Raw genomic sequence first — 60,948 nt, 5'->3', positions numbered from 1 at the left:
GAAAACTGCCAGACATGACAGGCTAAAAAAAAACAAAAAAACAAAAAAAACATATTTAAGTTCTAAATGGAGGTCTTTGAACCAACAGCATCAGCGACGATATCAGAAATGTTCAAATCAACAGAGACAAAAGAGCCTAGCAGCAGTGATGGATGGATGGCAGTGAAAACCCCTCTGTAGCATCCAGCCACAGCAGCAGGCAAACCTCAACAGCCAGAGTTAGAGATCCTTTTCATCCAGTGCATTCAGTCATTTATGATTGAGAACTAATTATTTTTGGGTAATTGGACTCATGGCCCAAAAACATGTTTCTAAAGACTAAAGACAAAATTTTGAATAGTAAAATAACTCTTTGATAAATAACTGTACGCCAGAGTCGTAAACATCCACACCTCTGCCTGTAAGTGTAAACAGCTGATAAATGAGTTTATTCTGAAAATCCAAACCGGAAGTCCACTTCAGCTTCTGTTTAGCTTGTGGCTAAGCTAGCTGACTATGGCTGCTTGGTTGGTCCAGCTGTGTTTGTGTCCTGGTTGAGCAGGTATCACCGGCAGGACGTGTCTGAGGAGACGGCGGGCTGAGAGCGGTTCGTGTCGTCGCACTTTGATCGTTTCCTGGACAAAATGCGGCTGTTTCTTCTTCTGCTGTCCTGCGGTACCGAGAGATGCTGCTGACGGGAGGACAGAGGAAGCAGGCGCCGTGTGAGCCTCCTCAGGTCCGCATGTGAGCTCTGCCGTCCGAGGCTGCGGCAGGGTTGTTTGTGTCGGTCTTTCAGCTGTGTGATTTCTTCGCTAAAGCTGTGAGAACCGGTGCTGTATACAGCCAATGTAGCTAAATGTTGCTCAGGTACCAACATGGGCGTTAAACGTGCTCCCAGATCAGGAAAGCTAAAAGTAGCTCCTTTGGTAGGCTTATGAATGCCATTTTTATTATTGGGCAATTAATCAAACATCAGGAAATGCTCAGAAGCAACGTGCCTGGGTCAAAGGTCATGTTCATGAAGGCCATGTTTTGTCCAGCCAGTAATCCCAAACAAATAAGGATATAAGTGAAGATGCTCTAAATACATCTCAGAGCTCAAAGTAATGTCCCCTCGTGTTTTGGTTCAAACCCCAAAGAGAACTTTTGCTCCCCTTTCTTTCCTGAAAATTACCGAGTCAGTTCACCCCAAAGCAAAAGCAGACCAGGTAATCTCACCTGTCAGGTGCCCAACCAGCAAATATTTAGCATTTAGTGTTCAGAAGAAATTCAGCCTCACTCGTTCATGTAGAAGTCACTCCACAGGCTGCGAGAGTTGCATGAAAAAGGTTATATTCAACGATGTGTAATTAAGTAATTCATTAATCATTTGTTGCAGCCATAACAGAATTGTGTGTGTGTGTGTGTGTGTGTGTGTGTGTGTGTGTGTGTGTGTCCTTTAGATGATGCCTTTCTGAGGGGAAATAATGGACAAATCGAGCCGGGTGTGTCGGCCCCAGCGGATTAGTGAGTCGTCTAAGGTGAGCCTGTGGTTTTGATCTGGCTGAAATCCAAAGGGATTCGGTTTAATGTGCTGTCATACAAAGAAAAGCATCCTCTGATTTATGAAAAAAACAATAACAAATACTTAGCAATGTGGCACTTAAAAACACAACAAATTGTTTTATGGTTTGTAAAATCGTGGAGAAATTGATGAATTGTTGCAGACTTTCTGGAGAATTGTGTGTCCAAAGTGCAGAGGATCTGGGGACTGTGTACAGCCCTCAGTACGGTCTCCTGTAAGATGATAAATCCGCTCACTTCTAGCCTCAGAGGCAAAATCAGACCGAAAACACCATCTCACTGCTACAGAATGAACACTGAGCGTGCCAAGAAACTGAATTTTGGCAGCAGTTGGAACAGCTCTGGGTTTATGTGAATCAGAGGAAATCTGCTGAAGTAAGCAGGAAAAAAGATTTTGAGGTAAACCTGGTATGTTTCAATGAGCTTTCTGTGGAAGGCTTCTGGGAGCGGGTGCTGATTTCACTGGTTTTTGTAGGAGATCCAGCCGTTTGAAATAAATAATGGTTGTCGGGGTGATTCTGTGCTGTGCCTGCAGGTCTTCCGCTGGGTGGATCAGGCCGCCGAGCTGCTGCAGGGCCTCAATGAGCAGCGGCAGCACGGCCAGTTCTGCGATGTGGTGCTCGTAGCCGACGACCAGCGGGTCCCGGCTCACCGAGCCCTGCTGGCCGTCTCCAGCCCATACTTCAATGCTATGTTTACCTTGGGCATGAAGGAGGAACACCAGCAGGAGGTACACAGGAAACACTCTGAAGAAGAGCTTTGGGCAAAGTTTCAGGAAATGAGTCTATGTATATATGTTAAATGATACATTAAAAGGTAAGACTCAGGTTTTATCGCAATTAAAAGCAAATATATGGCAGCACGGATCATTTGTTTCTGTCTTTGTTCTCAGTCAGTGTCTTCTTGGAGAAGCTCTAGTAGAATAGTGAAGTCACAATAATGACTCAAGTTGTAATGAAGTTATAGATGGAGTAGAGTACTCATTTTATTTCAAAATATAAATGACTCACCTGCGTTCTTCCTGTTGACAGGTGGAGCTGGTTGGGATGTCCTTCATTGGTCTAAAGGCTGTAGTGGACTTCCTGTACAGCGGAGAGCTGCCATTGGACGGAGGAAACATCGACTACGTGCTGGAAGCCGCCCACCTCCTGCAGGTAACTGTTAGGTTAAAGATGGAGGCCGAGCAGCAACTTCTGGGGCTGAAAAAGGAAACAAACGCACAAGTGCCAAAACTGCAGTTCCTCTAATGGCCACTTGAGGCTGGCCCCAAAGTGAGTCAGTCCCCACAGACTCCCATGTTAAAAGAAACAACTTTGCAGCTATAAAAAGCCTCTTTACAGCCTCTGTGGATAGTTTCTCCCTTTGTAACAAATATACATTTTATAACTCGCCAGTTTAGACACGTCAAGGCTTAAAGTGAGGGGTGTGACCTCTTTGATTGACAGGTGTGCAGCCATAGCTGTCTGCAAGGCCTCACTTTCAGTCACTGCACTGAACGTCTCCATTGTGTTTGTGGTATTGGTGCCTGTTGGAGCATTTTAATTGAATTATCTGACATAATATGTCTGAGAGGTTTGTAATAAATGAATTTGCAGTAAATATAGGTATGAAATATTGATCATTAGAGGATGACTGATGTATCACTTGGTCAATATTATGGGCCGATATTAGCATACGCTCCGATATGACAGCAGTTTGATTTTTAACAATTCGAAGGTAATTAAACTCAACATTGATCGGTGGTGATAATTAATGTGACCTGTAAAAACTCCCACATTGTTCAGGTGTGGCGAGTGGTGGATTTCTGCTGTCAGTACCTTGAGAAGGAGGTGAGCGAGGACAACTACCTGTACCTGCAGGAGCTGGCGCTGCTCTACAGCCTGGAGCGACTCGACACCTTCATCGACCACTTCATCCTCACACGCTTCGCCACGCTCTCTTTCAACCTGGACTTCCTTCGTGATATTCCTTTACACAAACTCAGCTCCTACCTCTCCAGTGGCCAGGTAAGACAAGCAGCTCTCACCACAACAGAAGAGCTGAACTAAAAAGTATTGAGAGCACTTCTCTTCATCGCCAGGTTCAGCACGACAGTGAGCAGGCTCTTCTCCAGGCCTCCCTGCAGTGGCTCAGCCAGACGCCTGAGCGGACCTCCCACGCCAGGCAGCTCCTCTCCCACATCCGATTCCCTCTGATGCCAGTGGGGGACCTCGTGAGCAGGGCGCTTCCGGCTGTGAGAGCTCTACTGCCCGAGGAGGCTGGCTGCGAGGCCCTGGTGGAGGAGGCACTAGCGTACCATGCCAGGCCCAACGCTCAGCCGCTCCTGCAAACTGGACGCACCGCACTGAGGGGGGGAGTGGAGAGGCTGCTGCTCATTGGAGGAGAGGTACAGAAGCTCATTTCGTTCCTGAAGATATCAACACAAGAGGCCATTTATCATTTTAAACGTGTCTTTAGTCTTCAAATTTACTTCTGGGCAGACTTGCTTTAGACTTAATGTCTTAACACTTGAGTGTCACTGTGAGTCTTTGTAAGGTTTGAGTCTTGCTAATATAAGGCGTTATTATTGTTATTATTTTAATCTTGAGATGTAAAACATAAAGGTGTGTCTGAAAGCTTAAAGCTGCGTTTGGCAGTGAAGACGCTCAGCGCGCAGGCAGCTGCGTTTGCACAAACAGCAGCATCACGAAGTGCTGAGCATCCCTTCCATGATGACTGGTTGGCTTTTTTGTAGAAAAATCCACTCTTTATTTCCCTTTTTCCACAGCCATCCAATTACAGTGAAGGGGCTGGACAAACACTGCTGTGTTTACCACACAGGCGTACAGGTTTATTATATATGCAGTTGATTCAGTTTTAGCATTTTTTCTTTTTTTTTCTTTTTTTTTATTATATTTTTATTGACATTCAGCATCCAGAAAATTAATATACATCTATTTCCAACCATATTGCCATGTATCTGTCTGAATGTCCCATTTTTAGGGGAAAGTAATGATAGGATTAAAATAAAATTAAAAAAACAAACAAAAAACAAACAAACAAAAAAAAACAAAAAGCACAGAACTACAAAAAAGGTACAATAGTACAATGAACTATCAAGAACATGAACGCTTGAGGGGAGGGGGTGGTTGTTTTTGTGAATCATGCATTAAATAAAGTTAACCAAAGTAGTATCCGGCCTGCGTGATATTATATAGTCTATCCATTTCTCCCATCGTGAATCAAATAGATCTGTCTTATGATTTATTTCTGCAGTTATTCTCTCCATCCTGTATATGTCCATTATAATGTCCATCCACATATTCAAAGTTGGGCTTTCCTGAGTGAGCCATTTTTTGGTAATAGCCTTTTTACCAGCCACTAGTAGGATATTAAACAGATATTTGTCTCTTTTCGGCCATTCTTTGGGCACCAGTCCAAAGAAAAGAACTTTACTCTCCAAGGGCAGATGGCTACCTAAAATGTCTCGTATTGCATTATGTATTCCCTTCCAGTACATTTTAATTGTCTGACAATCCCAAAATATGTGATAATGGTTAGCATTCATGCTTCCACAATTTCTCCAACAAGCTAGAGAGTTACCTTTGTACTGAGATTTCTGGTAAGGTGTGATAAAGTATCTAATCAGGCTTTTCCAGCCAAACTCCCTCCAACTTAGTGAGCTACTGCATTTCCATTGGTACTCCCAGATTGTTATCCATTCTTCCTCCGTTATATTTAATTCTCCCTCTATTTCCCATTTTGTTTTTATATAGATGGTCGAATGTGTTTCCATGTTCCTAAGCCCTTTATATAAACCTGAAATAATACCTCTGTCTTTGTTTGAATTATATGCTCTTTTAAACAGATCCAGCAGCTGTTTGCTTGATTCTGATATCCTTTTTATTTTTTCACTTACAAAGTGTCTCATCTGTAGGTAGCGGTAGAAATCCTGTGTTTCTAATGAGTATTTTTCTTTAATTATTTCAAAACTTAATAGTGTATTTCCCTTCATTATCTTGCATACTGCTGTTAGTCCTTTATGTGTCCATTCCTTAAATCTTGTATCTAACTTATTTGGTGTAAACTGTGTATCATATGCGCACCACTTAAGAATCACTGTATCTTCTTCTAATTTGAATTTTGTTTTTATGGTGTTCCATATTTTAAGGGTCTGATTGACCCATGGGTTTTCTATATTTTTTATGAAACTTTGTAAATTGCTATCCGCTATAAGTGCTTCTATGGGAATTGGAGTCAGGCCTTCTTCAATGCTTTTCCACTGGGCATCATATGAAGGATTACACCAGTATATCATTGGTCTTAATTGTGCTGCCCAATAGTAATCTCTGAGAGAGGGAAGGCCCCATCCTCCCTTCCTTTTTTCCAGCTGTAACGTTTTGAATCGGATCCTAGCCTTTTTTCCCTGCCATATGTATCTGGACAGGAGTTTGTCCCATTCATTGAATTGTTTTTGGTCTATTTGTATTGGCAAGGTTTGGAATAAGTATAGTAGTTTGGGGAGAATACTCATTTTTATAGACTCTATTCTTGAACTAAAGCTTAGATATGGGATTAAGCTCCATCTCGTTATATCGTCTTTCATTTTCTTTTGTACTGGTGAATAATTACGTTCAAATAGCTCTGAGAGATTTTTTGATATTACAATTCCTAAATATTTAAGAAATTCTGTTTCCCATGCTAATTGATACCTTTTCCTTATTTCTTCTGGTGGGGTATAGTTGTATTTAAGCAGCTGTGTTTTACTTATATTAATTTTATATCCTGATAAGTGGCCAAAATATTCAAACAATAGCATTAATTTAGGTAGAGAGCTTGTTGGTTGACCCAAAAAGACTAAAATATCATCTGCATAGCAGGCTAATTTATGCTCTCTCCCATGAACGTTGATGCCCTTTATTTCTTTATTTTGTCTTATGTATTGTGCTAATGGTTCCAGATATAATGCAAATAATAGTGGTGAGCATGCACAGCCCTGCCTTGTGCCTCTTTCCAACACGAAGCTAACTGATAGACCGCCATTAACTTTAACTCTAGCTGTGGGTTCGCTATATAATGCCTGTATTGTTTTAATTATTGTTTCATGTAGCCCAAATCTACGTAGTACTCGATAGAGGAAGCTCCAATTCACTGAGTCGAATGCCTTTTCTGCATCTATACTAATTACCATTGCTGCTATTTTATTTTCTTGAATGTGACTAATAATTTGTAATGTTCGTCGTATATTGTCCTGCGTTTGACGTTCTCGTATGAAGCCTGTCTGATCATTGTGTATCAATTTAGGCATGAGCTTTTCCAGTCTCCTGGCCATGATAGAAGTAAATAATCTGTAATCTATGTTCAGAACTGATATTGGTCTGTATGATCCACATTCTAATTTATCTTTATTTTCTTTTGGGATTGCTGAAATTATTGCTTTTTTCCAGCTGGGCGGCGTTTCCGCCTTTTTTAAAGCCCAGTTCAGTGTAGGAAGTATCACTGGTATTAGCTCCTCCTTTAACTCCTTATACCATTCTGCTGTATAGCCATCTGACCCTGGCGACTTATTTAATTTGAGCTTACTTATTGCCATTTTTAACTCCTCTACTGTTATGTCCTCCATCATTATTTTATTCTGTTCTTTATTTAACATTGGTAATTCCAGAGAATCCAGAAAATGATCTATTTCTGCTATGCTGCCCCCCTCCTTTTTGGAGTACAGCGTCCTGTAGTATACTTCAAATGCTCCCTGAACTTCTTTTAGTTTACTTTTGATTGTTTTTGTGACTGGATCTTTAATTTTATGGATTGTATTCTGTGCTATCTTTTTTTTAAGTTTCCAAGCCAGAACTTTCATTGATTTAGATCCACCTTCATAATATTTTTGTTTAAGAAACATCAATTTTTTCTTAATTTCATGTGTGGTCAAATCTCCAATTTCATTTCTTGTTTTTGTGATTTCCCCCCATAATTCTTGTGTTATTTTTTCCTTATGTTTTTTCTCTAATTCTTTTAGTTTATTCTGTAGTTCTTCTAATTTCTTATTTCTCATCTTTTTTTTGTAGGAAGATAGTGCTATAATTTTCCCTCTCAGTACAGCCTTCATAGCATCCCATAAAATGGGGGGAGATACATCTCCTGTGTCATTCATTTCTAAATAGAATTGAATCTCTTTTTTAATCTGTTCTTTTATAAGAGGATCGTTGAGAAGACTTGAGTTTAGTTTCCAATTGTTATTTTTTATTTGTAGGTTTAGATCAATGGACAGGTATATGGGTGCGTGGTCGCTTAAGTCTATTGTTCCAATTTCACATGTGTTTATCTTATCCTTGTCTTTTCCGAATGTTATAAAATAATCTATTCTTGTGTATACAGAGTGGGGTGTGGAGTAGTGAGTGTAATCCCTTTGTTTAGGGTGTAGGTATCTCCATATATCAATTAAGCCTACCTCTTTGAGTAATGTATTAACTTTCTTAATTAATGGTTTTGTATTCAGTGCTTTCCCATTAGAAGTATCTAGTTTAGGCTTTAAGTGTATATTCAGATCTCCTCCGCAAATCAGAAGACCTACTGTCTCAGTTGTCATCATATCAACAATTTTTTTAAAGAAATGAATGTCGCTTCCTGGTGGTGCATATATATTTAACATCGTAATTGGATTTCCCTCAATATTTCCCCTCACCAGTACAAACCTTCCCTCCTTGTCTATTCTCTCAAATACTTTTTCAAAATGTAGTTTGTCTGACAAAAGGATAGCGACTCCTCTCCTTCGCCCGGATTTGTATGAAGAAGAGAAGACAGTTGTAAATCCCATCCATCCATCCATCCATTCGCTTCCGCACATCCTGTTAAGGGTCGCGGGGGGGCTGGAGCCTATGCCAGCTGTCATAGGGCGAGAGGCAGGGTACACCCTGAACAGGTCGCCAGCCTGTTGCAGGGCCAACACAGAGGGACAGACGACCTTTCACACTCACATTCATGCTCTCATTCACACCTATGGGCAATTTAGATTAGCCAATTAACCTAACCCCAGTAAGTGCATGTCTTTGGAATGTGGGAGGAAACCGGAGTACCCGGAGGAAACCCACGCAAGCACGGGGAGAACATGCAAACTCCACACAGAGAGGGAGAGGCCTGGGCCAAGGTGGAATCAAACCCAGACCTTCCAGATGGTATTCTAACTGTGAGGCAGCAGTGCTAACCACTACGCCACCGTGCGTTGTAAATCCCATTCTTTTCAATTTCTCATGTTCCTTTAAATCCAAATGAGTTTCCTGTAGGTATACTATGTGGGCTTGTTCCTTTCTCATCTTAGTTATAATCCTACTACGTTTTATTGGACTCAGCAGACCATTCACGTTATAGGAGATTACTTTTATCTTACTATTAACCATACTCTAAGCTTCTGGTTATTTTGAGTGTGGCCGAACCCCATACAATCCACCCTCTCCCTGAACCTACATAAGCAAACCTCATTTCAACCTTAGAACTGCGAAGAACTATAACAACAAATGAAACACTTTGTTGTTCTTGAGTAACAATGAAATGAAAAACAGATAAATTTACTTCCAACTGTGGGGTCTTTGGTATGACCCTGAATAAACCCCGGTAGAAGGGGGGTTTCGAGGGTGGGCCTCTCTCACCTGATGGTGAGAAAGGGCCTTCCTTTGCCATCTGGCTAATGTCCCTTTCTTTGGCAGCCCATGTGAGATGCCCGACCGTTTTCATTGTCTTTTTTGCCATGCTTAATTCCTGTTCATTTATTTATTATATTATTTGTTTATTATTTTTTAATTATAGGAATCTCCAATAGTGTACATTCACACTTAAACTGTTTTTTTCATAGTATATCTCCACGTAAGAAACAAGAGAAAAACAAAGAGGGGGAGCCATATACACTCACCACCGATTTACATTGCTTAACATCTTCATCATGTATTGTTGTTATTCCCGATCTTGGCGTCTGAACGCTTGAAGTCTCTCCTTGTAGTCCCGGGTCCGCTCCCCACTCCTGTGGCTCCTGGTCTTTCTCTCTGTGCGCCACGAGAGACGCTCAATCTGTTCCATTAAAGTTTCCGGGCGTTTGATGACCGTTACCGGGAATCCCCTCTTTGCCAAGTCGCCGGTCGCTTCCTCTGCTGAGCCATATACCACGGTGCCTTCTGGATAGAAAACTCTCATCTTTGCTGGGAATGGGGTTTGGAACCGGATCTTTTTCTCCTTTAACACTGATTTCACCTCCACATAGTCCCTCCGCTGCTTCAGAACTTCGGGTGCATAATCGTGGTCCAAATTAACCTTGTTTCCCAGGTATTCAAACCCACGTTTCTGCCAGGCTAGTTTTAGTATTTGTTCTTTCGTCCTGTAGCTGGCCATTTTTGCCACGATGGATCTTGGTGCCGCATTTGGAGGCGGTTTTGGCACCAGAGCGCGATGTGCTCTTTCGACTCGCAGCTCCGCTGAATCTGGCATCTCCAGTTTACTCCTCAATAGGCTTTCCACAAAAGTCATCACTGATGGGGCGTTGTCTTCTGCTCCCTCTTTAATGCTGATGTTTTCTCTTCTGGACCGTCCCTCTAGGTCCGTTAACTTCGCGTCCATTTCCATGTGTAGTTTGAGCATCATCTTTACTGCCTCCTCGTTAACTTGTATTTGAGTTTCAGCATTCAGTAATCTTTCTTCAGCCTCCTCGACTCTCTTATTTGTGTTATTTATATCCTCTCGGATTTCCTTCAGTTGCATATTATTATCTTTCCTAAATTCTCTCAGTTCTCTGAGTATGAGGTCCAGGCTCGCGTTGCTAGCTTGTTCCCTCATGTCTGTTAGCATGTCGTTATCCTCAACGGCGCTGTTAGCAGGTGAAGTTTGGTCGACTCCGTCTCCCTCACTTGGTTCACCATGTGTAGATTTCTTACTGTTTTTTCCCCTTTGGCATCGTGAAGCCCTCACTCTTAATTTTTACTTTAGTACGTAGTCACTACGAATTCGGGTCACTGTGGGCTATTTTAGATTTTTATGTCGGGAGCAAGTTCACCTACGCTGCCGTTCCCTCGCTCGCCAGACCGGAAGCCGCATTTTTTCTTTTTAATTCACTGATCTGCCCGAGGGAACGACACAGTGGATGTGAAGTCACCTCACTCTTATTGTGAAAGGTCATATGCTGCCATTCTCGACTTGCGAGTGAATCGTCTCGCAACTTTGGGGAGGGCGACTGAAGCGTCTACAGGTGAGGGTGAAGAATGCTGGTGATTGGCATCTGATGGTTACCTAGGTAACCGTAGCCGGCCGTCCGCAGCAAAGCGATGCGAACCGCACGGATGGAGAGTTTTTCCCAAAGCGCTGACTGAAGCTCTGTGCGTCCTCGTCTCTTTGCTTTTGGAGGTTTCCGAGCGTGGAGAGGAGCTGAGCGCCAGCGTTTGCTCTCTGGACGGTGAAACGGGAAGTTGGGAGGTGGAGACCGAGCTGCCGGCCCAGCGGAGCCACCACTGCCTCGCGGTGCTCGGAGGCTTCATCTTTGCTGCCGGCGGCAGCTCTTCCAGGGACAACGGTGGAGACGCTGCCTGTAACCTTCTGTACAGATACGACCCCCGCCACAACCAATGGACCAGGGTAGAGTTTTCAGCTATTTTAATATTTTTCTTCCTGTTTGTTGTCGATTAGCAGCACAGACACACTAACAGCGTGTTTTTTTTCAAGGGTGCGCCGATGAACCAGCGACGAGTTGACTTCTACCTGGGGACAGTAGGAGAGTGCCTGATTGCCGTGGGAGGGAGGAATGACACTGGAGCTTTGTCCTCAGTGGAGATCTACTGTCCTGCTGAGGACTGCTGGACCTACGTGGCAGGCCTGCCCAGGTTAGACCTCATTACTGCTGGCTCCTCCTCTTTTATGGAGGAATGTCTCTGATAGATGAACTGTGAGGACTGCTTATGCTCCCCACATGTTAGAAACTGTACACAATAATACATTTGGATTGTGTCTTTCGCAGGTTTACTTACGGTCACGCTGGAACAGTTCACCGTGGCATCGTCTACATCTCTGGTGGTCACGACTATCAGATCGGCCCGTACCGCCGGGACGTCCTGAGTTACAATCCGTCACGCGATGGCGATGTGTGGGTGGAATGCCAGCCCATGTCTCTTGCCCGGGGCTGGCACTGCATGGCCTCCCTTGACCACCTAATCTATGCCATCGGAGGCAGTGACGACCACGAGGACACTACAGAACGCTTTGACATCCTGCAGATGGAGTCCTACGACCCACGCAGCGGCCAGTGGACTCGGGTTGCATCGCTGTTGCTGCCCAACAGCGAGGCGGGGCTCGCTGTCTGGGCAGGTAGGATCTATGTTCTTGGGGGCTACAGCTGGGAGAGCATGGCATTCTCCAGAGCCACACAGGTATATGACCCTGACAAGGGGTCATGGTCTAGAGGGCCTGACCTGCCCAAACGCATCGCGGGGGCTTCAGCATGTGTGTGCACCGTGAAGCCTCTGCCACTGTCAGCCTCACCAGAGAAGAAGAAGATGGAGCCAGGGGTGAAAGGAAGATCACGCCCTGTGTAACAACAGGGATGGACTTCAGATGGACTCCTGGTACCCTGAATAGGAGATCAGTACTTTATTAGATCTCCTACATGACAGAAAAAGTAAGAGCAATAAGGACAACCACCAACATCTTTCTCCTGGAGCACACTGGATAACTATGTTAACAAAAATGACGTCATGTGATTGACAGGCTGTCCTGCATTTTGGCTTTAGCATCGGAGAGTTTGTCTGGCTTTGCAGGCTGGATAGAGGCCCCAGTATTCTGTACTGTGACCCACATGGTGGCCAGTGAACTTGGGTGGTGCTGCCCCAGAGCGATCCAGGACTCTGTAGTCCGTACACTGGACAAATCGCACACAGTGTTAGCTCAGGCAGGCCACAATCGCAGCCGATCAGCTGATCTCAGTGCCAGCCTTCATCTGTTTATGGCTCAGCTGATGCCTTTATACACATCCATCATGCATCATGAAGTTGCTTTAGCCTAACTGTAGTTTCTGCACATCTGCAACCCTCTTTACAACCCTCCTCCTTTTCTTGCTGCATCTGACTTAATGTCATTAAATCTGCTGCCACTGACTGTCTTACTGCTGATTTTTTTATTTACTGTGTCGTTTGTGACGTCTTAAAGCTGGATGTGTGTTTGGTGCAGATGTTTGGAGCCTCCAAAGCAAAGAACAGCCTGAGTTCAGTACAGTTTCTCTGAAATGTGAGCTTTGCATTGTGAGTGCAGAATGTGCAACGAGAAGTCAGTCGTCTGTTAAAACAGATGAACTTGGTTAAGCATGTGGGAAGAATTGATTCCACGTGTCTGTAACAAAACGGGCACCCAGCAGCTCCACAGAGGTGCAGACCGCTCACTCGTGCTTTTAGGACTGAACATGAATGTTTTATGAAAGACATAACCACTCCCTGCATTCATTACACAGATTATTTATTATATGGGCAGCAACAACAACCTTGACACACAGACTGCGCGTCACGCTCAGTCCTGTATTTTTTTTAATAAAATAGTTTCAAAAGTATTTGTTGAGCATTTGTAACATTTGCTTTTGATTCAAAATGATGTAAAACATTAGAAAAATAGAAGAGAGCTTTTCTGTATCATTGGCCACATATTTGTTTGTCACATTCATCATTATTAGTAAACAAGCCTTTGACGGAGGCTTCGGCGTTGGGTGATCCAGTGTGGCATCTTCCCTCGCAGCGGCCTCAAACGAAGGGGTAGTACGGGTGAGACTTGATCCTGAAAACAGAACAACAATAATCGGTTTGATGCCGCAGAGCGTGGAGGCAGCCGGTGGGCGGTGACTTACTCATCAATTACGCAGGCCTTCCACCCTCGGTTCAGTCCTTTCAGTGCACTCATGTCTTCTTCAGTCAGACTGAAGTCAAAAATCTGCATTGAAACAGACAGACAGGGTAGAAATATACCTGCTGTAAACTCCAGCATTTAAACACACTGTCATCATTAAACAGAAACGGCTGATTTCATCTCAAAATTAACTGCGTTGTGCTGAGAAGTTGAACCAGGGAGCTAAGCTGGACTTGAACCACATGATGGTGCACTGAGCTTCCCCCCGCTGGTCAATAAAGAGATTGCAGCTATAAGGTCCTTTCTTATTCCTACACTCACCTGAGTTCCAGTTGCTTCTTACCTTTGTGTTTTCAAGGATGTGATGAGGCTTTTCACTCTTGGGGATGACCGCTATACCCTGCTGCACATGGTACCTCAGCAGCACCTGAGAAAGGATGACCGTTACTAACCATGAACACACACACAGCGGGCACAGCTTCACACTCACCTGTGCAGGGCTGCGTCTGTGCTTCTTGGCTATATCTGCAACAACTGGGTCCTGCAGCAGCTGATAGGGATCGCTGTCTTCTCTGAGGCTGAGACAGGAAGGTTAGACACAGCAGGTAGTCAGGGAAGGATTAATGAACATGCCCTATGGGCCACAACTACACGGGCTGAGGGGGTACCAAGGCCTCTGTTAGAAGTAGCTGTTAGCATTTTTTATTGGAAAGTAAATCGACCAACCGTGAAGAGATGCAAAAAAAAAAATAGAAACAGCGAGAAGCATAAATGGACAACAAAGAATGACAAACAATTTAGAACAGACCCAAAAATAAACGTGTGAAACAGCTTCAAAGATGGATGCAAAATCCCTCCAAAATAACCCAAAGTTATCCAAACGATGCAGAGCACAGAGACGGGTAACGAGACAAAGTGAACTCTGCCAAATGGAAACTGTCTGCAAACAGAGGCAAACTAATGTGGGGACACACAAAAGAACACAACTACACCTACAACCTGCGAGTACCGTGCAGCGCAAGCTTCTGTGATTAGAGAGTGTGCAAAGAAAAGCACAACTATCAGGATACATTTGTGTATATTTTTCAAATATGGTCAAATAATCTGCCCTCATCAAAACGAGGTGCAGCGTCCGTATACAGTTTGTTTTATACACTGAGCTATGACCTTCCTTCCTGACAGGTCGTTTCACTGCCAGCTCTGAATGACTGAAACCTTTTTAGCTCCTGAGCCTTGGAGGTAAGGCGAGGAGCTATTAAACATGAAATGCTAAAAACATTTGGAAAACCAAATGTTCTCCTTTTCTGTTTTGGTTGTAGGTGTGAAACATGAGCTGGGGGGGGGGGTGGGAGGGCTTACAGTTCCGATGATCTTCCAGGTGAACCGAAGGGGCTGTAGGCTGTCAAGGCGATGTTCCTGGATTTGCAGAACTCTATCATCTCTGTCTGAACCAGGTAAGGATGTAGCTCCACCTGGATGGCATGCAAACATACAACAGGTAAGCAGATTGGCTACAAGAGCTGGAGGGGGGTTAGCTATTAACACTTTTGTTGTTAAATGGTTAAATGAAAGGCATTTATTTTGAAAATTGGGCCTCTTAAAGCATGCTGACGAAGCTCTAAAACGAGATGATGGTTTTTGTCTTCTTGCCAAAATAAAGCAGGAGGATGTTGACATCAAACATTCTGTGAGCTTTTACCTTTCCAGTCTGTAGACTCCAAAACTACTACACTATGTTCTTTACTCTTCAAGGATGTGCAGCATGATATTGATATTCCTGGATGTTTAGTACCTTTGTACACTTTGGCTGTATTTATCTGGAGAGTAAACAACATGGAGGATTTCAGGCTGCTAATGCTAATAAATGTTAATGATATGCAGCCTCTTTCTTGTGCCTGATTGGCTCATGTGATAATGTGCTGTGTGATTGGCTATACCTACTTGACCATTATTGACTGACATGGAGAAACTGAAACCCCAGATTTCCAGGTAAAGAGCCAGTCTGTTTATAGCAGGGATCCTCAAATCCAGGCCTCGAGGGCTGGTGTCCTGTAGCTTTTAGATGTGTCCCTGATCCAACACACCTGAATCAAATGGCTGAATTACCTCCTCAGTATGCAGTCAAGTTCTCCAGAGTCCTGCTAATGACTTCTATATTTGACCCAGGTGTGCTGAAGCAGAGACACATCTAAAACCTGCAGGACACCGGGCCACGAACCTGGAGTTGAGGATCCCTGGTTTATAGGAATGTCAGTTCTAGGCTGTAGCCTGATTGATTAGCCTATGATGGCTTCTGATTGGCTGACCTTTGTCTAACATATTGGTCAGGGATGACTCGTGGCCACAAATAGTACAAACTGTGACTCATCATTGAGCAATATTAAAGCCATACCTACTGCTCAGCAATATTGCTCAAATATGAGCAACATGGTTGCCTTATGATTATAGGGATGTTCTATATAATGAACTGATATCAGCAGGTTATAAAGTAATATTCCTATACACACACAAGTATAATATGATGTGAATATTTGGTAAGTATGCATCATATCTGGCTTATTGTTATAGATTACATAAATAGACATTATGTAGTACACATACTTGTACAGAGTGCAGTATTTTCTCTAATCTGTTTCCATGGAGATGTTAGTGTCTGCTCTGGGATGGTTACCAAACAGTATTTGTAGAAATGTTAAAGATAATCCCAGAATATCTCTGACAGCATGATTACGATAGTTTTGATTAATGAGTATTGTTAATATTGAAAACACATTTTTGCTGGCATATTTGTATTTGGATCAAAGTTTAAGGCAAAGCCTCCAAATTAGAGTAAAATAGTTCTGCAGCGGATAATCAGGCGTCTGCTGAAGGGTTCCTGTAATCAGACGGGGCTGTGATGTTATCCTGACCTCTATATTTATCCCATATTTTCATTCATCGTGCACAAGATTTGAAGCATATTGGTCTTCCATGAAGAAACCGAGAGCCTCGATTTTGAAAACCTGACACAGAGCGAGTCCCTCCTGTTAGTCACTGTCGGGGTGGGGGTGGGACTGAAGCTGCTGTCCAACAGTATGAGTGTGAGAGGACGAGGCCGACAGTAGCAGCTTAAATACTTGAAGCTGATACAGCCCACCTCATCGACTTTAAATTACTTCCACCTGTCAGTTAAAAATCAGGTGAGGAGTGCAGCCATCGGGGAGGGGCTCAGAGTAGAGCTGCTGCTCCTCCACATCGAAAGGAGGCAGTTGAGGTGGTTCAGGCAACTGACTAGGATGCCTCCTGGGCGCCTCTTGGGTGAGGTGTTCCAGGCATGTCCTACTGGGAGGAGGCCCCGGGGCAGACCCAGGACACGCTGGAGAGATTATATCTCTCGGCTGGCCTGGGAAAGCCTTAGAGTCCCTTCAGATGAGCAGCCACTAGTCCTCGCTGGGCTGTTGACTGTTTGACAGTTAGTGTTGCTGGCTCATGTACTTAGCTTGTTTTTCTTGCTGTGCTTCTTTGATTTGCATCTAACCAGTTTGTTCCCTGTGCCCAGATTTCCTGGAGCTGAGAGAGGAGAGGTTAGCCACGAGAACCCCCCCAGGAGGACACTGCATTATTCATGATTCAGAACTTTGTAAATAAACCTGACTAAACTTTTATTCCGGAGTCCTGCCTCTGAGCCCCCGTGCCGTTGGCCATGTCACTACATATATTTGATTTTTTTTTTTTGATAAATCATTAAATAATTTGAAAACTGTGAAATCTGCACAGAAGCACAGATTGTGCAGAGCTGGTTTCAGAGTTCGAACAGTGCAGCACAGACAGCTTTGTTAGCTTAGCAACGATCCCACCGATAATAAGTGTAGAAGCACTCAGGGACATGCTGGATATGTGTACAAACACCAATGAATTAGGAAATGTTTCATGGCATGTTGTACAGCTTGTGAAAACGAGGCTTCGTGGCCTCTGTGACCCATAAATGGATGTACTTGCAGTACCTGATTGACAGCAGGGGGAACCCTGCACAGAGCAAGAAGCCTCTCCAGCTGCAGGATGCTGAAGTTGGACACACCGATGCTCCTCACCTTCCCTGAGGCTTGCAGGGCTTCCATCCCCTGCAACAAAACAGAGACGGTACGCATGCATCTGCCATCCTTTCTGGAAGCTTCATGTGGGCGATGTCGTCAGGTAGATAACATCCAGATATTCCATATTTACACTAACCAAGAAACATTCAGCCTGTATGTGCTTCAAAAGATTTCATAGATACAGCTAAAGAATGACAGAGCTATACGATCATTTTCAGGTTTGCATCTATCATGTATTTCCTTTGACCCTTTATTATCATTTAAACATATATTTCATAAGGTTGTTTCCCCAAAATAACACCAGTCTTTATTTCACTTTCACTTGTATACATTTTTATTTCATATTATTGATGTTTTCATTTCAGAAATGGCTTTTCCCACTTTCTTCACCAACTGTTGTGTATCTGTGATTAACATTCAGTCATGTGATTATTTAATAACTGTTTCAAACCTATATGATACAGAAGCAACACTTCATACAGACTGCATCATCTTACCCTCCACACATCTACGTAGTCTACATCAGAGGTCTGAATCTTTCCATCCTTCTTTGGGAAAAGCTCATCACCCATTTTCTGCAGGGAAATTCAGATGTGGTCAGACAAAGAGCACGCCCCCCCCCACAATGATCACATTAATACTTTTAAGGATACGCAGTCATGTAAAACTCATGTGCATCCTCTTTAAATTCTAAGACTTTAAATATCAGGACCTTTCTCCAGACCTCAAACAGGAACTTGTGCAATGATGGCAGAATGAGTGACAGTAAATCTTGTGCTCAACCTTTAAGCCAACAGGGAAATGCACAAGGTAAAGATCCAGGTAGTCCAGCTGGAGATCACGTAGGGACTTATTGAGGCACACAGGGATGTCTTCTGGGGCATGATGGGTACACCACAGCTATGAAGGAAAGTTTCCGGACAGCAAGAGTTAACAGTACAGTATATGTCAGCATATCAGTACTCATAGATATGAGTACTTAAATAAGCTGTCCCAGCTCTCACACCAGCTTTCCCACCTTGCTGACTATGAACACGTCCTCACGCCGGATGATGCCCTGCTGCATCTTGGAGCGGAGAGCCTTCCCGATGTCCACCTCGTTTTGATAGCTGTAGGCGGTGTCTATGTGGCGGCAGCCAGCCGCAATGGCGGTCTCCACGGCGCCCTGGATCGATGTCTGTGACAGATGAGAGGACTGCGACAACAGGACAGGAGAGTTAATGTCTGCTGATCTTCACTCAGAATGGAAGCTCGTGGTTCTCGGGCACTTTTACCTCAATATTAAAGTAATATGGCAGATATGCATGAAGTCAAACAGCATCATCAGTGACAGTCACACATCTGCAGAACCTACTCCTGGAGTTCTGTTTTTGGTTGGTTTTTAGAACGTACCCATGAACTGATTTTGGTTTTGATAGCTCATTATGATCTTCTTGCCCTGGTCCCCTGACAGACGCCTTGTCTTCATGCTAAATGTCAGCGTTCAGTCAGCTGTGAGCCATGTGTGGGCTCATAACGACTGAAGGCTGAAATCTTTCAGGGATCGAGCTGAAATACTGCTGACTTCGACTTTCCTGCTTCACAAACTGAAATGTTATTGGATTCTTCTGATACATGATGAATGTGTGCACGTGGTCCTCACCAACATCCCACCCCAACACCCCAACAAACCATCTACCTTCAAAATGCACCACAGTGAAATCCAGAAACCAAAGCCTCACACAAGAAACAAGCAGAAACACCAACAGGTCGTGTGGTGGTCCACATCGTGAGGACACCCCCACTCCGATTGAGGCCAGCAGCGTGCTGACGAGCCCACGCGAGTGGTCCCAGCCTACAGACCAAGCTGCAGTGGACACCAGCGTGCAGAAACATGCAGGAAGGCCTCCAGCAGTGCCCGGGGTCTCCACCCAGACCCAACAGAGGCCAGACAGCCCATCTGGGTCGCACCCAGGCAGCACGAACAACCAGGAAGAGGAGCCCACGGCACTGCGAACAGACCCAAAGCCCAGAAAAAACACCAGCTGGCACCGGGGCGCCGGGGCACAGCCCCGCAGGGCCGAGTCAGACACAGCAGGAAGGACGGAGGATCTGGTAGCAAAGAGGTGTGCAGATGTCCATCAGCTGCTGATGAGCTTAATTAATAGTTTAATTGGTAAATCTTACCCTGTGTGAGATTTCCTAATTGTGTGTGTCTGATCTGGACCTCTGCCTAAACGAACACTTTACTCCCTGTTTGTTAAATCGTATGTGTGCATTTGATCCTGTTACATGTAATTATAAAGTCGTGTTCCATGATGTGAATTTGAATATACATTTTGATCTGTGTAGAGGATCCACATCTCATTGTCAAACTTGATCACTCTTCCAGGTGAACAAATAATCTGCCAATCAGAATCGAGTTCTTTCAGTCACCTCCCTTCACACATATCAGTAAATACGCCTTTATTTTAATGCTCATATTCAAAAGCATTATTAAACATAACTCTCAACAATACAGCAGAAAATAGCTGAATAATTCCTTGCAGTGAAATGCAGATCCATAAATGAGACTACCTTCCATGTCCCGAGACCCAGGACCGGCATTCGACAGCTGTCATTCAGCTCGATGGTCCCGGCCACCTGTGTGTCCTCCACAGAGTACATCTGATCACCGTGAGACAAAAACAGCAAAAGCAGCAGCTCTGTTCACAACTGTGCAGCGCCACAGCTTTCCTCTTCCTCTTTCTCCCCTCTGAGCGCTGCTGCTGAGTCAGAGTCCTTCCTTTTTCTGCTGATTTGACTTTATCTCATGTCTTTCTGACCTTCACTCACTCCCTTCTCTTCCACCCACAAGTTTCCTTTTCTTCCTGTTATCAGTCCACAAGTTAATTATTGGACAGCAGGCAGAGAACTTCACTACCATGCAGTATTTATCTGTAAATAGTAAGTGAGGAGGAACATGTTGCAAAGGTCACTTCTGTCATCAAGGTGGCAATGCACACACACACACACACACACACACACACACACACACACACACACACACACACACACACACACACACACACACACACACACACACACCTGCTGTAATGTTCCCACTTAACATTAGATGGCAATGTTGTATCTTTTTTATCCAATACGATCTGTAATTATGTTACTTCATAATTTCTGTTTTGTTTCTTAGTGTTACTCTTATTTTGAAATGTCAGCCATACTGTGATTTTTTTTAGTTTCACTTTTTTATCAGATTTTATATTATATTGTGATGTCATTTTAATCTCATGTAGTCACATTTTCTGTACCAAAGATTTCAAACCCCAGAATCAAATCCTCCTTGTGATAGTTGTTTCAAATAATTTTAAGAAACCTCTCAAGCAGCTCTTGCATGGAGGAGTGGTACCATACCTGAGACTGGCAGGTATTCAAAACACACAAAACATTATTTATGCTAAAGACGGCAATAGTAGCTCCTTAGTCTCACACAATAATTTAACATGTATCATTTGGGTATTTTTGACGTTATGTAAATATAACATTTATCTGAAGGTTCTGTTTTAAAGAGGCTCAAATGTTTGTTTAGATATGATGAAAAATCTGCTGTTGACCTTTTTCTTTTACATGACTACACTTTAAAACCCGAATCAAGCCCTGCAGCTTTGACCTCCTGAGACCCCAGCTCCTGTTTCACCATATTTGAACCTGAAATGCATAAAAATGAAACTTCGTGTAACAGAAAGTAGTTCAGAAAAGAAAAGCTGTGCTCTCATATGGAGACAGTGGGTTTATTTTACAGCATAATGTAATAAAGTCAGCATTGTGTTAACAAAGTATGAAACACCTTATTGAGCAGGATGAGGGATGAGGTGCAGAACAGCATGAATGTAATATCCCCACATGAGGACTCATGAGTTCATCTGTGATGAACACAAGATAACTCTGCATGTAAAAAAGACCACACTGTTTGTAACAAGCAACAAAGAATCAAAGTGTGAAGCTTTAATGTGTTTGTGTGGTTTTTACTGCCATAAAAGGTTTTTAAAAGGCTCATAAGACAGACATGAATGAGCTTCCAGAAGACCGTGTGTGTGTGTGTGTGTGTGTGTGTGTGTGTGTGTTGCTTGACTTGACCATCAATTGAGATCAACAGCCCAGCTTTGAACCACTTGCATGCTGAAGACAAATCCACCAATCAGTTTAAAGTATAATCGGCCAATCAGAATGCTCCTTTACATTTAAATGCACCAACTGAAAACAGCTGTCAGGTGCGCGGCATACCTGCTGAATTACAGGCAGGCTGTGGCCTGTAATATATCTGTAATATCCCTGTTACATTTGCCTCGGTGCGCCGGTCGAACACCTGCTTCTAAATCAAAAACTCCGATCAAAATACTTTTTGAACTGTTTTGCACACAGGAGCTGTCAGCTGGTTTGGACAGGAAGCTGCGGGCTTTTGTGAACACAGTTTGAGTTTTTGGATGTGTGTTTAGGGTTTTGAGAAAATGGGTGGTGGATTCAGAAATGCTACAGTTAACCTATATCTTGGTTTTTCCTTTTTGTTAATCTCCTCTAAGAGATTACGGTTAAAAAACTATTTTCCCCGACGTGTCTGTAACTTTTCAGGAATCCCATTTTGTTCTAAGATGGATGCAAAAGTCTTACTGACCTCAGCACCAGTGTTTAAGGCCCTAGCATAAGCTTTTCTTGAAAATGCATCAATAACTGTTAGCAAATACTTAAAACCATCATTATTTTTAGCCAAGGCTTGCATATTGAATTGGAATTGCTTGGAACTGATTCAGAGTTCGGGTGTCAAAAACTCTGTTTCTGAGGAAATTAATTCTTGCTGGCTTATGAAATTCGCTCCAGAGAAAACCGGCAGGAATGTCTTCTTTGTGGAGGATGGACCACCTCACCGCCTCTGCAGATTTTTATGACGATGTTTCTCAATTATTAGATTGACAGCTGGAGCCACTGGGGTTAGTAACCCTTCTGACTCACCAGCAGCTACGAGCACAGCTTGCAAGACACCGGGTACAAAGGGGTGTAAAGAGATTCCTCAGGAGCTGAAGAGAGCTTGGCACCCCCACGTCGTCTCCATATGCATCGTGTGGTGTACAGGGCACCACCGCTGAAGCTCCGGGCTCTCTGAAGCAGGTGGCCAAGCATTCCAACCTTGCAGGGCTGGAACCTCAGCTGCCGCCTCGCTCTCTGGAGCCGGTGCTTCTGCTGGAGCCGAGGTCGGTGAAGTCAGACTCTCGTGGTTCTCACTGATCTCAGTAATGCTGGTGATGGTCTCTGCAGACTGTTGCAGATCAGAGGGTCGCAGCAGTCAGAGGAAGGCTTTTAAGGTGCACAGTGATCCAAAAGGTAAAAGGGGAGTGGGGGGGGGGGGGGTCTTGAGGGTTTCTCTGACACATTCTTTTCCCTTCAGTTCTGACTGAAATGCTCATCAAATGTATCTACTTTATCTTGTACTATTTTCAGACAGGTACAGGGAGTACAACACTGTGTGCTGAAATAATCCCACACACAGGCTGTTCAGTGATCTGTCAAATGCAGTACTTTTACTTTCCCACATACTAAAAGCAGCAGTTTTTTCGTGGGGGTTCAGCCTGGCGTTCTTCTTCTTGTTTCATGCCTTCAACTAAGGTCTGTGTGTGCTTTCTGCTGCGCCCCAGGTTCAGACACCAAAGCACATTAACATACATACCATCAATTTTCAAATTAAAAGTATTCATTACAGTAACATCATCCATCCCTCAGTCTCTCACAGGGGCTCATCCAGGATTTGAACCTGGGACCTCTCACACCCAAAGTGAGAATCATGCCCCTAGACCAATGAGCCACACCCGCACATACAGCACAGGGAGCAGGAGCTCAGTATTCATACAGACCCCCTGTCCCAGGGTGCACCTGTGAGGTCCCCTCTCTTAAACTGAAGCTTTTACCCTTTAAGATGAAATCAATCTGAAAGATTACAACACTGTGTAGTATGATTTATGTATGTTGGTAGTGAGTAGTGAGCCATTGCATCATACTCTGAGTAATGCTTGCCAGCACGTAACACTAGGTGACAAATTTCCACTTTCGTCTCATCTTTCTGTAACCCGGTATATAAAAAAAGACGTTAAAATCAGAGCGGGACGAGCTAAGAAAAACGAGGGTGCAGAGTCGGACACAGAGGAGATTTTTAAGGCTAATACACAGAAACTGGGATTGTTGTGTTTTCTTGTCGGACCGTCTGCTCGACAATCTACTGTAAGAGGACAAGTTTTCCTATTTAGAGTGCGGGAGGCATTACTAATGCCAAAGTTAGCCCAAGCGTTAGTGAGTGTACTACAGTTAAGCTAATGAGCAAAACAGCCTTGAGTAAGCACACCACCACTAGTGTACAGATTTTTTATATATAGTTTAACTAAATCAGTTAAACTGTGCAAGAGGGGAAAGACTGTTTTCAGCCAGTGTAAAATAAATCCAAGGCTTTAACTGACACTGAATTAATCAGGGTTAAAATATAGAACCCAGAAGCTCTGCCCCTATTAATATTTCCAGTTATGGGGAGGGCTACATTTCTCTTTAAACAATGTTTTCTGAGTTATGTACATGTAAACAATCTAAAGAAATATAATTTTGATCCCCAAACTTTGCTTTTGTGGTTCCGACAATGATGTTACAAATGTGTCATTTTCCCATATAATGCCAGTTACTAGTGGTTTTCATTTAGGTTTGAACCTTTTGTCAAGCTGTTTTCTCTTCAAAAACTGCCTATAAAAATGGTAAAAATGTTCAATTAAAAGAAAAAATAACTATAACTAATAACATAATAGCTATTTGGGGGAAAGAATCATACAAAAATCAACAAAAGCAAAGTTTGACATGAATAATGGACACTTTCTATTGTTTAACAATATGAAGAGTTAGAAAATAACGCTTGTTTGTCAAAGACAAAAATGGTGTTACATAGTGTAATCAGACAGTTCCTCTACAAACACACAGAGAGAGTTATTAACTATACTGTGAGGACACATTAAGATAAGATAAGATAAAACTTTAATGATCCCACGACGGGGAAATTTGCGCATTACAGCAGCTCAGTATAGAGAAAAAATGAAAAGGATGAGTAAGAACAAATAACAACTAAAACTAAAATAGAATAAAATAAAATAAAATAGTAAAAAAACTATACACATACACATAAGCACTATATACATAAATATATATATCAATGTCAGTATACATTCAGCATTATGCCGTGAATGCAGATCATCCCAGTGAATGATTACATGAATATGAGTGTGATCATCAGAGCAGCACTGATAAATGTCAGGTTATAATGTCCACATTGGTGAGAATTCAGCAAAATCAAAGAAAATAGAAAATAACAGTGGATAATGTTAAGGTGGTGTCACTTGGAGAATAAAATGCTCCATCCATCCTAGTAAGAAGTCGAGGGTGGGTGTATGGGTGTTCGTTCTTTTTTTTTTAACCTTTATTTTACCAGGTAAAATGTTTGAGAACCAGTTCTTATTTACAAGCATGACCTTCACAGGTTTCAGTGAGAAAGTCATCTGGGTGAGTTTTTCTTGTATTTTGGTGGTAGTTGTATGCCAGGAGCATGGGTAATACAGTCACTGAATGAGTACGGACCTAGTACATGTTCTTTTGCTAAGTAACGACAGGCGGCCGAGCTGGAGGTGTTCAGATCTTCACTGGGAGTGAGCAGGATGGGCAGGATTAGAAATGGGTCCATCAGAGGGACAGCTCAGGCTGAGATGGCTTGGACGCTGCCAGGCAGGAGGAACAAAAGGAAGACCTCAGAGGAGGTTCATGGATGTAGTGAAGGAGGACATGCAGAGGGTTGGTGTGACAGAGGAGGATGCTGGGATAGCGGGAGATGGAGGCAGGTGATCTACTGGAAAGGATAAACGGCAGAAAATGGATGGATGGATGGATGGATGGGTGATGGATGGTATCGGAATGGCTTCCCACTGAAATAGAACTGTCATTCAGCAGATCCGGCAGGGGGCGGTGTGTAGCCCACCTTTACAAGGGGCCCAATAAAGACGAAGAAGAAGAAGCGGAAGCAAAGGAAACGCAGGGGATCTGACTAACCATGGCTAAAGTTGAGAGTGGCGTGAAACCCCTTCAGAATGCCATGAAAATGGCCAAAGTGGCAATACAGCTGGACGGAGGCAACAGACACAAGGTCAGTGAGCCGCGGAGGCTGACAGCGCCCATAGAGAGCAGGCTGGGGCGGATGTAAACAGACGGAGGGGGCGGAGGCTGTCGGCGCTTAGCTTCGTACCGCTAACCTGTCTGCTCCACGCCTTTGTAAAATTAATGCGGCACATGTATTCATGCTGTCCTGAGTCTGCAGCAGGACCCGTTTCACCCTCCAAAGCTGCCTTTCTTTGCACTGTCATCACGATTTCTTTGTGCTTTTTTACATCCCAGGATCAGCAGGAGCTCCGTGTTTTCTCTGCATAAATTATTATATTTGCTCATAAAAACAAAGGAAACAAAAACAAACCTTTACTCGTTTTATTAAAAACACCTCCGGCCATAAATGCTGAGAAAAACACAGTCAGTGCGGAGGATTTCACACTTTTCTCATTCAGCTCCCCCACACTGCACCAACCATACCTGTCAGGTCTCCCGTTTTGGCCGGGAAACTCCCGTATTTTACCCCTTTGTCCCGCCGTCCTCCCGTAATATTATTTTCCCGTATTTTAATGTAATAATTAAAAAAAAAAAAAAGTATTCCTGTGCTGCTCCAAACTGGATTCTGTCACTAGCCTCGCGAGAACTGCTACCTGCAGTACCTTGGGGCAGTTCTCGCGAGGTTAGTGCGGACAGCCCGAGCAAACCTGGAAAAACAGCTGGACCTCGGATGGGCTCAGTGTTGCCAACTTAGCGGCTTTTCAGACCCACTTAGCTACTTTTTTTCCCCGTGTATTGTGTATATAAAGCCTTCATACTGCGCCCCTTCGTACACTTTGGCATCGCCCAGACCTCACTTCGACTTCACCCTCCAACCCGCGGACCTCACTTACACACCGAGCCTGCCCACCGCTCCCTCCGCTCCCATCCCCGGACCTCTCTCCGGCCTTTATCACCCTTTGAGACAGCCGACAGCGACTTTTCTCACACAAGCTGGCAACAGTGGCCCAGATAGAGGAGGAGGGATGAATGTAGCTAGCAGTCTCACCCCACAGTGTTTTCGTTAAATTTGATATTCTAACATTAAACAATTGATCTATGTAATGTGGGTCTAGGCAGAGCATTAAAGATATTAAATTATTTTAAAGTTTATTTGTAGTTATAAACATATTTAGGGTGAATTTTTTCTGCACTATTTGTCTCTCCAAAGATGTTTTTCCTCTCTCCTACAGCCTGTATTTTTAAATACAAAACTTGACAGGTATGGCACCAACCCGTGCTTTCACCGTAAACACTGACATCATTTTATTTATTTAAAAATCAGAAAATGTAGATTTAAATATTTAAAACTGTCACATTCAGAAAAGGCAGATTTGAAAAATAAAGGCAGAAAATGGTCTTCAGTGGGTTTTATTGTGAATGTTCTGCTTATTTTCAGTAGGCTTAGTTTAAGCGTTTAATACAGAATCAGCAGGTCGTCCTTTTGGAGCTGTAGTTGGATTCATTTCCATTTTGGCTGACAGCTGACTTGAAATCTCTCCAAAACAATGTGTCGTGTTTACATGTAAACATTTTAAATAACAGTACTTTGATTTTATTAGGCAGCACATATTTGTAAGCAGGGCCGGTTCTAGACTGCTGTGTTTGGGTGGAACCAACACACTGTGTACTGCTGATCTGGGCGAAAGCAATAGGATGTGAGCTGTGTGTGGTCTCTCTGCAGGAAGCTTACTGTGAATACCTCCGGACCATCAACTACATATCACATGCACTTTTGGAGGAAGCTGTTTCACAAAGTAAGAACTGAGTAATGATCTGTGAAGTGTGTGACTGATGATGTGGGAACTTAGTGTCATAAAGGGAACAATCCAGCGCTTGGTGAGTTCTGCTTCATAAGATAAGAGCACAGTCAGTTTACAAGCAGAACCCTTCTGACTGTTTCCTCTGTGCCTTTAATAGCATGTGCGCTCACTTTTACATTACAAGAAGCAACCTCTGGCTTTGAAAAATGAGGCCAAAAACTGCAGTTCCTGGAGGGAGTCAGTCATCATAGACTCCTGAAGTTAAAAAAAACCTAATGTCACAGCATGAAAAAGCAGGTTCACAGCCACAGTTTGTTAATATCAATGAATTAAAGCAGGTTCGTGCTTCAGAGCTCTTAGAAATAGCTCAAATAAGGAAGAGAAGCATGTGGGCAGTCACTTTGTATAGTGATATATTCACAGGACACACAAAGTGTAAAAATAGCAGCTCATTCAGAGCGTAAAGTTTAACTGCAGTGAGAGAGATTTAAAGAAATTTCACATTTGGATCTGTGACCTGGACCAATCAAGGCTTCTCAGACAGTACCTCGTCCCTGCATCAATAATCACTCTAACCAGACTTGAACTAATCAGCCTGAATACAGTAGCTGACTGTTATTCATGAAATGCAATCAGATATCTAATGTCATGTGATGACCTGTGTACAGTAGACCTGCATGAGGTTAATCCCATCTCATGGGGTGATATGTTTCTGTCTGGCCTCAGTGGAGAAGGAAATGGTGGCAGTGGAAGTGGAGCGGATGCTGACACTAGCTGAGCAGTGTCTGGAGCGAGCCAAGTCATTTATAGGGAAGAACGCCGACCCTCCCGACCTGCCTGCTTTCTCTTCTGGTTCACCTGGTCTATCAGAGCCCCCTCAGACTGCAGTCCTCTCTGTCTCTAACACTGCAAACACTGGTGAGTGCATTCTCCTCCAATCTCTTTCATAAACAGTCACTGCCAAGTTGGAGCCAGGGGTCACAAGTCAAATGTGAGCTATTGCACAGTGTCATTATGTCTTTTAGCCTCGCTCCTTGTCTCTGTTTGACCTCTGCTGTCACAGTCCCTGCAGCTGGTGCTCCCGTGGCCACAGACCAGAAATCCCCGAGTCTGAGAACGTCTGGTCACAGCAGGCTGCTGTCAGACGAAGTTGGGGAGCCCTCCCCTTTCCTCCCTCCTGAAGTCTTCCACAAACTACAAGCAGTGTCATCGCAGGACACGAGCAAAAAGTAAAGACTCGCTTTCATCAAGGAGAACAAATATTGCTCCAGTCAATGTCTCTAAACTGATGTCTCTAAAGTGAACAAAGAAGAAGGGACTTAGTCGTTACTTTGAATTCCTTTCAGAGCGCAGTGTTTTCAGCTGAACCAGCAGACGCCTTGCAGTCGATCCGTTATCTAAATTGACGCACGCTTTGAGTCATGGATTGCTTGTTTTTGTGTTTGTGGACTGCAGAGAGCTGACGCCCATCGAAGAAGCATCACGCTTGAACCAGAAGCTCAAAGCTAATTACGAAGCTCGTGTGGCGAGGCTCAGACCCGGTCAGGCCTACCAGAAGACGTCTTTGGTAAGTGTGGAGCACTGAGTGAGAGAGAGAAGGAGGAGAGGCAGCTGAGCAGTAGGCAAACTGGGAAGGTGAATGATGGAGTTATTACAGGATTTATTATGGCACAAGTAGCAGGTGGTTTGGAGGGTCACAAATTGAAACTTGCCAAAACCTTTTATTTTTTTATTTTAGTGAAAAACATTTTTAGTTTGGGTAAACAAAGGCTTTTATTTTGTGTGTGGAATATAAGGAGTTTGTAGATGTTTCCTCTGAGCCGGGAGAGGACTCGCCCAGGAAAGACTGTCTGGTGTACAGACCTGTCCTCCCTGGACCTGTAGCCTATCCTGTGACAGCTGGGATAGGCTGCGGCCCTGGAAAGGATAAGCGGAAGAGGATGGATGGATATTTTGGTCTACTTTTCCTGGATGTGCACAGGCTTACACATAACTTAATGATGATAATTTCACTGTGATTGCTACTCTTTGTCTCCCTTATTTGCTGAAGCCTTGTTGTTCTCTGTCACTGAGAACAGGCTGTGTGTGTGTGTGTGTGTGTGTGTGTGTGTGTGTGTGTGTGTGTGTGTGTGTGTGTGTGTGTGTGTGTGTGTGTGTGTGTGTGTGTGTGTGTGTGTGTGTGTGTGTGTGTGTAAAGCGCTGCTTTCTTTAAAGAAGGCTCAGGAAATTTATATTTATTGAAAATATTTGTTGGCAACAGTAAAATTTAACTGAAGTGTGAGAAAATCCCAGAGGACTTGATCCTGAACATTGATGCCGGTCATATAGAGCCAAGGAGGAGTGTTTCCTCAAAGCCTGTCCTGGCCTGTGCTTGACTTCAGGGGTAATATGTTCAGCTGGATGACTTCTCCAGGTTGGGTCTGTCTGTTAGCAGGAGAGCTTTGAACTTACTTTACACGGTCATCAGTTACAGGCTGGGTATGCTTTAGATGGATTAACACTTGTTGGAGATGCTTTTATTGAATTTAAAATTGCATCTGTGGCCCCATGTTCTTCTCTTTGTGGGGATGAGCTAACATAAATGCAGTGAAACAGAGAGCAGAGGAGAGACGCTAGTGCAAAGTAAAAGACAACAAGGAGACTTTCAGTTTAATGAGCATTGCAACAAAGGTGCTAAATTAACTTCTTGGTGTGCATCAGTGAGAGAGAGGCCATCATGTGGATGCATGTGTGTCATTTACCTGAAGAGCTAGAAGAAAGCGTGCCCGTGGAGGCAGTGTAACGCTCTGTGCTGTGAAGTCTCTGATACTGATGTTCATGTGGATGTTATTTTGATTTATAACCACTTCCTAAACTCCTCTATTCTGGTTTAATTCCCTCAACAGCATGCTGCACCCTAACATATTGTGAAAATTATTATCAAATATGTTATTAAATATATCACATCAAAGACTTCAAGGTCTTGACTTGGCCTCCAAAGTTTGTGTCACTCAGTCCTGCCCAGCATCTGTGGGATGCTCGGGAAAAACGTTCCAGCGGGTCAGAGCTGCTCTGATGGCACGCAGTATTAAACAGGTGGTTTAAAGTTGTGTCTGAGTGAGTGTAACATGATGCTGGATGCTGAAAAATGTTTTAACATGAGCATGTGAGCATTCTGTGGTTAACGTGGGTTAGCTTTAGCGCAGCCTCAGAGTTTATTTATGGATAAGAACGCACAAATTCACAGTTTACTTTTTCTGTGTGATGTGATGCTGTCACCGGGAAACGAGTTACATCCCTCTCCCAAAGCCACTCACCTCCTCCTTCTTTTCCCAGCATTACTGTTCACATGCATCACGCTCCATTACGTCATTTATTCATCACGTCAAAACAACAGCTCAGGCAGCAGCCCAAACCTAATCCCTTAAATGTCGTGTATTAGTGAGTGTGAGAACAGTTGTGGGAAAACTGTGTTTGTGTGACTGCTCTTTTTTTTATGTCTCAGACCGCTGCTCAGCCTAAACAGAAATTTGCTGTGGTCTCCCATCCCTTCAGTAAAATGTTTTTCTACCAGAGCAGGCCTTTGTATTTATAAATGAGACTTTCTTTAAGCATTACTCTCATACATCTCCTTAAAGGGGACCTGTTCTGCTCATTAGTTTTGTCTGAAACAAGCTAATTCAGCTCCTCTCCCTTTAAGGCAGCTTTCTTCTGATTGGCTGCCCCTTGCAAACAGAAGGTTTGAACAGCTGGTAGGTGACCTTCTGTGCGCACAGCTGGAACTGACTGTGCTAAGGATGTTCGCTGGAGGAATTATAAAAGAGTGGCACTTGAAAAATCCTGGCGTTAGAAGTTACGTTATTTTAGAGCAAAGCCCCCAAGCTTTTATTTTTAATTAGATGTGACTGTTCATTTACTACGAGCAGTTTTTACATCTTGGTGACCATTAAAATGAAAGTTAATGCTTCAAAATAGCTGCCTTGATCTTCAAGAGCTCCAACAGAGCTGTGTCCAGACTTGCTTATAAGATAAGATATCTTTATTGTTATTGCACAATACAGTGAATTTTTGTTGGAGCCACCCTCCAGGTGCCGGAATAATAAATAAGAAGAGACAGAAATATAAATAAAATAAATAAGGATCTGATGTTTAGTGTGAGCAAAGGCAGTATGAACAGCAAATACATTTCCATCTATTTCCAACTTCTAGAAGCACTTTGATCAGCTCTCACTGATGCCACACAGAGCCTGTGGTTAAAAAAAAGTTAGAATCGAGAGTTTTTTGGCTCACTAACAGAAATGGAAGTTGGAAATATGAACGTGAATGATGAAATAATTAAAATATTCAAGTGATTTACATTTAAAGTAAGCTCCAAATTTATTTGATGTAAGGACATTATCATACAAAGTTTCAGAATGATAAGAAACTTCTACAGGACAGATATGTGAAATGTTACATGCTGATTATTTCTTTTTTAATAAAATATCCTCCAGTTCTTCTGTTATTCACCTGAAATTTAGTAGAACCAGGAAAAAGGAAACTGCTTTATTAAACATATTTAATGGGATAGACTCCAGCCCCCACCCCTACACCCTAAACAGGATAAGCGGAAGAGGATGGATGGATGGATTTACTGGTAGTTTGCGTCCTGAATCATTCTGTGTGATGTGGAAAATCAGCTGGAGTAAAGCGACTTCCTGTGCTTTTATTTTGTCTTTGTTCTTCCGGTCCGCGGTACCTGCAGGTAACGGTGAGTTAGCGGTGGGGGCAGGGGGAGGAGGCCGCATGACAACTTTGTATTTTAGTTAAAATGTGAGCTAAAAAGCAGAAATATACAATTTTATGAAAAAGTCGCTCCAGTAAAAATGGTGAACAGATGCCCCAAAGTTTAGCTTACACAGCTGGCTAGCTCGGTATTTTCTCCGTATTTTCACGCTAACACTTTTTTTTCTGTCCAAATCGATTTCTTTTAAGTTATAGGTTTTAAATTAACGTTAACTTGTCAATAAGATACGGAATATGTTTCGACATCCAGCGGAGCTCCGTGTTTTCTGGAGAAAATTAAAGGCGTTTGTAAAGGTAAAGTCATGTCAGCTAATTGTGTTAGCCAGTTAACACACCTCCCCCTGCACCCGCGTTTTTATGGACTTTAAATGAACAAATAACAAGCCTGTTATATTTTAAACGACACAGAATGAACAGTACAATAAATAAACGAATATAAATGAACCGGAAATGCTCTTTAACGTCATGCATTAGAACTGCGTCATTTTTAATGTAACTGCCATTACGAGACACTGTAAACCAGGAGATGCTCTTTTTTTTAGGAGCACAAGAAGACCGTAAAGAGCCGCCAGCCAGCATTTAGCACCAGTTTTCAAAAATAAGACAATGAGTTTTGTGGCTCCACAGTCAGGGAGGACAGACGGGGCTAAATTAGTACTTTATTTTCATGTTATGTGGAGCCTGGAAGCACTTCATGATGCTTCCTGTAGTTTTTCAGTGGTTGGCAGTATGATCATCACACTGGTGTCCTTTTTGTCCCCTGTTGGAGCACATGTGGCTTCACATTTATGACTTCATGCAGGAAAAACTCTGACATTCATAACTGCTGGACTTTTTCTTTTTTAATACTTGAATATCTGAGGAATTTATATTTTGTGTGTGTGTGTGTGTGTGTGTGTGTGTGTGTGTGTGTGTTTTTAATTTACAGAGAGATTCTTGATCATTTTGAAGGGTTCATATTCATCTTTATCTTATTTTCTGTTAGGTAGATTATCTCCTGTTCCAGGCGTGGATGCTTATAATAAATATGAGAATGGAGTAGATTAAGGTGCCTTGAATTGAACAGGTGCGCATACTTATGCAAAGTAATAATTAAATCTTTCTCTCCCTTTTTCCAATGCAGACTCTGTCTCTCCAGCGGCAGATGATGGAGAACCTCATCATAGCCAAAGCCAGGCAGGATGCCGTATCCTTTTTTGTCAGCTTTTTCCCTGAGCTTGATTGATTTTAATTGATTGCATGTGGTCTGCTGTCAAAGAAATGGGCCGACAGCAAAAATTAGATCACAGGAAACAAATGTAGTAAACTGTTGGGTTTAGTACTGCCTTTAAGGCATGAAGCAACCCAAATGCAAAACCCAAAGTGATAAATTCTGTGCAGCAGTCACAGCCTTAATGTTTGGTATTACGTTCACATGGCCATGAATTAGGAGGAATATTGCTTGGAATTGGGCCAGGAGAAGAGAGAGGCTCATTAAAGGGGAAATGGAACTTTAAACATCTCTGATTTAAGAATGTTTCCCTTTAGCTCAGCGATCATACTTTAGCTCAGCAAACTTTGCTGTGTTAAGGGTATTTAGTATCATTTAATGTAGTTTGATGTAACTTAAAATTTTTGTGCTCTCTGCATCCACATGATGTTAAAATTGAGGGGTGAGTTGTGGAAACAACGGTCCAAGAAAGAAATCCGTTTTCTCAGAACTGCCAGGAAACAGTAGTTTTAGGTGCCCGGCACTGCGGCTTTAGTGGTGTAAACTAACCAGCAACAGTAGGTGAGCAACTGAGTGTTTCTGTCATTGGAGTTTGGTGGCATTTAATGACCTCCTATCAGAAATGTCTGATGGTAAGTAAATGAATGAAAATGTTGTAAATACAGTGGCCTCAGCAGGATGTTGGTCCTTTAGTTTCCAGTTCTCCAGTTGTTTCTACTGCAGATCCAACAGTGAATGTGGATCAGAACCTCAAACAGCTCCTCTTTGAAAAAAGACCACAGAAAAACCTGATGTATTCCTGACTGAGTGGAAATGATTTAGCCAGTGAGACCGTTTTAGTTTAAATATCAGGAATATAAAAAAATGCTTTCAGAAACTTGCCTGAAAATTGGGGCAGGATCTGACTAACACCTGCTTTTAAATGACCTATAAAATTAGATCAGTCAGTCTGTTGATAAACAGGTGGCCTGTAGAAAATACAAGGATATATAATATATAGTGTAATGATTTTTGGGCCATATCACCCAGTTGCGATTCCTGGGGTGTGTCGGGAACCTCTCTGATCCTACAGTTTTGAAAAGTGGTTGCTGTGATGATGCAGCCTACCTGTAGCACAGGTGATGTGGTGTTTCATACAGCTTATCTGTGGGTCTTAAAGCTGTTATGTAAATATGTATCAGATTTGCTTAGAACAGGACTGAAGCATTTAATCAGTCTCTAGTTGTAACACTAAAAACAGTTATCCGTGTTCTGCTTCTTATCAATGATTCATCAGCTTCTTGGATTGTTTCCTGTCCTGTTGAGGAAAAATGTTGTTCTGACGTTTTTACCAGAGCTCAGTCTGACTGTTGAATGTCCGTTCTCTATAATGTGACTTACAGTATTTGTTTACTTTGTGATGTATGTATAAAGATAGGTTTGTACTGACACAAATGTACCTCTCCGGGTATTGGTTTGCTCTTTAGTGGCCCTGAGGCACATTTGAATCCTTCTGCTTTCTAAAGCTTTTATGAAATTTATATTTGCAAGGCTTCCCAGGTCTACATTCACTCATGTCTGAGATGGTTTGAAGGTTCCCTTAATGTTGATGTTAGCTCCAGCGGAAGATGGAGGGGAGAAGACTGAGGCTACAGGAAGAGGCTAACAGGTACAGTGAGCTTCTCCATCAGAACAATAAATTGGGTTAAAACGATCTTTGTTTTAGTCATTTGAGAGCTGTGCACGCCGCTCTGCACTCGTGCCTGATCCTCAGTGTAGTGCTAAATCACTGCACCTACAGCTTGTCTTTTGGGTGACTGCAGTGAGTGTTTTACATAGATTAAACTCTGTAGTAATGTTCAGCTTATCTTTTATATTTTCCCTTCACAGCTCTGAGTTCCTTCCCTGATTTGGTTCATTGGGCGTGACGGCAAACCTGTATTAGTAACTTTTAGGCCGTTATTTATAGAGGTTATTGAGCAACTTAGTGTTGTTGAAATGTATGAGTAACCTACTGCATAATAAACCAGAGATGGCATGTTTGGTGGGGGGGGGGGGTTACTTTTACAAAGTTACACTCAATACGGGCTCTGCTTCAGGTTAGCAAGTACCAGCAAGTATACGGGTTCAGTAACTCTGTGTGTGTGTGTGTGTGTGTGTGTGCGCGCGCACGTGTGTGTCTCTGCGTGTCTCTGTGCGTGTGTGTCTCTGTGCGTGTGTCTGTGTGTGTGTGTGTTTCCAGGAGGTTTGCAGCGTCTGGGGCAATGACTCCAGAGGAGCAAGAGCAGCGTCTTCTCTACACCAATGTTCTGGAATATGAACAAGACCATGTAAGTTTAAATGTTCTTTAAAAGGTTCTAAAAAGATGAAGTTGGCAGAGCTCACAGTTCCCAGCAGACTTGCTTCTACAACAATCAGGTACACTTGGCAGTAAACGAGAAGCCAGACATTGACCTACCCCGCTGCAGTGTTGGAAAAATGTTTACATATTTATATATACATAAAGGAAGTAAGGAAATTACCCATAGACATAAGTACCTGAGTCCTAAAATGGCACCATGTTGTAGTTGAGGTGTAATCCCAGAGAGCGTTAGCCATACGCTTTCAGACGTAAGCTTAAAGTAACCTTCAGTATCAGAAGCAGCTCCCTGCGTGTTCTTTAACAGCAGGTTCTCAAATGTCAGCTTTGTGTTGGTTCATGAGTCACTTTGTATCTTTGTTTATGATGCATTTTGATTTGGTCTTTAGGATTGGCCCAAACAGTGGAAAGCCAACATGAAGAGGAACCCTGATGTCACATTAGTGTCAGATTTAGTCTCCTACCTGCTCAGGTAACTTTTTTTGTTTGTAGTGAATTATTTGCTGCACTGGTAGCACGGAGACGACATGGTTAGCACTGTAGCCTCACAGTAAGAAGGTCCTGGGTTTGTGGCCGGGGCCTTTCTGTGTGGAGTTTGTATGTTCTCTCAGGTTCTCAGGTTTCCTCCCACAGTCCAAAGACCTGCGGTTAGTGGGGTTAGTTTAACTGATGATTCTGAATGACTCGTATGTGTGAATGTGAGTGTGTGTGGTTGTCTGTCTGTGTTAGGTCTGTGACAGGCAGGCAGATGCTGTTACATCCTCTGCACGGTTTGTGAAGGACCTTGTAGGTGTTTCAGGACCACAGTCAGGGAGCTAACAGTGTCTTTGGCCCTGAAAATCCTTTCTCACAGAAAGGAAACCACACAGTGAGTTAAAACTAAAACAAATCTCCACAACTAAGAAGGAAATTAGCATAAAGACAAACTGAACACACACAGAGCAGAAAGAACTTAATACAGCAACCAGACACACTGAGCTGAATGAGGTCCTTCATTTTGAACTACAGTGAATAAAGTGTTCAGCTACTGCCAGTTCTAAACAGTAAAATTGATCATATTAATTGATGTACAGCACAGTTACAGAATATATCAGCAGACATACTGTTTATGCATCATTTCAGATAACGATACTACAGAACTAGCCAGTCCTGATCCTGCAGGAACCTCGCTTCACTGAGAGCAAATCCTGTAGCTTCTGGAAGAAGTAGGATGTGCAAGAGCTCATGTGCATGGACATATGGCTGGGCAATATATCGAGTTTTTAAAAAATATCAAATACTTTTGGTCTATATCACCCAGCCCTACATGGACACACAGTTCAGTTACAAAGCAAACAAAGTTTGAGTGTTCAGAAAGCACAAACCCAGTTCTGGTAGCTTACTTGAAGTGCATGAGTTGTAGAGTGCAGTGTGAAGAAAGCTGCACGCCTTTGCTAAAGAAATACTTTAATGCAGCATCAGCAGTGATATTGTCTAATCTTGAATCTATAGGTTAAAATAAACTGTGGTCTGCCCAGCTCTAATCCAGTTAGATGAGAGAACACAACAATATAGTGTATCTGACTGATGGGTGAGCCCGGAGGCATGAACAAAGATATCCAGTCATTTAATGATCTGAATCCAGCTGTAGTGCTGCTGGATTCTTGAGGCATATTCTGTTATCAAATCCAGTCTGACAGTTTGTTCTTAATACAAATGCCTCGATACAGTTAACTGTAATTTCCCCATTGTGGGATCAATAAAGTATCATCATCATTTCTGCTCAGATTTACTCAGACACACTTCATAGGAAGAATCATCTCTGAGGGGCTTTTCTGTGCTGCAGGTTCTGCAGTGAGCCAGCAGTTAGACTGAGGAGGATTGGTTGGTTTAGGCGGTGCTGGTTTGGATGGTGCTGGTTTAGGCGGTGCTGGTTTGGATGGTGCTGGTATAGAGAGGTCTGTCTTGACTCTTTGAAAGCAGCTTTTCCTTTAAACTGTTGCTTGTCTGCATTATGTGTTCTGCCGTTTCACAGCCATTTTTGACATACAGGAATTTGCATAGTTGATGGACTCTGTTACGCCCTAACACCTGTACTGTGTCCTCAGCCGGTCTGACCACCCAGTTGTGAAGCTGCTGAGGAAACATCAGTACCGAATTTACAACAGGCTCTACCCCATCGTCAGTAAAGGTCTCCCTCTGAGTCCCGCCGTGCCACTGAGACCGTGTCGCAGCACTCACAACCTGCTTCATCCAGGTAAGAGCAGGTGTTAATGAGAGAGGTCGATTTGTGTCACATTTGTGTTCTGTTGGCTTTTTTTGTGGTAACCAGTTTTACCTTTTTAAATGAGGGGAAGTCTAGAAAAAAAAACTGTAAATCCACAAAATTAAGGTGTCGTTCTTTTTTTTTTCCTGGCATCATGTAATGTATCGTAGGCTGTTTACATTAGGAATGCATAGATTTAATATTTAGATCCAATATCTGTCCAGTCCTGACTTAGAAAGCTAGATGAGGTCAGGTTGGAGACACTGGCATGGTAAGACGGGAAGTATTAGGTGAACACCCGTGGCGGCGGCTCAGTAACTCAAAAACTGTTCAGCCTACACTTAACAAACTTCATGGGTAGCTAGCTTATGACCCAAACAAGGTTGGGATTGTATATGGGGTCACTGGGGTCAGCTCAAGGTTAATACAGTTTTGGTCCTGTTGTCTCTTGATGTTTGTAAAATAATCCATTAAATGTGTGGGATTTTTGTGTTTTTGTTTACTTGTTGTTGTTGCCTTACACACAGAATGATTCCCGGTCCCTTAGCTTGTTAATTTAGCACTGCTATCAGAGCTCCATCGGCAGCATGTAGGGGTTCTAGATGTTGGCCTGAGTGAAGAAAGTTATTTGGTGACATGAGCATTATTAGCTGTGCTCTGAATCATACAGAGACTCAGAGGAAGCCTGTCCGGACAGCATCTGGTACCTTTGGTGTAAAGAGCTTCAGCACAGACTCCTCGCTGTCTCCCTCACGCTCCCACAACCTCATCCCTAAATATGATGACAAGGAGGTGGAGGAGCCCAGCGAGCAGGTGACTGTGGACCGGGAGAACTCGTTTGAGGACCTGGAGCAGTTCTTGACCCAGGTGGACTGGGTTCCTCCCCACAGCAGCACAGATGAACCCGGTTCAGATGCAGACTTGGTTTGCAATTCTTCTATGGAGCCGGAGCAGGACGAGAGCCACGTCCAGGAGCTGGAGAAGAGGGCACTCAAAGAGCACCTGAAGGCCATCGTCAAGGACATTCATATTGCAATTGGTGAGTGCAGTTGTTTGCATGTGTTGATGTATTCTTTAAACAACTTGCCGTGCGCTCACATTCATTGTTGGAAATTAAATAATACAGCTGTGTGTTGTTTCAGATCAGCTTCTGTCTTTGTGCTTGCTGTCCTTTGAGTGTCTGAACACAGCCAGCTTTAAGGACCTGTGTCTCGCCAGCATAGAGGAAGCCTTCTTCACACCCCTGTGGAGCGCTCTAGTGACTCTTTTCAGGTAGTGCACCTGAAGTCCTTAGAGTTCTGTGGTGGGAGGACACCACCAACTGTTTGGATAACTGAGGTTATAATTCACTGTGGCCAAATTTCATTCAAAATGACCAATTCTTCAATTTTATTTATATAGCACCAAATCACAACAGTCGCCTCAAGGTGCTTTATATTGTAGGTAAAGACCCTACGACCCAAACGACCCCCTATGAGCAGCACTTGGTGACAGTGGGAAGGAAAAACTCCCTTTAACAGGAAGAAACCTCCAGCAGAACCAGGCTCAGGGAGGGGGGGTCATCTGCTGAGGGGGGAGAGACAGGAGAAAAGACAGATGTCACTAAATAATTAGTCTAACATAATATAAATGCAGATATGAATGCACAAATTTAAGGCTTCATAAGGTCGGTTATTTTCCAGGATTCCTGCAGATGTAGGTATTAAATGTGCAGAATTTTTAAGGAAAAGCCAATCAGATTAATAAATATTTAATAAATAATGTTGCCATTCCTTTACCATCCATATTTATTAAAGATGCAGTGTGGGACACAATATAGGCTGCGCTGACTAGTGTTGCTGACTGTTTTCAGTCACATCTTTAGATTCATGTTTGTCATGTAAGTGTTGTAGTAACGATTTCACTGTTAAAATTTATTTTTTACTCAGTTTCCTTTGAAATACTGAAATCAGTATAATTGTATCACTGGACAGCGAGTGCAGTGTGTGAAACAGCAGTGCTGTTAAAAGCCTTGAAGGAGTCATAATGCTGTTACTGAGTCAGCGTAGAGGTCGAGGTCTCTGACCAGCATGTGGCAGTGCTGCTCTGATTTTCCTTTGGATTCTCAGAACCATCAATTCAAGCCTATCAAAGGACCTGTGATGTGTACTTAAACTTCCTCTTATGTTGTTGTGGTAAATATTTTTATTTATGTGTCCTGCCATTAAGTTCCTGCATTTCCTTCACTTGACCTTTGGATTTGCTGGAGTTCACCATAAATTCTGATGAGAGATCGTGACACTGAAGTGAACTTTAGATTGTTAAAAAATATAATGTGTTTAACAATATAAACGCAGGCTTGTGAAAATATACAAGGGCCAGTAAATGCTTCGATCTTGTTTTCTTCACATTTGAAGTTTATGCTGCCACGCCTTTTTCTTCTTTGTCCAGCCTTTGGGAAGCAAGCGAAATTCAACCTTTTTGCTCTTTTTTTTAATCTTTATTTATTTTTTTTAAATTATAACCTGTGTTCCTCTTATTAAAAAACACCTGTTCGTGTTCAGTGAATGTCCTTCTCCAGAAGGATAAAGCAGGGTGTGTTTTAGGCACATGCTGCAGTATGAGTGTCCCTCGGTTTCTTGGTCGGATCCACCCTTTGCTGATGTGTGGTGGCATCACGGTGGCTGTGTTAATCTTTTATATACAGTTGATGGAGGATGCTGCCACAGTTCACACATACAAGCTTCAGGATGTTTAAGGATGGAGGAGTATTTTAAGAATTTTATTGAATATTGAATTTGAGTGTAAAAGTAAGAAGCAGCTGCTACACGTCTGCTCATTTGTCTGTCATTTTAGGAAGGTGTACATAGAAAGGGAGCAGGCCTATGAGGCAAGTGTGAAGCTGTACGGTGACATTTCACCTGGAGATATCGGCATCCCCTTGAAACTGTTTCCCAAAGATCCTGCTTCCCCGCAAGGCTCTTACCCCTACGAGTCTGCGGTCCAGGAGCTCACACTTCTCATTCATGACCGCTGTCCACAGAGGAAGCTGGAATGCATTGGTGAGTCAGGTTGTGTTGTTTTTATTCTCCTTCACACAAAGGCAGGCTTTTGGGATGGAAAGCTTCTCTTTAAGAGAGGATTAATTCCAGTTGAAAGAATAAATACACCCTCCTGGCAGAAACCCATGGCCTCAGGCTTGGTGCTGACTTTCATTCTAACCTCTTCAAACTAATTTTTATTGTAGTATTTGTGGGTATTGATATATAAAGGCATCAAATTTGAATTTGCTTTCTTGGATTTGTTTCCATCGTGTTTGATTTGACGGACAGATGACCTGTCCAGAGTGTAACCCCACCTCTCGCCTACTGACGGCTGAGATAAGCTTAGCATCCCCTTGAGCCTGAATTAGATAAGCAGTTATTACGGATGGATGGTTATAGTGAGTCAGAGGGTAGGGCGGGTGGCATATCAAGTATTGCCAGAAGTATTCGCTCACCATCCAGATCACTGAGTTCAGGTGTTCCAGTCACTTCCACAGGTGTATAAACCAAGCACCTGCAGCGTGGAGACTGCTTCTACAAACATCAGTGAAAGAATGGGTCGCTCTCAGGAGCTCAGTGAATCCGTGGCCTGACCTCAGCCTGATAGAACACCTTTGGGATGGATTAGAGCGGAGACTGTGAGCCAGGCCTTCTCTCCAATATCAGTGTCTGACCTCACAGATGTGCTTCTGTGAGAATGGTCAGAAATTCCCATAAACACTCCGAAACCTGTGGAAAGACTTCCCAGAAGAGCTGAAGCTGTTATAGCTGCAAAGGGTGGGCCCACATCATATTAAAGCCTCTGGATTAAGAATGGATGTTACTCAGAATCATGTGTGAGTGAAGGCAGGCGAGTGAATACTGATGGCAGTTTGGTGTTTTTAAATGAGAGAAAATTCTTCAGCACCTTGAAGTTGAACTTTAATGTTGGACCTGCACGCGTCTCAAGATTCAACAGAAGTTTGATTATTATGAGCTCATTGTTTCTGCAAACCTACCAGACTCCACTGACAGTCACACAGTGGTCAAATAAAGCAGCAGCATGAGTAGCTTCCAAGTTTTTAAATTAGTTATTTTAAAACATCAGAATAAAATGTGCATGAAGTCACTAAGTTTTTGAATTTTAAATGAAAGCTGTGCAGTTTTTCTTTGCATTTTAATTTGATCAGTCTGTTTTAATTATAATTCTGAGACCTCACACAAGAAATATCATCATTGAGCCTTATGAATGCAGGGCTCTAGTATAAAGTGTGAGGACAGCCAACAGTTAAGCACACTTCAGAGTGAAGAAGGCAAAAGTACATTTTCCAGTCCAGCTGTAAACAGTTCTGAGCCTGATGGTCTTCGGTGTGACTCTAACCCAGCATTTATACATTTGTCTTAAACCCAGAAAATCTCACTTTTTCATTAAATGTGTTTCAGAGTAGATCTAAAATGATTTTGTTGCTTAATCGTTGCTGAAAATTGATCCAAAGCAGTCAGCCTTGTAAGTTAGAGGTAATCAGGAGACCTTTGACCTTTGAGCCCCAGATTCCTGACAGTCGGGCTGTTCTCACAGCAGCTCAGCAGGTGAAATGGGATGGCTGTGCTCCATTAGAAACAGAACATTGGTCCTCTGCCTGTTCCACTTCTCACGTAGTCTGGAGCTTTGCTTTGGTCGTCGTCCTGCTGTAGGGGAACTGGTCTACAGCGTATATGTGCAGGAAAATGGAGCGGTGTCCTTTCCTGTTCAAGATCTCATGTACAAACTTCTGTCATCCTCACCACCAAAACTCCTGAGACCTTCACACTTGCCCCACTAAACTGGTCAGATGCCATCAAGCACTTACTCAGACTGATCTTTCTGATCCAGACAGCTGACTTCAAACAAGATTCGTCTGTAACACTTCCAACATCCTCGTTTAGTGCCCGGCTTCTCTCTGCAGCCGACTCTTCCTTTCATTAACTCTGCATCAGAGCATGTTTCTCTGGCCCCTATCTCTGATTAGTGGGTCCATTAATAAGAAGTTATGTTTTACATTATTTCTGATCAGTGTGTTTTTGAGCACTGCTGTAGGATTGTTAGAGTAGTATTTGGTGTCATCACCTCCCCTCAGTAGTACTGCTTAAGTAGGAGTTTACAGCCTGTATTGTAAATGTGGTCCATGGATGGGGCTCCAGATGAGTTTTGTTTCTCATGTTGTGTCGCAGTGAGAACGTTACGCCTGATCTGTGCCTGTGCTGAGGATTACAGGAGTCTCCATGAAGTGGACTCCACTCCCAGAACAGCTGCCATGTGAGTAAATGATCAGCTCCAGTAAGCGCCCTGAGGAAATGTTTCTCCTTGTACACAGAAATCCCACATGTGAACTGAAAAACATTATTAGTACTGTATTGTTCTTTTAGTTGTTCCTTTGAAATGTAATGAGGTGTACTTTAAAGTCCTTTCCTCGTTTCCTTACTCCTTCTGATGGGAAGATCCACTAAGAAGTTCCCAAACATTATTTAAGGGGTCCCTGCCTTGATAGCTACCCTGTCAGGTCTCATCACTGCTCATTTAGGTCTGGCACAGCAGGGGCTGTCTTGGGTCTGTTGCCCCCCATAGTGTGCCTCTTCCTGACCAGGCCCAAAAGTGGGTCGTCCTGGCTGAGCTTGGAACAAACCCAGGGTCCCAGGAAAGAGGTTTGGAAAAGTGAAGGAAAGAAAAGAGTTTTGTGGAGTCCACAGTGACGCCCAGAGTGTCAGACAAAGGCTCAGTAGGCTGTAGCATCCATAATGCAACAAGATTGGACTTAATGACTGCAGAGTTCTGTGGATTTCTTATTGTGCCTTCATATTATCCCTGAACTGCATTGATGGGCTTGTAATCAGCATTAGTTTGGACTTCATCTGTAACTGGCAGCATTATTATTATTATGATGATGATGAACACACAGACTGAGGCTTCCAGTGAACACGAGTAAACAGACGTCTGGATTTCTTTTCCTGACTGGGTGGGGCTCTCAGTCCTAGAATAAGCATTTATGGGGCTGTTAGAAGAACCACACTTAAGTTGAGCTTAGACATTTTTATATTAGGACTTGAAACAGTTGACCCGAAATCTAGGGAATATGTTATTAGCTTTTAAAGGGGTTTATGCGCAGTTAATGCTGGTTTAATATCAAGCAGGGAAAAAAGCATGTTCCTCCTGCAGAGAGTTATCGGATACATTTTTTTTTTTTTATACTCATCCCAGAGTTGTTGAACGGCTGAGGCGGCGTGTCCGCTCCATATCTGTCTCTTTGCATTGGAGCGTGTTTGAAGTGATAAGAGATGGCAGTAGAGGAGTTGATGGGGCACAGCACTTCTCAAAGCTTTTGATCCACAAAAGTTGTGACATTGAGGGATTGCGATGTGTACCCGCATGACGCTAAAATAAACAACTTGGTAGCAAATGTCTCTCAAAGAAATGCAAACCTAATCACGCTGTGATATTTGTTTTGTTACCTGGAAACATGAATCACACTGCGTCCTACCACAGAAGGCATTCGAATCCACGAGGATTTTAGGTTTTACAGAGCAGTCATTCTGGCATCTTTGTTGCCATTGTTTTAGTAAAATGAGTTAAGCTTGGCAGGATAAACACAGATCTCCAGGATGGATTGGACGTGGTTGCCTCCAGACTGCCGGTGTGTTTTTCTTTCCTGATTGCAGTGCAGGTCCATATGTGACCGCGTTTCTTGGTCCCTTTTAAATACAGGTTGCCTTTCTGCATGTCACTGTGACTCAGTGTGTTTAATCCAAGGCCTGACTCACAGAGGAAGGGTTTTCTAATTTTATTTTTCAAAATCTAATCAAGATGTTTAGTTGACAGAGGAGCTGTGTGTATGTTAATATGTTAGCATATTTATCTCTACCAGAACAACCAGTATATTGTGTATATTGAGTGTCAGTGAAGCACACTATTTATTATTCGCTGCATGTTTCCATATCAATTGTTCTGCTGCAGCCTTTTGGTGCCTGAGTGGTCCCACAGCTTTGAGAACTGTGTGCTATGATTTCACTGATTGTGCAGTAGTTGAAAAAAAATGGACTTCATGGTGAGTCTTAATTAGGTCGCTCAGTCTGTTTTTACGGTGTATTTGTAAAATGGCTCACCGTGCCCTCCGTCTGCACACAGTGGAATCGATAATCAGGCTCAGCAGAATAAAAGCAGAACCAGCGTCTGCATGAAGCTCTACTTTAAAATCAAACCTAGAGCTAACTCACTGATTCATTTCAAATGGTGCAGAGCTGCAAACATGGACTTGCGTGTGCACGTTAGCACGCATCTAGACACGTATACCAGACACCAACATGCAGTGTTAGGCAAAAAAAATGAATCTGACAGTGACTGATGGGTCAAAATGAGCATCATCGGCAGGCTGAGGTCCTCCTGACTCTCTGATTCTCCTCTGGATTCAGAGCTTTTTTTTGCTTCCACTTAAAACACCTCAGAAAATTCTGCATTACTGCACTGGAATTTTTTTTTGCTTGTAATGTAAAGCTTTAGCACACACACACTTTATTGAACTAGTTGCCCTCTGTTTATTGTTTGAGAAGCATCTTCATTATATCAGTTCTTTGTCCTTGACCTGCTGAGAGCTCATTTGTTTCCTCGTGCTTTTGTCTGCTTCCTTTTTTCCCCTCTCCTATTGTGCTGCTTGATCGGTGACCATTTTTATATCCAGTTATAATTAGGAAAGTTTTCCTGTTCCTGCTTCTTCTTTTTTTTTTTAACTTGCTTTATCCTCCACTAAAGTGCAGTGCAAAACCATAATGAGTCCTAATCTTCTGAGATCAGTATTTATGCATGTGGCCGGTCTGCATTGTGTCCTTGGAATGCAGAGACACCAGTTTCCGTGTGAGGGATCAATGTGTATGTTTACAGGAGTGAACTCTGGAGATTAGAGCTCAGGGTTTGCGATTGTGTGAGTATGTGAGGTCCTGCTCCCAGTGGTTACATGAGCTCATCCACACCTTCCAGAACCCTCGGGAGGAGCGTATCCAGTTGCATGTGCGCCAGGTCAGTGGAGGGCCAGCAACCTGCCTTCTCACGCAAACTAGCAAGCAAGCAGTTAGGCCTGCGTGTGAGTCCCGATAAACAAATGGTCACTGTCTGCACACAGGGAAAATGCTATCAAGCTGTCATCATCTCCCAGGCTGCAATTTGTCCTCCCAGCAGATCTCGGGAAGACAGAAGAGGGAAGGGGGAGGGAAAAAAGCTTTATCATTTCCATCCCTGAGCAGGCATCTCGTTAAGAGCTACATTTGATTTAGTTTCCTTTGAGTCCCCTGGAGAGTACATGCTGTCATCCTCTGTGAATGCCACTCTTTTTCCCTTCATCTTTATTTATTTGCTTTTGTTTTTCCTTTTACTTGAGCTCACAGCCTCCTCCTTTCTTTCCTCTGGCAGTGGTGCGGATGACCTGTTGCCCATCCTGTCCTACGTGGCTCTGCGGTGTCGGTGTCCTCAGCTGGTGTCTGAATGTGCTGCTTTGGAGGAGTTCATTCATGAAGGGTGAGTCATCGTCATGGAAAGTGATGGTCTCCTCTGCAGATAAACTTGGAGTTTAAGTTTAACATAAATAAATATGAACTTATTATCAATGTTAATATTGCCTTCCTCAGCTCTCGGTTGCCTCCTGCAGCCTGTGGAGAGATTTTTATGTGAAGGACTCGGGACAGAGCCAAAGGCTGTGATGCGTTTGTTTCCTTCTAATTGCCTCGCCTCAGTCCCCTCTTCCCTCCACAGTGAACAAAACTAGCTAAAGATAGCTTAGAGTCAACTAATTGTTGATGCCAATAAACAACCAACATTTTCTGATGTTGATGGGTGCAGAGCACAGGCTCCTGATGCAGTTAAGTCAGTGTAAATAAGTGCCTGTTGGCTTGAGTTGCCATACGTCTTTGGTAAAATACCATGTGAGCTTACACACCACACCCCAAACATTGCCTCAAAGCTCCAAAAATGGTGGCTTGTAAAAGCCGGTTGGTTAGCTTGGATTGGCCAAGGAATGTCAGGATATTTGGGATTTGGCTTTTATTCTCTATAAAAGTGCAAATATAGTCCCTGTTTGTGTTTAGGTCATTCGGGGGATTGGGGAGAGACGCTTTCTCACAGAGATCAGTTGAAGTAAAAGCTTCAAAAAAGTGCATTAAGATGGCCACGAATGCACCTGTGATTTTCATCTCAAAGGAAAGGAGTAACTCTTACTAAACGTTGTAAATAAGGAGTTCACTGGTAAAGATCAGATATTTTATGAGTCATTGAAGCAGAAATCGTGCTAACTCCAAAGGTTTTTTCTTTTTGGGGGGGGGTATTTCATTAAGAATTTGCAGATAAGAGCTGAGTGATAAGCATCTTATCGCTTTCCTCTCTGCCCCCTCTCGTGTCTCGATCCTCTTAGCCCAACTCTGGAGTCGGAGTTGAATCCAGGTCTCCTCTGCACCTCGTCTGCTGTCCCTGAAAAACTTCCTGAGCCAACACTTGATCTTGTCATGGTTCAGTCCTCCATCCATGACTCCCATTTCCTTATCCTGCCCACCATGTACTGTGTACCACCATGTACTGTGTACCACCATGTACTGTGAACAGCTGTAACAGTGGGGAGGAACGGGGTCATGGTTGAACTGAACCTCAGACCGTTGATATAAAATACATCATTTAAAACATTTTATTAACTAACATCCACTTCTGTTTCAGTTATCTGATAGGAGAGGAGGGCTACTGCCTCACCTCCATGCAGAGTGCTTTGGCCTATGTTGAGTCTCTGCACACCGGAGTAGCTCAGCTCACTGCAGGCAAGCTCATATGACAAAGGTAAGGGAATGTCCAAACTTAACGTGAATTACTTGAAGACGATGTAACGAGCTGCTGTTTGAAGGTCATTTGTAACGTTAAAAAGCCCCTCATTATGGCACCGTGTAGGTCAGCACAAGCGAGCAGCCTGTGCCTCAGCTAAAACAGTGATGTAGCATAAACATCTGTCCTGCATGCTCTGTGTAACCAGAGTACAAGAGTCTACCTGAGGAGTTTACTGTGAAGCAGGGTTAATGGGTTAGTGAGGTAACTGTGGGGGTAACTGTAACAGCTCAGTTCGCACCGCAGTACAGAAGCCAGAGTTCGGTGACCTTTGTTTCATTTGTATACATGAAAGTTATTTCTGGATCAAATGATGATTTATTAAAACAAACAAACTACTGAGAACTTATTTATTCCACACAAACGAAAAACTTTCAGTAAACATAAAAGACACACGTGACCAGAAAATGAATGAAACATGAGTAAAAAAAATATCTGATCAACTGTTCAGTGTCTGCTACCTGCAACACAACAGTCCTCAGAAAGCTGACACAGCAACCCTCTAATGATGAGAACAAATCAGAATCTACAGATCACCTTAATATCACCTCAGGCTCATTTACTCCCAATACTGTGGCAGTGGCTGATTATCAGGCCTGTGACCCTCCCCTTTACAGACAGCTGACAGGAGCCGGCCAATCGGCAACAGCTGGTTATCAGCGAACATCACGGCAGCTAATGTTAGGTTGAATGTCCTAAAAATCACACTTTCCCCTCAAAATTTTATCTTTAATTTCGCTGACGGAACCCTCCCAAAGGTATTAATAAAGTTTAATTAATCTATAAGCAGTTTGATTACATCCTCACATCATATGACAGCTAATTAGCTAAGTGTCCGAGTTGTCCACAACGTTCGAGCCACCTCAAAGTTTCAGCAGCTCGGGCTAACAGTGGCTAGCAGCGGCTAACAACAGCACTTACTAAAACAGCAGCGGTTACCAACAGAGAAGTCCTGGAAGTCCTCAACAACTCACCTCAGTGTTGTTGTCATCAGACAGAAGTGAGCTTCTCTCACTCAGCGACTCGTTTTGGGCTTTTCCAGCCTCCTCTGCAGTAAATACAGCTGTAGAGCTAACCCATGAACATGCCTCTCTTTACCTGGCTAAATCACCATCGTGTGCCAAACACATCACCTGGTCAGCAGCAAGTAAAAGTAGCTCCATTTGTGCTAAATCTTCATCAGAGGCTGACGTGTGTCTGGCTGTCAGGTGTATTTGAGCATGTCTCGTTGTGTGCATTAGGGAACATAAATGCACAGTGTGGCTTTATACTCGTATTATCACAGACAGTATGTGGCACATCCAGACTGTTGAGACACATTTTACTGATATAACCAGAGAAGCACAGCTGTAAAGTTTCAGCAGTGCAAACTGCTGGTTTCACTGATGCTCGAATCTGCATACATTCAGATGTTGGTGCAAAAAATGTTTGCTGCCAAGTCTTGTTTTTACACTGCTGCAATGGCAGCTACTTAAACACGGATTATAAAATTGTTCAGTTTAGGGCTGCAACTATCCATTATTTTAGTAATACATTATTCCATCGACTACTCGAGTAATCAGATAAGAAATACTTTTTTGTATTAATTTATCTGCATATTTTAGCTTCCGTACTGCAGTTTTTCTCTGTGTGAAACAAACAATCGCTACTGCTAATGCTCGCTAGCAAACTGGTTATAGCGATCCGTTCTGGGAGCTGAAGTAGAGAAAAAAAATAACAGCTGAACTTCTCAGCACAGCGAGCACAACACACGAACACGCAGAGCGGTGGAGGCGTGGAAAAACGTGTCAGCGATGATCCACTCAGTGTTAAAGGGAATCCGTCTCAGGGATGGAGAACTTTTTAGAATCTGAGGGTTTTTTTCTAACTCCTGATCAACACTCCAGTCCAGTAGGTGGCGGTAATGCAGCTCTAAGCTGGTTTGCCCACTGCCATTACACCCGCAAGCAGAAGATGGCAACGAACTTTAATGCTGCTAATTCAGGTGAAAGTTACTCTAAGTTACTCGAGGAATCGTTGGAGCCCTAATTCAGTTACATTTTAGGTTATTTATCACTAAGAATACCCACACAGTCAGTGAAATTAATCCTTGATCTGACCAGAAACTAAAGTGCCTTGAGTGTTAGGCTGTGGTGCAGAGTCAGTGCTGAAGGTACGGCGTAACCTTTACTGTTGAAGTGCATGCAGCTGTTACATTAGAAATAAAGAGCAGCACAGAGCGCGCTCTGAGCTATAAAATATCACAAGATTAACAATTTGTGTAAATTTCCTCTTATTTGCAGCTGCATTACTTTCTTATATTCTTCATATAATTGTCTGATAATCCCTGATGGGGTAGGTAACACTAAGTTGATCCACTTCTGTGCAGAAGAGTCAAACGACACAACAGTTCCCGCCTTTTGTGTGAACAGAGACCGAAACAGTGAATAACCAGCGTGATCTCTGACTGGGGTTTTAGGTTTTGTCAAACCAGTAATGAACTCGAATGCAAGCTTAGCTAAGTTACAGCTAGTACTGTGGAACGCCACGGCTAGCAATTCACCTCTTTATCCTCCCGCACAACATAAAGCAGGATGATGTTGTCGTACCCTCGGCCTCTGAGGTTTTACCTTTCCGGTCTGTGGACACCCAAACCACTCAGACTAGAACCCTGAAACTTGGCACGTGTTCTTGACTCTTCAACGATGTGCAACTCAAACTGGGATCTGGATAAAATCTTTACTAACCCAGGGCTGACTGAAAGTATTTGGATCAAAGTTTAGGGCAAGGCCTCCAAATTAGGGCCAAAAAAGGGTTTCTGTTATGAGATGAAGCTGTGATATTTTCATTAATCATGGCAGGATGTCCCCATCAGTGATGGGTCTTGTTTGCAAATGGTAACCTGGCCAATTTACCAGGCTGGTCAAAGCTGTGAGTTTGGATGGAGTGCCAGGTCGCTCTCATGTATCTCTGGCGGTACATGGCTCGTCCTCACTGTCCTGGCTAACCAGGGAGTCAGAGGGCTGCAGAGAGAATGTCAGAAAGAGCCCACACCCCAAGGAAACCTGAGTTAAATAGCTGAGTGTGTAACAGGATACTGGTGTTTTTCACCGTGTGCTCTCAAACTGCATCAGGCACCAAAATCTGTTTTGCAAATACAGTTAAAAAAAACATTATGCTAGAACCGTTATTTAGAGAAGCCTGCTTCAACATAATTTCCTGCCGTCAGACATGGAAAATGAGAACTGTGCCATTTTAGTTTTCATATGACAGCAAAAAGCGGCAGCATGACCCGTCTGTGCAGCTCTGTCTGAACTAGCAGACTGATGGATATTTCTCCTGAAATATGAATGCAGTTCTGCTAAAAAGATTTGTCCCACTGCTCTCTAGGAAGGTTTGAACTGTGCAGGCGCCTCTTTGTACTTTGGCCAGCATTTGTGAAAAGAGGTTGGCATTGAGATGGAGCGATGGGTGGAGTGAAGTAGACTGAGACTGATGCATTTACACAGAGGGCTGAGTGTGTCACTGAATGGCCTGTCTGGCGCCCAAGGTGATATTTCCACACTGCTACTCGGTGAGACGAGGCGTGATGACACTGCATGTTATAAAATGTGACATCCTCAACCGGAAAGCCCGAACTCCCAGTGACACAATGATTCCACTACAGCCAAATATTGAACCCTGCAGACTGCTGTGCTGCACAGAGCTGTCACTTTCCCGTCCCATTGCTGACCCGGGATCGAGCAGCTTCAACTTCCTGCTGGAGAAACAGATTTAGATTGAATGTCTGACCCTTTTCTAAGGGTGAGGCTCCGAAGACTCAGCTGTCCCAAGATGATCAAAATTCAAATTGGTATTTAAATGCTAGTTTTTAATGATACACCACAGAGATCCCAAACCTCCCATGAAATAATAATCAGACACTACATGCATTAAATTTATCAGCAGTCATTCTTACAGGACGTTTAATCTGCCAACACTGACAGTGGAGCAGGGATACGCGACCACACAGACACGGCCGTGTTAGCAAGATGCTGAAAAAGTCAAAGTCTGAAGTACCAGATTTTCCGACATGACCCTCAACATTAAGTGCAAGTCAACGGAGACCAGGAAACCTACCACAGATCACCTGAAAACATCCCAGCCTTCTGGCAACAGTCGCCTAACAAATGTGCCTGTCAGCCCCGGCTGTCACATGACCGTATCTGTGAGTGCAGACGTGTACCAGCACTGTAGGACTGCACATTTCTCTGTGCCCAGTTTAGTATGACACTTTAACAGATCCAAGTCCCACATTCTTAAACATAAACTCCTGTTATTGAAAAGTAATTAAGTGACGTGTCAGCAGCAGCAGACAGTTATTAAAAATGGGAACGTGATATTTTGATGACACAGACTGAAATGTTGGGAAGGTTTCAGAGCAGCTTAATATTGTTGCAAAAATTTAGCCTGTGGCACAAAGTGAATGTCACACCATTAACATGTATTTTAGGATACCTGAAGCTTCCTGCCTTTATTATTGAAGAGTGGAGGCAGAGCTTCACAAGTCGCTGTCATCCAGGTGCAGCGTTTCCTGTGTTATCCATCCATTTCCTGTGCTTGCAGGTGACGTCCACAAGCACAGGAAATGGATGGACTGAACGCTTGGGTCTGCTGCTTTATGCTTTCTGGCAAAAAGCAGCAGACACGCCTGCTGGTCCTCCGGTGACCCATTTAGCTTTAGGCTGTGTTTTAGACACATGCTAAACATTTGAGCAACTAGAAGTTATTAATTTTTAAATGAAGTCTCATTCGTGCATTTATTTGGATATGCCAGTTCCATTAAAAAGAGGTGCATTTTAATCGAACCCTTAAAGGAGGTCACTGGTGACCTGGTTAAATTGTTACCAGTGTTGAGCTGATCCTGGTTAATAAGAGCACTGAAGACTGCTTTTCTTTATGCTTCAGCAAAAGGCCACATGGAGCTCATGCAGTGTAAGTTTAGGGTTTGTCTTTAAATGTGTTGCCAGTAAAATATTTGTTTTCCATTGTGTTGCAGGCTGCTGCACATCCTGCCGTTCATCCCATGACCCCTACTGCAGTGCTCAAAGGCAACGGCTGAACCGACAGCTATGAAGCTCATGCAGATGCATGTTCTCCTGTACACACAGAGATGTGCTTCATATTTAACCAAGCAAAGAGAATAAGCCGGTGCCTGAGAGTCATTTCTGACCAAATCAGAGCCTGCTTTGGGACCTTTGTGGGGTTTCAGACTCTGAAGCATTTCTGTGAGACTTCTCTAAGGATTGCTGTCTTCTCTGTCCAGATTTCTTCTGCCACACCTTCAATGGATGGAGGGATCTAATGCTGTGATTAGCCAGCTCTGCAGAGGATTGAACTTCCTCTCTCTAGCTGTTTTTTTCCATCAGTTACTCAGATATTTGTGGGCTTGTCATGTCCACAGCTCAGTGCAACACAATAACACAATGCTCTCCTCCATATATAGCAACAGAGCTCACAAATTATCTGAGACAAAAGGCTGTAAGACAAAGCAAATATTCATGTATTAACATGAGTGTGCTGTAGATGTTTTCTTCATTAGAAACAACCAGAGCTGGTTAAAATGTAGCCATTCCAGCCCTCAGTGAGTTTAGCTTTGCTAACTTTTTTGTTTCCCAGTATCAGTCCTCATCACACCTGCATGTTGGTGTTTGAGCTTCCTCTGTGAGCTGATGCAAAGGGACGGAGGAGCAGCTGTTAAAATATCAGGATCGATCCACAGGAGGCCGCGTGACTGGTGATGGAATAATGCTCACTGTAAGGATTAAAGATGCCACACCTCCCCCAAAGAAACCCAGTGTGAATAAGGCTGTGCTGAGGAAAAGGCAGGGAATGTGATAAAACAATATTCAGGAAATAAACATGAAGGAGCTGTGATGGAAGAGCACTGCTGAAGTTTACTGTGTGTGTGTGTGTGTGTGTGTGTGTGTGTGTGAGGACTGTTAGCACAAAGAAATGAGCTACAGACTAAATTAAAAGTATGAATTTCTGCACTTTGGGTTTTGAGGCATTCAGAGGTGAGGCTGCTTTAGATGTTCAGACTGTAGATGGAGATTGTTGGAGGTGGAGCAGGAGCTCTGAGGAGCACTGCAGTGTTCAGGGTGGGTAGTACCAACTGTGATGGGAGCCACAGGGACCGCAGGCTCACCTGATCCTGGTTATTTCAGAGCTTCAGTGTGCAACACTTTTTTTTTTTTTTTTTTTTTTTTTTTTTTAACCTTTTGACTTCATGTTTTTTAAAGCCAGGGTTCAAACTCAGCTCCTTCATCTGCAGATACCTCAGTGGAGCTCGTGTGGGTGTGTGCTGTTAAAGGCGCCTTTTTTCTGGAAGCTGCAGAGTTGGTGCATTTTTCAGTTTCCTGCATGTTTACTAGAATCAGGATCTCTGTGGTTTCTGTTGGGTTTGTATCGACTTGCAAATTTTAAAAGAAAACAATGAATTTTGCTCAGAAATGTGGCAGGAATCTGAAAATGAATGTGAGGTGTGATTTTTGCACTGAATTCCTGAACTTTTAACAACATCCACTGCATTTTTTTATTTTTTTTATTTTTAAAGTGGAGTTGTTGGGAACCAGCAGCTCCCAGAGAGCCTCAGTGCAGGTCTGCAGCTCAACATGAGCTCCAGAGGTTTAGAAGACCAACCTGAAGCTGGCTCTCCTCCACTTACTGTTTGAATCATCTTATTCTCACTTCAGTTTACTGGTTGTTGTGTCTATTTTTATTTTATGTATCCAAAAGATGTGAATTTTTTTTAAATTTGTTACTACTGCCATCATTTTCTGATAATTGCATAAAAGGGTTTGTCTGTAATTAACAAAATGTGTTTATAAAGAGAATTAAAGCATCAATTTTATGTAAATGATTTATTGTGAGCTGCTTTTTAAAACTGTTTTATTGAACTGCTGCACTGAAAGTTTAAGAATGAAGAAATGTTGGGATCACTTCAGTGTGTTTAGTTTGTTCCTGTAGGCACTGAACTTGAAATGATCGAGATGGATTGAAGGGAGGACTTTCAGTGGTATCCAGGATGGTAGTAGCTGATACACTAACCTTGATTTTAAAACGTGTAAAACCTGAGGCTGACTCCAGAAGCAAGTCAGTACTCAGACTTCCATTTTTAAATGTCCAACTTTAGGACTTTTTGTTCTGTTGGATTTAGGTCAGGTCAGTGTGGGGGGGCAGTCAGTGGCATCAACCCCTTCATCCAGGAGGAACCAGGACCCACTGCAACAGTGTAGGGTCTGACCGGTCCAAGGATTTCATCCTGATGGCAGTCAGGGTGTCGTTGCCTCGCCTGCAGATGTATGTGTCCCTCCATGGATATACCTCCCAGACCATCACTGACCCACCACCAAACTGGGCCTGCTGAACGATGTTACAGGCAGCATAACGTTCTCCACGGCTTCTCCAGACCCTTTCAGGTCTGTCACATGTGCTCAGGGTGAACCTGCTCTGCAGGGCTCATCCTGTTCCTCCTGCACAAAGGAGCAGATCCTGGTCCTGCTGATGGGTTAAGGACCTTCTCCTGTCCAGCTCTCCTAGAGTTCCTGCCTGTCTCCTGGAATCTCCTCCATGCTCTGAGACTGTGCTGGGAGACACAGCAAACCTTCTGGCAATGGCACGTATTTATGTGCCATCCTGCAGGAGTTGGACTACCTGTGCAGCCTCTGTAGGGTCCAGGTATGACCTCATGCTACCAGCAGTGACCCTGACCCTAGCCAAATGCAGAACTGGTGAAGAACAGAAAAGATGAGGAGGGAAAAATGTGAGTGTCCACCTGTGAAACCATTCCTGTCTGGGGGGGCATGGGGGGGTTCTCCGTGTTGCCCCTCTAGTGTTAATCTCATGAACACCAAAGCAGCTGAAACTGATTAATGACCCCCTCTGATACTTACTGACCACATCGATATCACAGAGGTTTAATGACTGATGCTGAACTCTGATTTAAAAAAAACATGGTTGTCCCAACTGGGCTTTCATCAAATCAGCAAAGATACATGAGAAAGGAGATCAGATCAGAGATCAGACACCAACCAGGAAGAAAGAATGATAAATGGAGCAGCAGCAGCAGCAGCATCATCATCATCCCTTCTGTGCAGGTTTGTCAGAGAAACTCAGGCGAATTTTCTCCAGTCACCCCAGTGAGTCATCCCAAAGATGAAACCCCCAAACATGGTGAATGCTGTGCAGTGAGGAGTGCTCAGACCTCTGCAGGAGAAACCATCTGCAGCTAAAGGTCAAAGGTCACTCTGAGGATGCCAATCTTCACATTTTGGACCTTTTTTCTACAGTGAGTGATTAAAAGTGTTCCTTTAATGTTTTGATCCGTGTGTATTAGATAATTATAAAAGCAGCGTTTGTCTAAATGATGCTTCAGCCTCACAGAACGACAGCACTAATTTTTATTATCAGTGGACACAGGCAGGCATCTGCTGCACAGACTCAGTTTGGACCTCCTGTCTTTGTAATATAATTACCTCAGTATCTGAATGATCGGTGCGTTTCCTGCTACAATACAGAGGTCGTAACCTCAAATTAGGACGACTGCTGTTAGCATGTTCACGGAGGCACTGATGACTTTACCAAGAGAGAGAAACTGTCACCCAGTGGTAACTGGGGCTGACGTGTTTCTCCCATCTTCAGTGACTGTCAGTTGTCTGTGTGGGGGTGTGTGGGCACATGGCTGAACAGCAGCAGAAGCCTGGAAACTCGAGGAAAAAACAATGTGCCACTCCGGATCAATCAGAGTCTGCTGCACCACCCAGCGTGCCCTCCATCCTCCTCCTCCTCCTCCTCCTCCTCCTCTCTCTCTTGGTCCACTTCTCCATGAATGCTTTTCTGCCTCACTCTGTGCTTTTTTGTCCCTTTTCCAGTTCACGTATAGGGTTGACCCCACCCCCCTCCAGCAATTCACTGGGGTCAAACAGCCAGTAAAATAGAGCACCAATAATTGCACCTTTGATGACTGAGATTGGAATGTTTGATTTCTGCAGTGTTGGATGCACAAATAGCACAGTGATACCTGTGAATGTGATCTTTGCTATAAACATTTGCACACATGTCACTCCACATGATCTCACTCCCTCCTCTGTGCTGCACTGACAGCAGTGCTGCCTTTGGGCAGTGTTTCAGCGCTGCACACGTGTGAATGCACTCACATTACCTTTAATGCCACGTGTGTTGATCTGCCAGGCTGAAAGAAAGCTGCACACTTTGCAGATGTTCTGCTGCTTCGCTGCCACAGGAGGAGCATTAAACAGAGGAAAGCTGGAATGAGACACAGCAGAAAACTAACCTTCAAAATAAAAGTGGAAGCAACCCATGAGACAAGACCCACACCAGAGGCTAACAAAGATGAGGGAGGGAAACTTCAGCTGTTCTCTTTAGGGGGCGCCACAGTGGATCATCTGCCTCCACCTCACCTGATCCCAGCATCCTCTTCTGTCACACCAACCCTCTGCATGTCCTCCTCCATCCGTGAACCTCCTCTGAGGTCTTCCTCTTTTCCTCCTGCCTGGCAGCGCCATCTTCATCCTCCTCTGCACATCCAAACCATCTCAGCCTGATCCATCCCTCTGATGGACTCTAATCCTGTCCATCCTGGCCTCTCCCACTATAAAGAATAAAAATAAAGACATGAACCCTAACCTTTACTCCCTAAGTCAGGGCTCTTCAACTCCAGGCCTCGAGAGCCCCTATCCTGCAGGTTTTAGATGTGTCTCTGATCCAACACACCTGAATCACATACAGAAGAACTTGACTGCATACTGAGGAGGTAATTCAGCCATTTGATTCAGGTGTGTTGGATCAGGGACACATCTAAAACCTGCAGGACAGGGGCCTACAAGAGCCCTGCCCTAAGTCAACACAAGAGTGGCTTTGGCTCAGGCACATGGTGCCTACCAATTGGAAGGTTGGTGGTTCGATCCTCGGCTCTTCTGGTCTGCATGTCAAATGTCCTCAGGAAAGATACCGAGCCCCGAGTTACTCCGATGCATCCATCGGAGTGTGAGTGTGTGAATGAGGCTTGTAGTAAGAAAGCACTCTAATAAGTGCAGTCAGTTCACATCACATGAAAACACAGAGACTCGATCACTGAATTTAGCAGGAGCCAAAAATCAGGAATCCCAACATAAAGACCACGACCAGCTCCAGGGACCAGAACACCTTCACTCACCGGAGAGAGCTCCATCAGAATATTTTACTGATCCCGTATTTGTCCCCAAACCTTCTGCCTCAGTAGTTCATGTTAACCTGCCCGGATCAGCGTCTGTGGTCTCCCCACAAACATGGCTGCTGTCACGAACTGTTCTCTCACTCTGTCGTCACACTGTAAACCGCTTTAAACATCCACATGATTGAGCTGTGAATTGCTGGCATGCGTCAGTGTTTACGAGCTGTGCTGCAGCGTCTGCCTCCTGTTGCTGTTGTGGAACACACCCCGGTGGAGATAGCACAACTCTGCCTCCCTGACCTCAAAGCTGGCTGTGGATACGACACGAGCCTGCGGAGTGAGCGCATCGATCATTTCCAGAGTACCGAGCATGCAGACAGTTACACAGACACAGTGTTCATGGGTCAGTAACTTCCTGATCCCACAATGCTTTGACTTCAAGTGACTCCTCAGACCAGGAAAACGATGCCATGAGGGACAAACGCAGCTCTGGCTTTCGGAGCTGCCCTGCCTCTCGAACCCACAATCCTGTGGTGATGAGTCAACATGTGGTGCGTCGGTTTGTCAGAAATGGAAAGCTGCAGCGCTGCTTCGGTGAGGTCTCGCCGCTCTCTCACGAAAGGCAGAGCACCACACTGCCAAGATCGAGGCTTGTTTTACTTCTGATATAAAATTTAAATTCCTCCCGTCTCAGCCGCTCCAGTTTTTAATCAGCAGCAGCTGGGAAATCTGACACGCACCACCAAAATGCTTTTCTGGAAGCGTTTAGCTGGTTCATCTCAGGATTATGGAAATGAATGATTTATCTAACGGTCATCATTCAAATATGTTTATCCTCAAAAATGTAAATGGTAAAATGGACGGGTGCTCAAAGGGCTTTCACCAAAGCTCCACCCATTCACATCCTTTAGTGCCTGCTGACTAACACACACACACACACACACACACACACACACACACTCTCTCAGGTGGAAGCATCCTCTCCCAAGAACACTCGACCTGTGGACTAAAGGAACCGGGGATCGAACCGCTGACCTTTTCCTGAGTCACCTTTTCAACCAGCTGCAGCTGATTTCTGCTTCATGGCATTAAATGGCTGAGAGGAGCGTGCTTTCTGACGTCCTTCAGACAGGATGCTGTTACCGGCTCTTTACATGTGAGTGATGTGGAGAACGTTACAGGAATGACCACAGGAGCTGAAGCTGGGCCGTCCGACACCGAGGACATCGATCCCAGCACAGCAGCAGGGTCCAGACCTCAGCCTGACTCGGTGCTGCGGTGGGTGTGCGTGAACGAGCTGAAGCTGTGCAGAAGAATCATCATCGAGGCCAAAATCCCTCCAACAATGTGAAAAACTCGCACATCAAATTATTGCTGCTGAAAGCTGTTCAGTGATGGATGCACTTCATACTGACTGGGTCTCACAGACTCATCATTCAGGGGAACGAATCCATGTACCTCCGTAATCCTTTGAATGCAGGCTCAGATATGAAGGTTGTTTAAATAAAATTTCCTGATTATAGTAAATGTCTTTACGGTAATATGTGAGATGAAGCATTTCATATATTTAACAGCAGCAGGCCGGAGTCGGCTCCAGGAATCTGCCTGGCCTCGTTTGGAGGCCTGTGGCCTCTCGTCCCCTCCTAAACAAAAGCCAGTTTTCTGTTTCTATTAGATTGACATGAGTCATCGGCGGAGAGCAAACATGGCAGTTTGTGTGGGTGTATTTGACCGTTTTTGTCTTTTTCAGGAGGGAGAGAAAGGGAGGGAGCAGAAGAGGAAGAGAAATGGGGGCTGATGAGTTCTCCTTTGCAGTTTAATTATTCTTTGGCCTAAATGAGCCGTCAGCCGACAAGTTTACAGCAAACTGCCTCCCTGCCCCCCCAAAAAGCTACTGCTTTACTCTCCCTTTGCTCTCTCTGCTCTCTGCTTCAGTTCCAGTTATCCTGAGCAAAAATCTGTTTGTTTGCATGACAACTTTACATTCTTGTGCCGGCATGTTTGCATGACAGCATACAAGACAACAATGCCCTCTCACAATCCGCCGTCCATTTAAGGGCCACGCTGCCTGGAATAATGGCTGGCAGATAAAGGGGTCCGCAGGGGGTCGATCTGGTGCTTGTGAACGGGACAGAGAGTCACGCTAGGCCTGATGTGAGAATGTCCAACCTGCCCCACCCTGAGATCAACTGACTCGCTCTCAGGGACTCGCAGTGCTGCAGTTTCCCCTCAGGGTTTGAGGCAGCTGAAGTTCACAGCACAGAACATTTATACCACCTTAGAAACACACAAGGATGCAAAGGATCCACCTGTTACCCAGCGATGCCTCATCACAGTTAAGTGACTACATCACGTTAGCTAAGCTGAACTGCTGCTGCTAATTCAAGAAGGAATAACTGGGGCTCGTTGAGTGTCTGAAGCGTCGGCCTACATGAGCTTTATTCTATTTGATGAGCCCTGACTGAACTCAGCATCCTCATTCTCAGAAATGATGAATTCATCTGCCCCCAAAATCCTTATAGAAGAGCAAAAACAGGCTGGAACCACATCAGGAGAAGTGGGAGACCCCGGGGCACCACTGAGTCAGAGGACACACATCTGAGTTTAATGAACAGCTACGCCGCAGGTCCTCATCTGACAGCTTCATTAATGGGATTCACAAAACACCAACAATGAAGACGCAGCTCCAGGATGCTCCAGGATGCTCCAGGCAGCTCCAGGATGCTGGCCTTCCAGGCAAAGTTAGAATGAAAATTTACTGGAGGCCAAGGTAATGCCATCCAGAGTAAGTATCTGGTTAGACACCATGTTTGATGCACAAGAACTTCAGTTTGATCTGAATTCAGAAGCAGGAAATTAGAGGTCTTCCAGCCCATTTTGATGCCATGACTGATGTCAGTTACCTGACCATATATTC

At 43.7% G+C, this 60,948-nt stretch overlaps 3 protein-coding genes, 1 long non-coding RNA gene and 1 other non-coding gene across 6 annotated transcripts; 3 read left to right on the top strand and 2 right to left on the bottom strand.

Moving 5' to 3' along the window:
* Positions 1-468: 468 nt before the first annotated feature.
* Positions 469-13,033, top strand: klhl36 (kelch-like family member 36). 2 transcript variants are annotated; one of them, XM_030730909.1, is made up of 9 exons: positions 469-715; positions 1,422-1,499; positions 2,078-2,272; positions 2,574-2,696; positions 3,327-3,548; positions 3,623-3,928; positions 10,903-11,130; positions 11,218-11,375; positions 11,510-13,033. In XM_030730909.1, the coding sequence occupies exons 2-9, from the start codon at positions 1,446-1,448 to the stop codon at positions 12,081-12,083; spliced, it is 1,860 nt and encodes a 619-aa protein (XP_030586769.1). In that variant the 5' UTR covers positions 469-715; positions 1,422-1,445; the 3' UTR covers positions 12,084-13,033. The 2 variants fall into 2 exon arrangements, with proteins under 2 accessions (XP_030586769.1, XP_030586770.1); XM_030730910.1 differs by having other exon boundaries at positions 469-799.
* LOC115781302 (aldose reductase-related protein 2) lies at positions 12,980-20,356 on the bottom strand. The gene is made up of 10 exons (XM_030730912.1): positions 20,007-20,356; positions 18,469-18,645; positions 18,234-18,350; positions 17,948-18,025; positions 17,361-17,477; positions 14,737-14,849; positions 13,868-13,955; positions 13,721-13,804; positions 13,379-13,461; positions 12,980-13,308 (listed from the first exon to the last, which is right to left on the bottom strand). The coding sequence occupies exons 1-10, from the start codon at positions 20,094-20,096 to the stop codon at positions 13,275-13,277; spliced, it is 981 nt and encodes a 326-aa protein (XP_030586772.1). The 5' UTR covers positions 20,097-20,356; the 3' UTR covers positions 12,980-13,274.
* On the top strand, positions 16,710-19,141 carry LOC115781303 (uncharacterized). Its single transcript, XR_004020072.1, has 3 exons — positions 16,710-16,828; positions 16,916-17,550; positions 17,915-19,141. It is a non-coding gene; the product is annotated as an uncharacterized LOC115781303 (long non-coding RNA).
* Positions 20,357-23,208: 2,852 nt separating the features above from the next.
* Positions 23,209-23,280, bottom strand: trnap-ugg (transfer RNA proline (anticodon UGG)). The gene has a single exon. It is a non-coding gene; the product is annotated as a tRNA-Pro (tRNA).
* A 2,226-nt stretch (positions 23,281-25,506) lies between these two features.
* Positions 25,507-54,034, top strand: vps9d1 (VPS9 domain containing 1). Its single transcript, XM_030731667.1, has 17 exons — positions 25,507-25,641; positions 27,319-27,391; positions 28,124-28,315; positions 28,461-28,626; positions 28,853-28,964; positions 33,285-33,347; positions 34,967-35,019; positions 35,593-35,680; positions 36,099-36,181; positions 37,797-37,945; positions 38,625-38,993; positions 39,097-39,226; positions 40,790-40,995; positions 43,168-43,252; positions 46,391-46,495; positions 47,681-47,797; positions 52,857-54,034. The coding sequence occupies exons 1-16, from the start codon at positions 25,549-25,551 to the stop codon at positions 47,790-47,792; spliced, it is 2,079 nt and encodes a 692-aa protein (XP_030587527.1). The 5' UTR covers positions 25,507-25,548; the 3' UTR covers positions 47,793-47,797; positions 52,857-54,034.
* Positions 54,035-60,948: the final 6,914 nt, after the last annotated feature.

The sequence above is a fragment of the Archocentrus centrarchus genome, chromosome 6 (genome assembly GCF_007364275.1).
Source record: "Archocentrus centrarchus isolate MPI-CPG fArcCen1 chromosome 6, fArcCen1, whole genome shotgun sequence".
Taxonomy (NCBI): domain Eukaryota; kingdom Metazoa; phylum Chordata; class Actinopteri; order Cichliformes; family Cichlidae; genus Archocentrus; species Archocentrus centrarchus.
Note: the sequence above shows the minus strand (reverse complement) of the source record. Positions and strands in the feature narration are given on the sequence as shown.

Excerpts from the sequence above, each read along its gene's own strand:
- klhl36 (XM_030730909.1), top strand. The coding sequence starts at position 1,446 with ATGGACAAATCGAGCCGGGTGTGTCGGCCCCAGCGGATTAGTGAGTCG. Across the intron at positions 2,273-2,573 it reads AGGAGGAACACCAGCAGGAG|GTGGAGCTGGTTGGGATGTC; the intron begins GTACACAGGAAA and ends TCCTGTTGACAG. Across the intron at positions 11,131-11,217 it reads GCCACAACCAATGGACCAGG|GGTGCGCCGATGAACCAGCG; the intron begins GTAGAGTTTTCA and ends TTTTTTTTCAAG.
- vps9d1 (XM_030731667.1), top strand. The coding sequence starts at position 25,549 with ATGGCTAAAGTTGAGAGTGGCGTGAAACCCCTTCAGAATGCCATGAAA. Across the intron at positions 28,965-33,284 it reads CCTACCAGAAGACGTCTTTG|ACTCTGTCTCTCCAGCGGCA; the intron begins GTAAGTGTGGAG and ends TTTCCAATGCAG. Across the intron at positions 39,227-40,789 it reads GCTCTAGTGACTCTTTTCAG|GAAGGTGTACATAGAAAGGG; the intron begins GTAGTGCACCTG and ends CTGTCATTTTAG.
- LOC115781302 (XM_030730912.1), bottom strand. The coding sequence starts at position 20,096 with ATGTACTCTGTGGAGGACACACAGGTGGCCGGGACCATCGAGCTGAAT. Across the intron at positions 18,351-18,468 it reads ACGTGTTCATAGTCAGCAAG|CTGTGGTGTACCCATCATGC; the intron begins GTGGGAAAGCTG and ends TTTCCTTCATAG. Across the intron at positions 13,462-13,720 it reads ACATCCTTGAAAACACAAAG|ATTTTTGACTTCAGTCTGAC; the intron begins GTAAGAAGCAAC and ends GTTTCAATGCAG.